Raw genomic sequence first — 70,758 nt, 5'->3', positions numbered from 1 at the left:
TATACCACTTTTTTTTATTTAGTAAGCCATTTTAAACTCTCCTGTAGCTCTGTTTAATTTCAGCTTTTTTGCAAATCAGCTATACTTGCTATTATTACCTAATATATTTATTTAAATCAATATTTATTTTACTTTATTATATTTAAGATATCTGTTATGTCATACTATATTCTACTGACCTACATACCATTCTACTTATTTAGGTTATTTTTGATACATTTCTTGTGGTTAACAACAAATGCTGGTTTTAAGTTGCATCAAATGAATTTCCAAACTCTTTTGAGAAATAAAGTATGGCTTATCAAATGTTATACTCTGTGTTTTGACAAGCAGCAATGCTGTCAAACTGTTGACATTTCCTCTTTTGAGTGATTTGTGTAATTCCAGGAAAGGAGAGTGCATTCACATACAATATTTCCTTGTGACCTTAATGTGAATAACTCTTGCACCACCTTGTGGACATTATAGAAACACCTTTAAAGCAGCAAAAATACTATACCAATTTTAGATTACTTGTTATCGCCTTACTAAGCATAACTGATATGTCTGTACTCATTTTTTATGTCAAAATACATCCTGTTTTTTTCTGATTCAAATCATGATACAAACGTCTGTGATATGACATTGCAGTTCTGTCTTCTCAAGGCATGCTTGTCTAACTGAAGGCAGCAATGTTTAAACATTGATAAGGTAATAAATTAGCTATCAAGTAATCCAGCATGTTCTTAAAAAACAAACAAACTGCACCTGACACACTGAAAGCACCGTGTTCATTACTGACCTGAGTCAGAGCTGTGCTTCTTTTCATGCTGTCCAGAATGGGTTCCTCATTCCCGTGGCGGAAGTCCAGATACACTACTTTGTGTGTAAAAGTGGAGAATTCATTGCTGAAGCAAACCTTGTAGACTCCCTTCATAGCTGTGGTGTGAGAGAAGCTGTCATACTGCTTCTTCTTCTCATTATACAAGGCATTGTCATGAGGATCTGTGACGAAGCAGTCCACATCATAGTTGCCCCCTGAAATAACCTAGGAGAAAATAAAACATATACAGAAGGAAAGAAAGTTGCAACGTTGCGTCGCTGTTAAATATATTGAAGTTATTGGATGTGGCTGTGTGTGTGTGCCAGCTGTTCCTCTGGGAATTATTGGGCTTCTCTTTAAAAGTCTTTATCTTGAAACGGAAAATAATCTGAGATAACATATGTTTTCAATTGATTGAAAAAACGGAGCCAAATTTAAGTAAATTAAAAGATGCATTCTGCACTATTTTACGATTAATAAGCAATTGTAAATTTGTTCTTGATTTCTGGAAGCAGGAGAAAAAAACTTCAGCCTAAAAATTAGTCTGACAGCGTCTGCTAAATGCACACACTGAAGTGATGGAGCTCTCGGAGGAACTTACTTGAAAGTCTATGTCAAACTTCACGTCTTTCTCCAGCTCCTCGTAGAAACACTGCTTGTCATTGTCAGGCAGTTCAAATGTGATCTCAGTCCCAGACACCACACATGCATTCAACAGCAGCAAACAGGTGAGTGACAAATACAACATCGCGAAAACAAAGAGAAGGTGCAGGCAGACAGACTATTCTTCCCTGTTCTATAATGATGTTAACAGTTTGTAGTTCTGACGTGGCGCGAGCATGAAGAACTTCCGGGACACTGTTGTTTATTTTTTGTTTGAAAAAAAAAATCCAACTTCTTTCAAACGTAATATAAAGACAGACAAGACCCAATTTAAGCTTTTAACGTAATTTAAAATATTTTAACACAAGTTTAGACCCACAAAGCGAAGAAATACGCTTAACCAGCTGTACAGAGATTTTAACCAATAACAGAGCATTACAACAAGTTTTCCCCTTTCAAAATAAGTGCACGGGATTAACAAAATAAGCTGGAAACGAATAGACAAACGAATTTTAATAAATAAGGGAAGTCAAGTGAATTTTGAGTTCCAAAGTAGATTAATTTCCATGCAAAATTATTACTATATATTATTACTTGCATCAGTAAAAGTTTTTAGTAAAATTATATTTTCATGGCACAAATGTACTTCATCAGTAGTTAAATCATTCACTAATGCTCAAAGGTTCTAAGATGACTACCAGTTTAATTTGATCTGTTGCTACTGATGACAGTGTTACGTCAAATTATTAATTAAAATTGTATAAATCTGTTTTACATGGTGTTTTAATTTGAAAATCCCTGTGAGAGATGTCAGACGAGGCAAGCAGTATTTCTATACCGTATGCTGTAGTGGGAGTAACTCACTGCAAACAGATGCTCGTAATTCAGTACACGGTGTATCCTGAGCACATAATAGTACTAACTATTACTACCATTACAAACAAACAAACAAAAATAAATCATAACAAAGTAATACACAACCAAGATTCTACTTTGCAATGCATTTTTAAAAATGTATTTTACCTGACATTTAGAGCATGCCTGCACAAGCTGAATGGCTACTTTAAGTAAATTCTTTAAATAAATAGAGTACATGAGTCAGCAAGCTGCCGTATTACGCCCTATTGTCTCTTGACGGGTGTGTTTTGCGTGGCATGCTATTACACAAGCACGCTGCACAGAACTCCTATGGTCTGATCTTTGATATATATTACCAGATACATTTCCCCACAATGCCAAAACAAGTATTCACTTTACTTGAAAGCTTAAACAAACCCCAAACCAAAACCAAATAACACACAACCAACAAAAACAAACAAACAAAAAAACTAACAAACAAGTATGTCGTACATGACAGCAAGGAAATGCACATATTTAAACCAATGACTGTTTTCTACAGTCATTCATTTAAACCAATGATTGATTTAAACGGAAGCTTATTCTGAAAAATCTCCCTTAACTTCCACCACGCCCTCCACTTCCGGCTAGTTTATCGTTACAAAATACGAAACGGGAAAACACGTATTTGTCGTTTTCGCCGTTGTTTGTGGTAGCCGATGTAAAGTTCCTTCCACAAAAACAGATCGTTAACTGCAAGTCTGCAACAATATTAAAATTTCAGCTTCTTATATAAGTTCCAGAATTGCTTAAACAATGCAAAACTACGCAGAGGCTGTTAAGGACTTCGCCGAGAGACATGCAACTTGCCTCACAGTTGTCTTTGTTGCAGGTAAGCCTATTTCTTTATTAAATGCATACTGTTTAAGCTTTGTTAACTTGCACATTTAGTAGGATTTCTGATACGGTAATGAAAGGAGATCAGGTAAGCACTTTGTTCTGTCATGACAGATTCTTGCTGTTGCTCATAGGTGTGAAATTCTAGAAATATATAACCGTATGTAGCTGCTTGATTTAGCTTAGAATAAACATAAGAGTAAAAGGTCAAATGAAAAGTCTTCAGAACATCCTCATACACCCTGTTCATAGCATAAATATCTTTTTTGTCAGGGGTAGGCGTGCTGGCCTTCCGCAGATGGATGGCAGGAGGAGTGTGTCGGAGCAAGGCCAGGCTGGAAGGGAAAACAGTCCTCATCACTGGAGCCAACACTGGTATTGGGAAAGAGACAGCCCTGGACATGGCCCAGAGAGGTAAGACCCTCCATGTTTGTTTGTTAAAGAAAAGTACAGAAAAATAAAAACATATGCAAAGGCTGTGTCTCACGTCCTGTGTATGGGTGTAGGTCAGGGGTGTCAAATCCTGAGGGCCAGAATTGGTTTGACTTCTTTGGTGAAGGATAGCATAAATTTTAACCTTAACTTTAAACTACATCATCATAGGTTTTACAGCCTATGATGTCATGCTACACTAAAATAACGAATTAATTTATATACAGTTATATGATAGAAAAGTTCATATTTTTCAAAGTCTGCTCTAGAATTTTTTTTTTTTTTACAGTGGGTCCACAGTAAGAAAACAAAACAAAGAAAACAGACAGTTTTCTGTTATTTAACAAAAACCTTCTGCACAATGAGCTACCAGAAGTTTTTCTGTAATTTCGCAACTTATTTCAGTTTAAGCTGGGTTTCTATATTGTGTAGAAAAAAGACACACTGTTATAATTGCACTACTTTTTCTCATATTAAGATAGCACCAGGATTAAATATGCAGATAAACATCTGTACAGTGACAGACAGAGGAGATTCACTAGTCTAAACCACTTAAGTGGAATGTATGTGGCCCGTGGTGTAAAATGAGTTTGAAATCCTTGGTTTTTATATCATATCAGCCGTCTGGAACCATGAATTCTGCTTTCCGGCCATCAGTCTGTCCCTGAAGCTCAAGGTCACTTGGGTTATACAGCAGAGCAGTGATGCAGAACACATCAGAAAGTCTACTTCTGAATGGCTTCAAAAAATAAAGTAATAAAAAGATAAGGTTTTAGAGTGCCCTAGTCAAAATCCAGATTTAAATATGATTAATATAGTTTGACATTACCTTAAACACGCCATTCATGCACGAAAACGCTCCATATAAAATAAGAGTTTGCCCTTATATTTGGATATTGACTCCTAAGAGTTACTTAACTTAAAATTAATAGAAGGGTTTTGCTGACATTTTTATTTTTTTTTTTTACATTTTTTTAATTAAATGAAGCACTGCCAAAAATGATTTAATTAAATCTCTATATAGATGTGTAAAAAGAAACCATATCTACAGTCCTGTTTTGGACATTTGGTACTTAATGAAGAATATTATATAATAACCATTCAGTAACAACCAAAAAATGATAGAATATTAAATAATAAGTATCAATGACAATGACAGTAGATAAAAATAAATCTTTAACCTCAACTAGTACTTTGGTTGCACATTCTCTGGTGTTTACATGTAAATATGAGTTGCTTTTGTATGTTTTCTCTTTTTCTCCAAGGGGCCAGAGTGATCCTGGCCTGCAGGGACATGACTAAAGCCCGTATTGCAGCAGATGAGATCCGTCAGAAGAGTGGGAATGGCAATGTGGTGGTAAAGAAGCTTGATCTGGCCTCACTACAGTCTGTCAGAGACTTCGCCAAAGATGTGGAAAAGAATGAGGAGCGCTTAGACATCCTCATTAACAATGCAGGTATTTTAATGTCTCCGTAAAGCACTTTGAATCACCTTGCTGTTGAAATGTGCTATATAAATAAACTTGCCTTACCTTAGTCAGTTAGTAGAAGTTAAATGTTGTCATCTTTATGGGATCCTCATACAGATTTTTAGGAGGGTAGAATAAGTTATTTGGGGTTGAATGATACTGACAGACACTGAGAAATTAGTTATTTGTATGTTTTTATTTTTTTGTAATTTTCTTACTTTCTTGTTTTTTTTTTGTTTTTTTTTTTTAGGTATTATGATGTGTCCTAAGTGGAAGACCGAAGACGGCTTTGAAATGCAATTTGGCGTCAACCACCTGGGACATTTTCTTCTCACCAACTGTTTCCTTGACCTGCTGAAGAAGTCGGCACCAAGTCGCATTGTGATTGTCTCCAGCCTGGCGCATGAGAGAGGTAAAATCTTGGTGCTAAAGTCAAACAACCAAAAACTTTTCTTTGTCACACCTGTTTAAAATAAATTTCTTGCAGGTCAGATACACTTTGATGACATTAACGTTGATAAAGACTACACCCCTCAGAAGAGCTACCGACAAAGCAAGCTGGCCAACGTTCTCTTTGGCAAAGAACTGGCTACAAGACTGAACGGTAGTGTGACAGGAGTTCAGAAACGTGTATAATATACAGTATGTTACAAATAACCATTTCACCTCCTGTTTTCTATCTTTGTATCTTGAGTTAATGAGCATTGCGGTGTTTGACGCACGCCTTTTTCTGATGGACCTCTCATTAGGCAGCGGTGTAACCGTCTACAGTCTTCATCCGGGGGTCATCCGCACAGAGTTAGGCCGCCATCTATTTAATTCCTTTCCTATGTGGAAGATAATGCTAGCAAAGGTCTTCATGAGGTTGGTCAAAAATCCCTGGGAAGGAGCCCAGACCACCATCTACTGCGCTGTGGACGAGAGCCTGGCAAACTCCAGTGGCCTCTACTACAGGCAAGTACATCTGACTGATGATGAAATGATGTTATCACAGTAGAAAAAGAAATTCTCTTATCCTACCAATTAATTATTCTAATATTAACAGAGGCTGAGATAAACAACAACAGAGTAAAAGGTTTTTAATACAAGCAGTTTGCAACCACACTGTATGACACTCTTTTCTTCATTCCACCGTACAGCGACTGTGCTCCCAAAAAGCCAGCACCACAGGCCCTGGATGATGCCGCAGCCAAGAAGCTGTGGGACCTCAGTGCTTCCATGGTTGGTCTGTCTTAAGCACAGCAGCCTGCCATGCCTTTATCAGCCCTGCTGTTTTTGGCATTTCAGCTACCCTGTTTATATGGGCAAATAAAGTGCTAATCTTTACAGCCTTGCACATCACAATACACAATTTGATGTGCAATAAGATTTCTTTCCTGCTCAAATTTTATAGGGTTTGCAGAACCAGATTTTGCACTATTTACTCTACTCAGTATGCACTTATTAAAATCATGGGTGTTGCTTAGTCTTTATTTTATATATACTCTGTATACTTTGCATACTTTATCATTTGCACAGGTACCCCAGTGTGTACCTGTGCATTACAGCTATATCATTATGAGAACAAGGTGATAATTACTTATTATTCTGCCATTTGGGCTTATTTTGACAGCATGCTCTCATATATAAAATTTGCTTTTATTCATGGCATTTAACAATTACTGACACATTGTAAAATGATTTGATTTTTTTTTTTTTTTTTGGTCTTGTTGATTTTGTATTGGGTTAATATGTAAACCGAGAGGTAGAATGTGTTGAAGCAGGGCTGAACCAAAGGAAGTGACCTTAAGCGCTAGCAGCCGTGGGAAGATTGTTGTACTTGACAGGAGAGAGTTGTCTATCAGGTGTAGAGAGAGAGAGAGTAGATGCCTGAGGGGCAGAGAGCAGTCTGGATACACCCAGTACTGTAAGTCCAAAACACTCGTCAACTCACTGAGAGCCCTCCTCTGTGTGTGTGTGTGTGTGTGTGTGTGCGCGTTTGCGTGCGTGCGTGCATTTACAAGAAAATTGTGATGTTGTGTACTTTTTGTTCTCTAAGTTGAGAGTTAACTTAAAGACTGAAGGTAACATAAATAAGTGTAAAGCAAGAAACCACCAGCTGTTAAAATCTTTTGGCAATAAATCTGGCGACAAGTGTCAACACGTGCAATGACTCAACACTTTCAATGCATTTATACATTTTTTTTTTTTTTTTTATGGGAAGTTATGGCTGTAAAGTATCTGCAATATTTGAAGCTTGTAGTCATACAAACCTAGAATTGTGCAGCCATTTATCAGCATATTTGACAATGATGAAAACAGCGAATAAGACCCCATTCTAATATAAAGGACTCTCTCTTTCATAGATTTTAAGAGTTAAAAGACGAGGAAAAGAAGCTGAAAATTCTCAGGTGTTCGAAGGGATCTGTCATTTGATACGAACAATTCAAACTGCTTTTTAAAAGTAAAAGTCACAAGATTTAGTGACGTGAATGTGATTCCTTTGACCATCCTGAATATTTGAGTTTGCAAACTGTAAGACATCGCATACGTTTTTTTTCTGTATCAACGCCTTTAAACCCACACTTCTTTCTCCTATAGTTCTTATGCAGTGTGATCCTTATGTCAGGCCCACTCAGCTGTAATTAAAGTGTAAAAATGTTTGTGGGTGTGAAAGTCATGTCAGTACGCTGGCACGCATCACATTCAAGTTACTCACCTAGTTTTTTTTTTTTTTCACATTCAGCAGTTATGTCATTCTCCATGTACAGTCAATGGATTATGCTAGTCATGCTGTGTCATGTCAGGCTGAGACCCTGTTGCTTTCTAAACTTTGTCGTGGAAACCAAGCTTTCAGTATTGTAACTCAACTGTTCTTGTGTTAAGTCTTACAGCAGAGCCCCAAACAGGCAAGTCTTTTTTTTTAAATAAGTCACTCTAGACAGATCACAAATTTGCAAAGTTACATAAGTGTTATTGTAGATAATTATACATTTGCACAAACCCCATTCCTTGTTTTAAAGCCACATTTTAAAACGTGAAACTCTATCCATTCTAACAACTCTCAACATGTTTAAAACGCAAACATAAATCACAAAGCACAGAAACTAGCCTTCAGCATGTTTCACCAGTAATAAACTCAATGACTGAATTACCCCACAGGCTCTGTGGCTCAGATGTTACCTCTTCAGTATCTGTAGGTAATGTCATGCACATGCCCTTATCAGTTCTCCGTCCAACGGATACAGAATCTATAGCTGGGCTGGAAAAGTGATAAGGAGATGTGAGTGACCACAGTACCAGAAAAGCATCTGTTTAATCTGTTAAACTATGACGAAGTACCTATTTCTCAGGACAAAAATGACTCCAGAGAGTGTTGAAAGTTTGTGTAGTTTTCAAGTTGCTGAAAATGAACCGCATGAACCTGGCATCCATTTCCTCAAAAGCCCGACCCTGAAGGTGCTGTTCTCGAGATTTGGAGCAGAAGATTTCTGATGTTTCACTCCTATTGTTGAGCCGTGGAGGAAGTCAGTCTGCCGAGGAAAAAAAGTCCCTCTCTGTCTTTCTTTACTTTGTCTGCCGGCTTCTCAGATCCTTACTCAGCGAAGGACTTGTTAAGTCTTAACCAGTCAAAGTGGGGTCCTGTAGCAGTGGCCCTTCACTGTTTGACTGCTGACAAACTTTTGAGGACACACCCCACTGATGAGTTTTATTTCATCGCAGCCCCGCCTGGCTTGGAGGATTTCTAGGCTGCCATTGGTTCGTTTTCAGAACTTACCATACCTGCCCCCTGGCTCCTGAGGACAGGAGCCAAATAGTTCTTCCAGTTGTCAATCATGGTGGAGATCAGCCAGTGGGATGAGAGAGACCAAACTTGGTGGGTGTGTTTCCCACAGGTGTGGCTGAGAAACACATTCCAATATGTACATACCTGTCAGCTCCTCTGGTATTCAGCTGCTCCTAGAAAGTGAGACCTCTGTTGACCACTGGCTCTCCCCTTTCCTCCTCCTGGGGCCCATGCAGAGGTAGAAGGAAATAGCTCTCATTTCAGTTGCACACATAAGCAATTTTCTATCCATGCTGTTTGTCTACTCAATTCTTTCTGTAAGTGTGCCACTTCCTTTAATATGATGGGATCCCATACGAGATGCCAATAGGAAAAAAAATGGCTTGGCTTATGCCTTGAAGGCTGTTTTTCAGTATAAACACATGTGAGAAATATTTCAAAAGTGGCTTTTCAGTGGAGAAACAATATGGCATATCATGGTATATCAAGGCAGCTTTAGGTTCCTATGAACCAGACTATCCTGACATATTTTTTTTTTATTATTAGTCCTTTATTTATCCAGGTAAAAAACTGAGATTAAAAATCTCATTTTCAAGAGAGACCTGGCATCATGGCAACAAAAGTCAAAATACACATACCAAATAAGTATATAACATTTAAAACAAATACAATATCCCATACCAACATGTGTAAAATATACAATAACCACCTTGATATGTGGTGTCAGCTAGCACACAGGTGTAGGTGCTGGCATGCACTATCCCCCCCAGCAAAGAACATCCTTTTGCTCCCTCTGGAGATCATAAAGGCTCACTGAGAATGTGTTTGGAGTGGAGATTTTTTTGTTGTCTGCCCTTCTGGTATGCAGGTTCCTCTCGTTCCATAATCAAGCTCTCTCTCCTGCACCTCCTTTGTGTCCCTTCATTTCTCCTTTCTCAGAGTTTTTCTTCCTCTATGAGACTACAGAGGTAAACCATGTGGGCCTCAGGCAGGTGCAGGATTGCAGGTTTATAGCATTTGAGGGCCTAAAGCAGAACAGCCTATGCCGTGACTACCTTTGGACGAGTCTGTGCATGTGTTGAGCTAAATCAGAGCAGTTATCGTGGCTACGGTTTACTGTCGCCAGTCATTACGCTTAAAGAGAACCTGCAGATTTCTCATCATTGCACTGTTTGCTGTTTTTACTAAAATCCTTTAACCCAGGAACAACCCTGCTACCCACTTTGATGAAGATGATTCAATACATGGAAATATTAAAATCTCACAAAAAAGAGTTATAGTGATACTATCAATATATTTCCCCCCAAATTCTCATCTTTCTTTGAGTTATAAGGGAATTCTGTTTGCGCCATGTGCCAGCTGATTTCAGGGGTTCTCAAGTTCACAGACACGATTCATACATACTGAAGTATGCTAATACAGTTATTTAAAAAAAAACTACTCCACAGGTTAAACCAGTGTCCCTGATGCCAATTGCCATAAAAGCTGAAACCACCAACAGCTTAAATGAGCAAAAATATAATAAATATTAACAATAATAATAATGCCCAGTTTTTGTTTTTTCTGGGGTTAGACCACAGCCGACTTTAAATAAGATGAAACTATGCCTCATGTACTTCAGAGATTTTGGCACTGAAATGCTAGTGGAATGATGTGGAACTACAGTACTGTGAAATGTGATTTAATTCAATAAAGAGTGTATCATAAAGTTGTTTACATTTTCATGGAGGTGTTCAGTTGTCTCTCAAGGGTAGAAAATGCTGCTAACATGAACACCTTTGTTGCATAATACAATGTAGTTGAGTATTTGAATTTTAGGCTCTGGTTCAGGGCTGGACTGCATTATGTAGTAAGGCGTTTTTTTAATTCTTTGTATTTATTTAATCCCTATTCTTTCTTTGGAGTCCTGAAAACCCAGTGGCTTAGAAAAAAAATGCTCAAAACGATTCTTTAATCAACATGACACTTCGTGATTTTTCCCAATTTCTAAGATTTGTTCACAAGCGTGACTTCAAAGTGATAAAACATTTCTAATGGTTAAATACAACTGACGTTTTTTTTTATATGCACTTTACTGGTAATGGGCGTTGACAGTTGTTTTTACACAGCACCACCCTCCAAAATCCCAAATAAGCCAACTGGAATTTCTATTTTTGGAGTTTTATTGCAGATTCTTTATCAAAAATCTAACAGGACCTCTCTGGTGTTGAATTGACCTAAAACACATTTATGTGAAAGGTTAATATACTCTTTCAGTGGCTTTCAGTGACTCTTTGTTATTACAAAATGCTTTTTGTACTTTGCAACTTTGTCCCAAAGGTATAAAATTAGAGAATCACAACTGTGTCAACTTAGTCTGTGTTAATTGACCATGTGCATTTTGTGCCCACATGACCCTGTAGTACTGAAATTGCATTGTTAGCGTGACACTCATGGTTCTGCTTATATTTGTGGGACTAGACAAAAAGGGCATATCAGGATCAGGGGTGTCTGTAAGAATTCCAGGGTCCAGGCTAGAGGGAGGATTTTCAGAGGGTTGTGAGGGGTTGTTGGGCCCGGAGGCTGTGTCCTGTCACAGGGGATAACAGCATTGTTGAGTGAGCACATAGACAACAGGGCAGGTGCTGAGTCAGCTGTCTGCCTGATTTAGCATACGCTGCGCTGCTCTGGATGTTTAAACGTACGATTCCCACCGGCTCCTCGAGTCAGGAGATACAACCCCCACAAATTTCCTCAAAAAATCAAGTATTGTTTAACATATTATACAAAGGACATCAGTTTAAAAAAAAAAAGAAAAAAAGAAATATAAAACCAAACAACCTAAAATGTTCTAAAGTTAAAACGACTGGTAAAGTCAACTTTATCTGTAGTATTTTGAAATCAATTGCATGTTCTGAACACATTTTATCTCTAAAAAATGTTTGAGATGTCATAAAGGTTTAGTAAATATAAAACTGCTTTAAAATGTGTCACTAAAAGGGGGAAAAATACTGGAAAAGCAAACTGTCTCACTTCCAAAATCTTTTGACTTTACTTAGTAGTATAGTGTTCTTCCCCTCAGTGTTATGCAGCTGTTTTCCGCCTGATTTCACATCCTGCTTTTGATATTTTGTGATGTCTTAGCATACCATCAGGGGAGGAAGAGCTGTAGCCATCTCTGCTTGCATTGTTATCGATTATTTAGTTGACTTGCTCTTGCCAGTGTGAAAGTCTGGTGCTAAGCAAACAGGCGTCAGCCTCTCTTTATCCAGTTCCGGGATGTTGTGGGAACATCTGAAAACCAGAGCCACTCATGTGTACCAGAGGAGATCCGCTAAAACATCTTCTGTCCCTCACTGGGATTAGTGGGCACAGATTCCTGGCCCCTCTGCTCCGAGGCTCCCGCCAGTGCGCTTATCGCTGTTCTCTTATGCTTGCAGAAGTGTATCCATAAAATCAGAGTAAAATATGTAGATAATGAACCAGTACTGTTTAGATGAAATTCATGATAGTAGGGCCAAGATAGATATCTAAATCTGATGCCCGTCTTTCTAAAAATACACTAATCTAATGTAAGTCTCTCGGATCACTACAATAGTGCTTGTTTGACAACACTATTATAAATTACATAGACAGAAGGTGAAACCTCCTCACTCATATTTTAAGTTTTATTTTATGACCTTACACTAACACCAATGATTTGAGTATTAAAAAATTGTTAATTTGGAAAAATGGCTACCAAAAACAAACTCGTGCACTGTAAACATTTAAATTAATATCTAGCCACACAAGATAATTTCCTTTGGTTTCAGAACTCTGCATCAGCCATGAAATGTTGTCCATGTATCACATGCAACCTTAGCCCTGGCCAGGCAGTGAGGAGAAGTACCCCATGGTGTGTGAAATCACACCCTGGATGGACTCTGGTCAGTGGAACGTCCCTGCACGATTCCTCGGCAATGCAGAAGGTTTTCCACCAGATTGAAACAAACAAACAACCAGATTATTTATCCTGAAATTCTAATCCCCGTGTAACTGTTGCTGTTGAGTTTAGATCATAGGGCTTAAATGAGTTATTCTGATGAGCTCTTTTGTACAACCTGTTTATGAAGGAATAGGCCTGTTTTGTTTTTGGTTTTTTCCACAGCAAGAAAGGCACAGGTGCGTTTTATTAACCAGTAATGGCCAAGTTCCATTTCGCTGGTTTTGTCTTTTGTACCCTTGTTTTGAGTTATTGTTAATCAGCCATTGTTGGCAGGTCTGGGGGACTTTCTGCATTATTCTGTTATTAATCAAAATACCCATAACACTTTATTTAAAAATCCTGAACAGATGTTTATTTTATTCCAATTTTGAACAATACACACCACATATATGGTTAAAATGACAAAATTACCTCTGTTGAGACCCTAACCAAGATATGACTGGAGAAAACCATGTTTAGTTGGAAGAAAAATAAATGAAGTGTGGTTGCTGATCACTATTGATATTCACTTGTTTGAAATTTACAATTTATGTTAACAATTCAGAGCCATTTAAAAAATGCCCTATTTGTGCCAAATTGATGTCCTCACGTAATGGCCCTGGTTGCATCATATTGGCAGCGATGTGGGGTGGCTCATTTCCACGCACAAGATGGCCAATCAGTTTCACCGTTTTTTGACATCAGTTGATGTCCATATTTCTCCAGTTACTGACTGGCGACTTATGGCCTTGTTTTGGAATGACCAATGGTCCTCATCCTCTTCATCATCTTCCAAATCTTTAATCTCAGAGAATATTTTTTGCCATTTTTATAAGCAGCCACACAGGCAAAGCTATAAATTTGTTGTATCCCACCTACCATTTGCTGGTTGGATAGAGTGTGAGAACCTATAGAGGCTTTCTAAAAGACAGAGGGTAGAACATGTACGGGGGTAGGTTACAGTGTGAAGATGTGCTATTATACTTGCTCACAGAAAACGAGACAAAGCATAGAGTCATATCTTAAGAAATCCTAATAAACATACAACAGTACACAATGGGTAAAAGTTGGTGTTTTTACAAATCATGTTAAATAATATATATATTTTTTGATTAACCTAAGTTTACAGTTCTTTTCTTTTTTTCAGCTTATTTGCATTTTAGTATTTGTCAGTATTTATAAATGTCATTTTGATATTATTGCTATTATTATTATTTTTGGTTTGGTTTCATTTTGTTGTATTTGCTGTGTTTTGTTTTGTGTTGTTGAAAAACTGATAAATTTAATACATTTTAAAAATTATGTAAAAGAGTGCTACACAAGCACTTGACACATCTGTCATGAAAAAAGGTTATTTGTTAGTTACAAATGTCTGAAAACTTTAACCATTTAAAAATATATAATTTCTTTTTTGTGTATGTGACTATTCTATATTTTCACATATGATGTAACTCAGTACAAAGTATAGACCACTATACAAAACAGTTCAGAGTGAAACTTTTGTCTTTTTGGATGGATACGAAGTTCAACTTCAAGTCTTGTTAAAAGAAGAGAAGCGCTTCCAAGCATCCTTTCATAAAACATCAGGTTCACAGGGCTACGATGACAATCTTTATGTTTGTGAGGAAGTGATACAGCTAAAACTGTTGAGATAGATGTTTAAATAAAAAGAGATTTCCTCAATGGAAAAGAAATTGAGTCTCAGATTAAAGTATTTGGAGTTTGTTTTTTTGTTTTTGTTTTTGTTTTTGTTTTGTTGTTGTTGTTGTTGTTTTTAACTTCTTGAGCATGTTGTTTGCCAAATTTTCAGTTGTCATTTCTCTTCAAAAAAACATAAAAACCCATAAAAACCATATTTCTCATTATTCATATGAGAATAATACGTTTCTCACGCTGAGATAATTTTTTTGTTTAGACTGTCAATGAGAGAAGCTGAAGGAGCCACATCTCCATTTCTCAATGCTGCCCTCTACTGTGAAACTTTAGAACAAACCAAAATACCCCCCCTAGAGCCAAATACCCCAGGACTCTTTCTATGGAGATCTATCTATCTATCTATCTATCTATCTATCTATCTATCTATCTATCTATCTATCTATCTAGTCAACATCAGAATTAAGGCAGGTCTGAAGGCAAAAGGGAGTCAAGTACTATCAAGATGTACCTAATATCCGGTAACTGAACATATGCACTGCATTTGCCTTGATTTGCCCACATATGCAATACCTATTTATACAGTACATACTCATTATAATGTGTTTTTTGTGTTACAGTTTCATGTAATCTGTTTCTGCAGAGTTGTTAGAAAACCCAAAATTCAAAATTAACAATTTAACAAGCAACTCCATGAAAAGATATCATCTTCAAACTATTAATCTCATTTTCTGGTCATCCCGTGAACACGTTATTAAAACTAATACCATAAAACTCATACCAACAAACACCACAGTAGTGGCTCTACTGACGAGCGGAGCTGGCCAACCTCATCGGGACCTGAAGAGATGAGAAACAACAGTGTGGAGCTTCCAGAGCTGCGGCTGTTGTTGTGCCGTGCTACACCCCTGCTGTTCACTGGAGGGTGAAATGTGATCATGGAGGGCTGCCAGCACACATCAGGACCAGGCAATTGAAATGGCAAACCCAGCGAACTGATATCTAACGTGTCTCTATACATTCACTGTCAGGGTCTAAACGCTAGAGGGCGCATTGCACCTAATCTGACATTGTAGGGTATTAAAGTGAAAACTGTCATAACAGGCAAAGTACTACACAGCCTAGCATTTTTGGAGAAAAGCATCTATGGTTTGAAAAAATTTTATTTTAGTTCACTGTATAAGAGTAGCACATATATCATAAATGACTTTCCACTATAAGTACATTTAGTGTTATTTCCAGAAACATATTTCATTTACTGAATTTTGTCTGTTTCTGTCCTCATTACAGGGACTCTCAGTCACATTACTTGAATTCTAAAAATCCCAGGTTTTCATCTTACAATAAACTCAACAATTTACTTAAAAAAATAAAAAAAAACTATGGTAGCTTTTTGCACAGGCACTAAACGCAGTATTTACAGATATGTCTTGGATCAAACTATTTTTAAAAAGAGTCAGAAATTAAAATCCAAATGCAATAAATTTATATTATAGTGTTTTATCGAGGAGAGATGGAGTCACTTGGATGGCAAAACTGAAAAGACTGTTTATTTTCTGTTTTTATAAAAAGGAGCACAAGGAAAATTCCACTCACTTCACTATTTTCACTTCCCTGCCTTGAATCGGTTTTCTGCTTCTTTTCCTCTCAGCACCTTGTGTCTCTTCTTCTCTTTGTTGAAGGCTGTCCTTGTCTGCCTCTTGTCCTCTTGTACTCCATCCACTCTCCTGGTCTCAGTGGGACGACGGAGGGTCTGTGAGTCTTCCTGAGGTTTTAAACCTTTGTATAAAAGTTATGTTCACATGCTCTTTGACAAATGAATTAGAATTTGTGGCTTCATAAATAAAACATACTTGATTCAACAGGCTATTTTTTTTAGCTGGCTGACAAGCTGCACTGCTGCACTTTATTCAGTGTGCTAGTGTGTAAAGTAAACAGAAAACCTTAAGTTAGTGTTTCAGTGTATTAGAAACACATAGACACTGCTGTGTTGTCTTCAGCTACAACAGACAACTTCCTAGTTGTGTGACTGTGTCAGTGATAACATTGCGATTACTACTGCTGATATGCCTTAATCAATAATAAACAGTTTATTTATTGCAGACTGCTTGTGTCTTACTGTTTCTTAGTGACTATCAAAGCTAAGACAGTACAAAAATGAATTCATAGTTCCCATAGTTCACCTGCTTTGTTGACAATTATGTTGCCAACTGTTGATAAAATTATTTAAGTTCTAAGTAAGTATTATTTTAGGTACTTATTTGTAAAAAAAAAAATTAACAGTAATTTAAAAATAAAAATCACCACACTTTCTGGCCTGTTATCTTAATACTTATCCTTTTCTTTCCTTGTGATGTCCATGAAGCTTGAAAGCAGATTAAATCACTGCTGTGTTGAAATATATCATTTTATGATGCATAACCAGATTTTTTAATGAACTCTTAATTTGTTACACAGTTTAATACAGTGATTATGCAAATATGTAAAAGCAGGTATTGATTATATTTGATTCAAACTTATGTGAGCAAGACCAACATCAGATTACACACTTTGGGCCATTTTTAAAATTTTAATATTTAACACAAAATATTTAATATAGTGACATCTTTAAATATCACTGTTGCCTATAACCCCACTTGACTTTATAGTGTAATTTATATAACTTGTGTTATGTGGCAGAAAGTAGTGACCTCTAGTGGTAAGATGGTGAATCACAAAACAATAGGTGAGTCTAGTTTTAAGTACATTTTGAGGACATGGCTCTAACCTGCAGAACTGATGATGTGACATTTCTTGCGTGTTTTGAGGCCTTCTTTTAGTCTCTGATGTGACACAAATGGCCTGTTTTCTTCACCAGATCAACTACTTCACTAACAGCAAACTCACTCTATGATATTAGAAGAATTGGAGGTTCAGAGTTCTCCCTCTACTCAATGAACAGAGTGAATAACATACAATGCTTTAAATAGCTTGTAAAGTTCAGTCTCACAATAAAAAAAGAGCCTAAAGGAAGAGAGTGATATGAAACATTAATTCCAGCATGCCCTCAAAAGTAATCTAATTATAGATCCATATTAGTTACCTCATGCATTGTTTAAAACAACTAGTTTAACGACCGCTCCAAAGTCCTGTCTATTATTGAACAGAAAAGGTTTAATAGATGATTTAAAAAATCTTTTGAGGATTTTAATCACCATTTATGCTTGCTGTTGTTTTCTAGAGCATGATCACTCAGGTAAAACTCAGAGCTATTGATGTTCAACCCCAGGCTATGGCGAGGAGGGATATAAAACAAACTGCACAGGTCGGACTGTGTATTCTTCGAGTCGGTCGACCCTCAGTACTGTGCCTATTTCAGTGTATCAGTATGTTCGTGCTCTGTTGTGCACTGCGGGCAGTGAGAGGCTGTTCTGCAGCAGTTTTGAAACTAAGCGAGGCATACTCTTGGAGGTTTATTAGTCCCCCCCCCTTCCTCTATTTCTCTCGCTCTCTCTCCTCGGGGCATGGCAAAGGCAACTGTGGAGAGACATTGCCACAAATAGACTCTCTAAATATGGAGGGCTTCAGTCAAGAGAAAATGCATGATCGAATTTTGGGCCTCTTCACCAAACAGCTTCTATAAAAGGAACAAGACAGAAGAGAGGTTGAACGGTTGATGACACTTTCTGCTGGAATATGTGTGTTTGAGTGCTTAGCTCGCTGTGGGTATGTGTGTGCTTCCACCTGTGTGCAGCTTTGTACATTTGCTTCAGTGACAACTTTTTGTTTGTTCATCTTTTTATCATCGCTGCCCTGCTGCATCAGTGCGATGGGGCATCGATTCAATCTACCTTTGAGTTATTTTTAATTATCACTAACACTTTTCCCTGTCAGACACTGTCATTTGGTTTAGTTTACAGTATGTGCAAAGCATTACACCACCTCAACACAGAACATTATTATGGTATGGATGAATGTCAAAGTACAGTCAGTAATTTTATATCAGAAAACTGAAAGAAACTAGTATTTTTAAGCAGGTGTACTTCAAAAAATGTAAAATAACTTTTGCAGACATCTAAACTTAAAGACTACCATAGTACCAGCTTGTTTGCCAGCGTTTACTTATTAACACTTTAAGCAGTGAGGATGTGTTACCATTTTTCTAGAGTTGTGTTTCCCCTCATCTACTAAAAAAAATACAAATCTCGTCTCTTTCAACTCCCAAGGGAAATAGTGTGTTTTTTTTCTAAATGCTCTACTGACCACTCCAAGTTGGTGTACTCTGTTTACTGTTGCAGTGCTGGAAATGTACAGTGATTTTTCTAAAGTCAAAAATGACGAGCTAAAACACAAGAAAACTCTCACTGTACAACCAAATACATTCAGTTGTGTATTTTTTTCCCCAAAGGTTCTAACAAGTGCTAATTCCGGTTTACTAAATGAAACAGAATATTTGTTTATTATCTTGAACATTTCTTTTTGATTAAGTCACCTCCAATAAGGGATATAATATAATCTATATTTTGTACTTGACTATTAATATTGTAGCGTCCTGTGTATGCACCCAGAACGTTTATGTGAAAAGAAAATTTTCATATGACTGTATGCACTCCTGTGAAATCTCATGTGAATCATGGGGTTTACTTAATTTTTCACATGACTGTAGGTTTGCTGTAGGTAAGTATTATGCATACTTTACTATGTTGTGTTCTTATTTAAAAAATTCATTTTATTTTCTGGTGGTGCTTCAATTATCTTCTCGGTTGTGTAGCTGTGGAATTAATCACAAGTGATTACAAGCTCCAGAATTAAGCTTGCCACTTGTCACTGAAGAATAAAGCTCCATAGGCGCCCACGTTAAAATGTCCAACTTTTTGGACATTTTTTTGGACAGATTGTTAGTGTTAGCTAAAATGCTAGCTTAGCACTCTACCCTCTGATCCATATGTGTTAGCTGCTAGCTCTAGAAAAACAACATGGTAGGCCAACTTTTTGGCGGTTTTGTCACAGTTTGATGCTGTGTGGCAGGCAGGAAGTAGGACCCAAATGCAGGACTAATGAGATGCAGAGGGATGAACTGAGGAAGGCAGCTTTATTGCGCTGAGAAAACGTTCCATTAAAAAAAACAAAAAAAAACCAAAAAAACTAGAGAAAACCAAACCAAAACTTGAACATGAAACTAGAAAACAAGGTAACGGGAAACAGTAGACTAAGAACAAAGAAAGCCTGCAGCACAGCAAAAACACAGCACTGAGAGGGTGTGGTACAACACAACAAAGGGCAAGGGAAAACACAGGGCTTAAATACACAAGGGAGTAATGAGGGAATGGGAAACAGGAGGGAAACACAGCTGGGACTAATTAGACATAATGAGACAAGGGGAAGCAAAACTAGATACACTTACACAGGACATGAGACCATCAAAGTAAAACAGGAAATACAAGACAGTAACAAAGATGCAGACTAGACATTGAGAAACAGAGACACGACTGCCTGAGGAGACAGGGGGAAGATGGAGCACGGATCACAGGAACAGAAACCAAGAGACTAGAAATGATAAATAATGAATTCAAAGTCTATATAATAATTCAAAATATAAAACACTGGGTCAGCGACCTAGGACCATGACAGGTTTACAGTGCTACGTATAAGAAGCACTTATATTTGGCAAGGTTATAATTCAAAAAAGGAGCTTATTATTCATTGTTATAAACGACCTCTGTCATATACAGTTATTATTATTAGTTATTATAATATAAGAATTCTGATGGCAGTTCTTTAGGAACTTTGATGTGTTTTGGAGCAGAAGGACATTAAGCAGCTAGATATTTTGACCCGAACGGACACGTGTGCTGAACTGAATAAGCACCCACTTCCACATGCTGTTATGCATCACCGTGCTTCAGTGCCCTGCACTTGACCTTGTGCTCTAACTGTGTTTTACACACTGTTGGAACTGTGGAGCATAAATGCCATTTCTCTAAGTATCTTCTCAACTGGTTAACTAACAAACAAGGTCTTCACAAGAAGGCATTGAAACTCCGGAAAAAAAATGTTCTACCACATATTTTATCTGGTCCAAAATATAATCAGCTAAAGATGTTTCCACGCTGACTATATTTTAATAATGAGCACATGCCTTCATGAGTCAGAATCCTCCATCCCACTGCCAGGACTATGTGTTTGTGCATCTATGTGGGTGATGGTGGATGGTGTCTGGAAGGGCAAGTGCACAAATGCGTGCATGTTCAGTAGCACACGAGAGCCCTATGCATGTGTCCTTGCAGCAACGTGCCATGGCAGATGCTGCCTAAAGCCGCAGCAGTGTCTCCAGTGATGATCTGTCTGTTGACCTTCAGTAACATTTGAGGATGTGGAAGCTTTCTTGTCAAGGATGGTGCACTCTTCGGGCTGATTGCCTTTCATTAATATGCCTCACCTTCAGATGTGCTATATGGCATTTGCATGACATTAGCATATATCTTTGGGCCAGCCATTCTGCGCTGCAGCATGCGGAGCTTCTGTGAATGACACCTGTTAGACTGAGACCCAGATGCCTTTCTGGCAGGGTCACACTGTGCAGGTTTGAGGAGGGAGGTTGAGGGTGGAAGAGAGAAGACAGCCCATACTGAGGGCTGGCTTTTAGGACTGGTTGTTTTTGACATTTGTTAAAAGGTAAAATTATTAAGGTTTGGTTTGTTTCTTCCTGGTTTTGCTCTATTTTCTAGGATTTCAGATTTAAATGATCTTGGTGTACCTGCACCAAGCAAAGATGTTTTCTTTTGTTTGTCTGTTTGTTTGTTTGTTTGTTTGTTTGTTTGTTTGTTTGTTTGTTTTCATCACATCAGGCGTTATGCTATCAGCTGTGCTGACAGTGTTTCATAGCTGCACAGTATTTTCAGGTGTCTGTCTGCTGGTCAGAAAGTCTCAGTCCAGGTTTCTGTCAGTTAAAACCTTGTGGGCAAAATGACAGATCCAAATATTCAGATTTGCTCTTTGTTTCAAATTATTCTTGTTCTGAGTCACATCTTTGTCCCATTTCTGTGAAGTCTTTTCTCAGTACTGTTACGCAGTGTGGCATCAGACATCATGACTCATTGTGTAAAACAGTTGAGCACAAAAGAAAGGTAACAGTAACTTTGGGGTGTAACAAAATTCCTTAAGCTTATTCTTTTTCTTTTTCTTTTTTTTTTTTGCAATGAAGGAAAAAAAAGATGCTCTTGTATGTGTTCATTAACCAATTAACCTCAAACTACAATGCTCAAGAACCGACAAAAAATTTAAACAATAACAATGAGATGAATTCTCTAAAAAATGACATATTTCCTGTTTTTGTAGGTGGTTGTTTGTTTCTGTCTGAGCTCATTCTCTCTGTTAGTCTGAGTGCTGTTCGGCTTGAGGATGGTGCAGCCAGGTGGTGACCCTGCATGCAGTATCTGGCACACAGCAGAGCACGTAGAGATGGAGCCAGATCCCAGAATCAGAGACCTGCCGACACCGACCAATCTGCCACCAAAGAGGCAACAGTGTCACTGATAGAAACACTGTGGAAGGTGAAGGCAAACCTTTGATGTAGTGTCAGAAAAATGGCATATAACGCAAATGTCTTCAATTTACCCTAAAAAGTGTAAAATAATCATTTTCTGTGGCGTTATTTTACTGATTAAGAAAACAAATGGTCAGTAGAACTCACGGCTATGTTTAATAGTTAAAGTCAAAGCATTTCCACATGCACCGTGAAAAGACATGTCAAATGATTGGGACTAAACAAGTGTGTAGTCTTAAGAAAATCACTTATCAGGGAGGCTAATCAGAAAAAGAGGTTTCAGTTTGCTAGGGAGCGTAATGATTGGACTCTGGATCAATGGATCAATTCGGAAAGAGTCATGTGGTCTGATAAGTCTTGTTTTTCACTGTTCCATGATGATGGGTGCATTAGGGTAAGAAGAGAGGTGGATGAAGTGATGCACCCATCATCCCTAGTGCCTACAAGCCTATAAAAACAGTGTTATGATCTGGGCTTTGGTCAAAGTTGAGCAACATTATGTGGCCAAAAAAATTAGGTCAGTTGACTACCTCAAAATACTGACTACCCAGGTTTTTCCATCAATGGATTTCTTTCCTTCCCTGATGACACAGGTATGTTCCAAGATGACAATGTCAGGATTCAGAGGGCTTGAACGGTGAAGTAGTGGTTCAGGGAGCTTGAGCCAAGGTTCAACTCTGACTGGAAATAAACGTTGTGAGATTGCACAAGCTTACTGAAACATCATGGCGAACACAAGCTGCTATCAAAGTTCATATTGAGTAACTATTATTATGTATAATAACAGTATAATAGATTATTCTTATAACTCACCATATTTCAAACCCTGACAATTAAACACACAAAACGGTAGTTCCTAGATTTAACTTTTCTTTTCTAAGCAGAAAACTGACTCATTACATTCTTATGGCAAAACAGCCCTTTTGAAGTTACCACTGTAACCTCACAACAAAAATATCCTCGTTCTGAGCCTGGTCAGAGCCGTATGCTTGTCTTTTCCCCCACCTTTCAAAAATGTGCTAGGGTAATTCTCCCGTCACTGTACACATTAACCATCACAATAAATCTGGAAAAAGTGTTTTCCTACTTGGATCAACGAAAGATCTTAATCAATCTAATTATTGGTGCATCACAATTAAGTATGGCTTTGCATTATCCATCCATTCTTTTCCGCTTATCCAATTTAGGGTCACGAGGGGAGCTGGAGCATATCCCAGCTACTGTAGGGCAAGGCCTGCTGAAAGGTTATTTCAATTTAGAATCACCAGTACACCCCCGTTCTCTGCGGCATGCTGGAGCGGGGAGGCTAGGAGGAGGAGTTGGCTGTCCAACTGGGGTCTGGAATGTGGGGCCTCCCTGCTGCTGCGGAGTCGGGGCGGTCTGCTTCTCCCCACCGCAGGGAAAAGGGTAACACCACCTGGGTCTGGGTGCAGTTTCCCCCTCCAGGGGCAAGGGTACCTAGACCCGGTTCTCAGAGTACGCTTGGGGAGTATGATTGTGTGTACAGCGTCTCTTTATGTCTGTCTCCACGTTGGTTGAGTGTGGAGTAATTGCTTATGAGAGCATGAGGGTGGGAATGGATGTTTGTATCTGTGTGTGCCTGTATGTCTGTGTCTATATGTCAGGTTGGGTATCAGACGCCACCTCTCTGGGGACATCTCAGGCCCTCCAAGGTTTGGAGGCCTATCTCCCCCCACCACTTCCCCTGCCGGTGGCGGACGCCCTCAGACATCGGTGCGTTGGTGGTTCTTTGTGTCCGGGGGTGGGCGTCCGGGTACACACCGGCTCACTCCTTGGCGGCTGCTTATCGGGGCCTGGAGCCTGGGGCTCGCTCGGGCCACTTCGGGGATGGGGTGCCCTCGGCCTCTCGGCCCGGGGCTCGGTCACTCAGGCACAGCTGGCTGCCGGCGGAGCTCACGGGCACGTCACTGCAACCCCCCCTGGCTTCTGCTCCGCGGCTGCTGAGTGACCCCTCATCTGGGACTCTCCTCAGCTCTTTCTGGGATAATGGCACGGCTGCCCCTCTGTTGGTCTTCCTTGGTCTCTTGTGTTCTGGGGGCCTCTGGATGTCTGGAGTTCCGATCTCCTCCATACCTGCTTCATGCCCTGGAGGACGGGGCAGTGGCCCCCCACACCCTCTAGCAGATCATTACATGAAGGAACCTTTTAAAAAAACAAGCGCGTCCATGCTCACAGGTGTACACACAGGTGATCACACACACAAACTACACCCTTTTTGGCTCCTACCTCAAAGCACACTGTGCGCTGTCGATCTCACGTGCTGCACAATAATGTTTAATATTTAGTATTTACTGTCATATTCCCATATATCATTGTGATGTTGTTTATTACTCTCGTTTTCTTCTGCTTGTTTTCTTTTTTCTTTCTCAACAGGTGATCCAGGTGATCGACATATGTATTTTTTGTCTGCTTATTCTGTTGGTTTTTGTTTTTTGCCCTTTTTCCCCGTCCCTCTTCTCAGTTTTTTTTCTTTCCCTCTTTCTTTCTCCCCTCTCTTTCCACCAGTCAAGTCTGTCCCGTATTCAGCAAATGAAAATAAAATAAACAATAAAAGGTGAATCAAATGGACCATTACGGCAAGGCTGGGATGGTCCATTTGGTAAAGTAAATCCGTTGGGCATCTTTCTTCGCCTTTAGACAATAATTCTGATGGCAAAAGAACCAAACGGGACAAGTTAAAAAAAAAAATAAAAAAATAAATATATATATATATATATATATATATTTTTTTATTATATCTTTTCATGGGACAACATTAAAGATATGACACTTTGATACAATGTAAAGTAGTCAGTGTACAGATTGTATAACAGTGTAAATTTGCTGTCACCTGAAAATAACTCAACTTACAGCCATTAATGTCTAAACTGCTGGAAACAAAAGTGAGTACACCCCCAAGTGAAAATGTCCAAACTGTGCCCAAAATGTCAATATTTTGTGTGGTCACCGTTTTTTTTTTTTCCAACACTGCCTTAACTCTGTTGGGCAAGGAGTTCACTAGAGCTTCACAGGGTGCCACTGCAATCCTTTTCCACATCTCCATGATGATATCATGGAGCTGGTGGATGTTGGAGACCTTGCGCTCCTCCACCTTCCATTTGAGGATGCCCCGCAGATGCTCAATAGGGTTTAAGTCTGCAGACATGCTTGGCCAGTCAAGTACCTTTACCCTCAGTTTATTTAGCAAGGCACTGGTCTTTTTGAAGGTGTGTTTGGGGTTGTTGTAATGTTGGTATACTGTCTTGTGGCCCAGTTTCTGAAGGGAGGGGATCATGCTCTGCTTGAGTATGTCACAGTACATGTTGGCATTCAGGTTCCCTCAATTAACTGTAGCTCCCCTGTGCCAGCAGCACTCATACAGCCACAAACAATGACATCCCACCACCATGCTTGACTGTAGGCAAGACACACTTGTGTTGGTACTCCTCACCTGGTTGCCGCCACGCACCCTAACACCATCTGAACCAAACAAGTTTATCTTGGTCTCATCAGACCACAGGTAATCCATGTCCTTAGTCTGCTTGTCTTCGGAAAACTGTTTGCGGGCTTTCTTGTGCATTATCTTTAGAATAGGCTTCCTTCTGGGATGACATCCATTTAATCCAGTGTGTGGCGTATGGTCTGAGCACTGACAGGCTGACCCTCCACACTTTCAACCTTTGCAGCAATGCTGGCAGCACTCATACATCTACTTTCAAAAGACAACCTCTGGATATGACATTGAGCATGTGTACTCAACTTTTTTGGTTGACCATAGTGAGGTTTGTTTCTAATCTGTCCTGTTAGTCTGCTCTATGGTCTTGACCACGGTGCTGCAGCTCAGTTTCAGGGTGTTGGCATTATACTTATAGCCTAGGCCATCCTTATGTAGAGCAATACTTCTTTTTTTCAGATCCTCAGAAAATTCTTTTCCATGATGTGCCATGGGAAACTTCCAGTGACCAGTATGAGAGAGGGTGAGAGCAATAACACCAAATTCAAACCACCTGTTCCGTATTTGCACCTGAGACCTTGTAACACTAACAAGTCACATGACATCAGGAAGGGAAAATGGCTAATTGGGCACAATTTGGACATTTTCACTTAGGGGTGTACTCCCTTTTGTTGCCAGCTGTTTAGGCAATAATGGCTGTGTGTTGAGTTATTTAGAGGTGACAGCAAATTTACACTGTTGTAGAAGCTTTAGACTGACTACTTTACATTGTATCAAAGTGTCATATCTTCAATGTTGTCCCATGAAAAGATATAAAAAATATTTACAAAAATATGAGGGGTGTACTCACTTTTGTGAGATACTCATACTGTATATAAAATGTATTGGCTACATAAAAAGGCTAAACCAGTTATGCAAAATTGAGAAAATCCTGTACAACCTTTGAGAAAAACAAACAGTGGAGATTCAGTCAGTAACAGAATAAAGGATGTCGTGCAAGTGGCACATTTATCTCATAGCAAAACCAGCAAAAACAATAGGATGCTGGTGGAGACAAAAAAAAAAAGAGCTTAAACAAGGGAAGTTACAGAAGTTAGGTGAACAGAATCACAACAACTAAATGAATGCTAATATTGGTCTGTCAAATGTTTGATTCTATCGCCCCCTCCCCCTTAAAAAATCCCTCAAAGGGCTTATTTATATATCAGAGTTATACAATTCTTAGTTTTTCTGCACCAGTGACCAAAAAAGACATAATCATGCAGCTCCTGTTTCATTATCTGCACTTTTCATTAACCTCATTTTTATCCCATCTCTGATAATGAACACTTTTGACTTGTCTTTTTCACCATCAACCCAGAAACCCAGAAACCCAGAAACGATGTCTCAAAAAATCCTGTTGCACAATATGTCTCCACCTGTGGATGTCTCCTTTTTGAAAAATGCTTTTCGACTGGATAGAGTTATGGTGGTCTGAATCCCATTTAAGACTTTAACTCATCACCTCAGTCTTTCTAGTGTTTTACATCCCTTTCCATTTTAACCCATCTATTATCGGAAGTGATAAAAATAATCTTTACTATCAGTCCCAGTCGCAGAGGAGAATCACCACCTCATTACCACTCCTGTCTGAGAGGCTGATTATGGGACGGAAGAAGCTCGACAACAGAGCTGAGCCTGGGGCGTCCTAGCAGGCTTAGTCTGCTAATGGCTGCATGGGGTTGAATTGCAGCTCATTTCATTCCTTACTACTGGATCTCTCTCTTTCCACATTGCTGCCAATCTTCACTGCACCTGTTACCAAAAAGATAAAGAAATGAAATGCTTGAGAAAAGTGGAGTGTCCACTTTCCTGTTCAATAAAAAGAGCAGCAGAATCTCACTCAATTATCCCCTGTTACCTCCCTGGATCCTTTTAATGATCCCACATAGACACTGCACTGTGATCCCACTGTCAGACACCCTGTGATGAAATAAACCATTGTGTGTGTCCTCGCCCCAATATGCTAATCCAGGATTAATTATGGGCCAACCCTAATGAGTATCTCTCTCGCCCTCTTAGATATGTAAATGCACCAGCAGTGGACAGTGTTGAGAGGCTTTTGTTAACTCAGTGTTTTATAAAAGGGGGCAGAACAGGATGAAGCAAGCCAAGGACAAAGGTTTCATATTATTTCAAAAGATGGAAAAAACCCCAAAACAAAACAATTTATGTGAATTTGCAGTAATACGGAAAGAGCAGTGCAAGCCTTCAGCAAATCTGGCTTCAATTTTACCTGTGGGAATAAATTCAGGAAGAGCAGAGGCTGTACTGAAATTGTTAAGACACTGGCGCATATGATATGGTTATTGTGAGGCTCTTCACCATCAGCAGCTGCCCAGCTTGCTGACATCGTGGATTCTGAACTTTTTAAACACTTAAGCAGGAAATGTGAATGTGGGCAAAGCCAGAGAAACTGTGCTCTCACAACACTTTCATTTTTTTCTCTTTTCAACTTGGAAGATGGGGAACAGACAGACAGATTCATGTAGCAGTTATATTTTTCTGTTTTTGTAATAAAAAACAATATATAAATTGCTTTCTTTGCCATGCAGTTAGGTAAGTAGCTGAGAAGGTTAGAGCAAAATCAGTATCCCTCTTTTCACAGCTTATAACTATTACTTGGAATAAAAGTGCAGTGTATTTTCTTTTAGGGGAAACAGATATGTTCATAAAGTGCAAATCCCTTACACCTGGACTTAAACGCAACACCTGATTGAATATTCCCTGGCATGAGCACTATGCTTATAAGCCCTCCACATCCAGTGGTAGAGGAGCATGAAATTCTTGTTGCATGTTCTCCCTGTGCCTGCATGGGTTTCTGCTATCCAAAGACATGCTTCTTAAGTTAAACAATGACTCTGCAGCTGTCCATATGTGTGATTTCTGTCTCATTACATTATCCCTGTGATTGACAGGTGACCTGTCCAGAGTGTGGCCCACCCTTTAACCTATGACAGGTGGATGTCATGGATGTTTAAGCATTCTTACAACTTTTTCCAGACCACTTGCATTGCTCATGTTGTTTAAAACGGCTTTGTTTTCTCGCCTGTGGTTCTGTGCATTCTGAGTTATTAACAGTGCAAGCCAGTATTCTTTGGAATAATAATAAATATTGCAATATTGCAGTATTACGTTATTGCATTACACTGATTCTACTACGAAAATGCTTTGAATTGACTAAGCAACTGGATATTCAGCGGGGGATCAAGCGTTCCTTCCGGACTTTCTCGTGCTTGTGAGTTTCAGTGCACACACAGAAAGACGCTCTCACTGCATTGGTCGCGTGTGATATTAGGTGTGTACGTAAACGCGCGTGTGTGCGTGCGTGTTTTCATTCCTGAAAAGCCTCCCGATAAGCTTTGGGATTCTCGACGTGAATCCCGTCTTTCTCCGTCTGTGTTTATCCTCGGAGTTTCTGTCCAAGGCGCTGAAATTTGCAGCTCCGGGGACCGGTCAGGTGACTGCGCTTTCTCCCTGTGAGAGCAGGGTGCTGAGTGTGTGTGTGTGTGTGTGCGCGCACGCGCTCGGTATACTGCACGCGGACACTTCAGTTCTCATCATGAGCGATTGCGCTCATGAGGAAGGCTTTTCTGAGAAGGCGTCGGGGCTACGGTAGTAGCCTAGGCTTGCAGCGTGGATAGGTTTTTGCAGCCGAGTGTGTGACCGACTCTTCACGCTCATCGTCTCTTTCTCTTTTCCTTTCGCTGTTGCAAAAATCAGTGCAGCAAGTGTGGATGGCCACACTGGAGTGGGCTGCTGCCCACCAAGTCTGACTGTGTTTCGGAGGTGCTGAGAAGAAGAACATGTAAGAATCCGCAGGCATCCCCGCAGATCCTTTCGGATTCTCAGCCAAAATGCAGAAAGGGATCAGACTCAATGATGGCCACATCACCTATCTGGCTCTTTTGGCGAAGAAAGACGGGACGAGGCGAGGTTGCTTGAGTAAAAAAAGCTCAGACAACACAAAATGGCATTCAAAGTGGTTCGCTTTGTTGCAGAATATGCTTTTTTATTTCGAAAACGACTCGAGCTCACGCCCCTCCGGACTGTACCTGTTGGAGGGATGTGTTTGTGACCGGGCACCGTCACCGAAACCGTCTCTCTCAGCGAAGGAATGCTTAGAGAAGCAGGTAAGATATTGATCGCACGGGGAGCTCCCTTAAGTCTGACTGACACTGTCAAGGCAGTCAGTCTCACTGAACGGATACACTGAGCGGTCCCCTCCTACTGTTTTCCCCCCTTAAAATCCCCTTGATCAGCTGGGCTCTGCGTTACAGCCACATTTATAACAGGAGGTATCGTGTAGACACTTTTCACCAGAAGATATCGCCTATTCATCACGCAAACAATTTCCCAGAGATGCTTTTGCATTACAGTTGACTTGACGTTTTAGAGTTACGTAATGGCGTCATCCTAACCGATTGATTTTCTCGATTATGAACCAAAATAGCCCCACAGCCTTCCTCCGAGGTTAAATGCACGAAAAATACAACGCTAACAGCAAACAAAGTTAGCAGAATTCACGCAAATCTCTGCAAACTTTGCACATTATCTTAGCCTCCTCTTTTCTGTTCATCTGTTGCATCACATTGGGATGCAAGACGCTGTATTTTTAGACACCCCAAATGTTCCAGGAATGCAGCACATATAAGGAGTAAACTTAAACTGCATCCAAACTTTGTAGGTTGCCATCTTGCGGAGGAGAGCTGCCCCTTCCTTGTCGTTTTGACGTATTGATTTAATTCCTTGTCTTGATATTAATAGCATCCTACCTTGGCAACTGTGTCTCCCCGGTTTATAGCGGCTTGGCTCATTTGGTAGCTCTCTCATTATCATGGGTTGTTAACGACAGCCATGAATGAAAACCAAACGATGTCCCAGCCATGCTTTTCTTTCTCAGTGCATCCCCCTATTCTTTTTTAATTCCCCTGGCGTTTAGTGCCATGGATTATTATGTGTGAGGGATAAAAAAAAAAAAAAGCAAAACAAAAAAAAAAAACAGTTTACAGTGGGGTTTTTTTTATGCCTGAAACACATTCAGAAATAATTTTAGTGAGAGCGTAGTTTCCCATGTTGGAAGTGCTTTGGTGTTTTGAGGCAAACTGGTGCTGTATAAAAAAAATAATCACTGTGTATAAACGCATTTGAGCCAGAGAAGTGGTCAAGCTGCTGTGAGCTATGACTGCAGTCACCTTCTGAAATCAGCTCTGCCAGCTGCAGTCTCTTCTGCTTTCCCTGCAGCAGAGGGGATGAAGAACTGAAGGTAAAAGTCAAAATGATGGGCCATTTTATTTGTTCAGTAATCATATTCTTTGTTTATGAATAAAACTGATTCTGGATGTGATTTTGAACCAATTACACTGGAATTAAAAAAAAAAAAATAAAGCAAAAAACGGTATTCTAGAAAGTCTGAACTTTTGGTCTTGTGGATGTGTTCCACTTTTAATATATTGTATATTTGCACAAAAAAACTTTCCAGAAAGTAGTTTTTGATAGTTTTGAAGATAGTTACTGTGAAGGTGGCGATATTGGTGTTCAAGGTTAGGAGATAAAAATCTAAAGTGTTAGACGGAAAAAAGTGGAAACCAGTTAACATGTCTGTAAAAAGATTTGTATTTTTCCAAGTTCAATAAAAATCTATAATAATAAACTGAAGAGGAAGAAAAGGCAACTGAGGTAAACCTATACTGAACTTTCATAGAAGAAAATCTTCACGTCCTAAATTTCCAAATCTTAAATTCCATGTGGCTATTTGGTGGCAAATGCTAAGCTTCACTGCATTGTAACCAAAATGATGCTAAATGATGCCTCAGAGGTCTTCTTTCCTGAGATAACCCTCCCCCAACAATCACAAAAAATAAACAAACAAACAGAGGATCTGATCCAAAACGCTGATAAATCAATTATGGAACTGCTTGGTTATATTTGCATGTGTGCCATACAATTTTTCCCATCCACAGTAAAAATCTGTTAAATTATTCACAATCTCTCCAAAAAAAACCCCATTGTCTGATATTGTGTTAGACTGGGATCACAGCCCTCTGCTGTCTGCAATAATTGTATTTTACTGTATAGCCTCTAAGAAGAATAAATAAAGGATGGGAACAGGGTAAATCCATTATCTGTGAAATCCACAGTTTCTGCTCCAAGTACAGCTGTACCCAGTTTGCTGTCCATGGTGCTGAACTCAGCTGTCATATGTTCCTCAAACGTTCTTGCCCTCTGCTGTCTGCTGTCTGCAGGCAGAGGAGCCAGGATTGTAGGGGATACTACGAAGATTATACATATATGTATACATCTCTCTCTCTCTCTCTCTCTCTCTCTCTCTCTCTCTCTCTATATATATATATATATATATATATATATATATATATATATATATATATAGAGAGAGAGAGAGAGAGAGAGAGAGAGAGAGAGAGAGAGAGATAGATATATTATGCAGTTTTATTGTGAGGATTGCACAGGTGTGGGAAGAGGGGGTCAGCAAGAAAATTCAATATTGGTCATTTGTTGTTTAAAAGATAGAGACAACTAACCTACTTTTGAGGACTTGTTGTTTGCTTTCGTTTCGTGAACTATTCAACTTTGTTTACTGCTCGCTGTCTGTTCCCTTAAAACCGTATCAGGAGAAGAGAAATGCTGTATTCTAGGGGTGCAATATGTACTGAGTGACATCTCCGATGACAGCTGTTCATGCAGACTGCTCCAGTGAATTTATTTCAACAATGAATTGAATGAATTTGAAAGCCTTCACTTAGCATAACACAGTCTTCTGTTCCACACATGTCCCTTTGCATAATATGTGTCAGGAATATGTTCTTTCAGTTTATTTCTAAATGGCTTCTTTTCTTAGTTTAGCAAAACTATATACATATAAATTTTGAAAATGTATTCACACAAATACGTGGTCTTCTCTCAGTGTGAACAGCACACTTTGTAGTTTCCAATCAGTCATGTCTTTATGTGTCCACATGTGTAAATCTTGCGGGGCTCATTCTGTGTGCATGCCACTGAGTCTATATTTGCCTCTCGGTGTACTCCTGTATACACCTCTATCGATCCATAAACTGAGAGACTGCACAGAAAAGGTGAAATGCGGACAGGGAGACTGATCGATTCTCAAGGTGTCTGTTGGCACACAGATTTCTTTTTCACCATCCTCACTCGGGAAAAACATAAAATGACACCTAAGTCAACGAGCAGACTGCAGAGGTGGTCACAGACAATGGTGCTGTACAATCCTGACGTGGAAACTGGTTCATGTAAGGATTACAGCAGATCCCAGATTTTAGTGGTGTGTATGCATGTACTGTATGTCACCGAGTGTGTGTCAGAGCTGCAGGAGAAATGGCCAGGAGAGCACTGGATCTTATCTGTGTGTGACAGGGAGAGGGACAATACAGCGAATAGATGCCAAGCCAACTGCCACCTTGCTGGGCTACAGCGCTTTTTATAGCCCTCACTCCTCAAAAAGGCAGAAGATCTTTCTCTGCCTCCCTCTCCGTCTGTCTCTCTGTTCTCATTGTGTTCTTTGGAGTGTTCTACTTTTTAAATGTTCTTATTCCCCATTTAGAAGGAGAGTTACGTTTAAGCCCACAGTTACTATGGCAACCCCTATTTGCATCTGAAAAAGTACATTTGAAGGGGCCAACAAAATGTGCAACAACATGCTTTGGCATTGTACTCCATTTAGCAAGTACAGCAAATATGGGCTTATAAAAAATGGGAGGTGAGTTTTCTGAGGTAGTGGCGAGTGCAAATGCTGGATGGGCTATATGTTTTCCTGTGTTGTTAAGAGTAAAGAGCAATGGTGTACCATCAGTCTCTGTGTATACTCACTTCATTGACTTTATGATGTAATCGTAAAATATAGGTCACACATTAAATCATCTATATATAAACAGCATGGCTTTGGCCAGTTTACAGTAATTGTGATAATCCACCTGGCAATATTCAGTGGACAATATCAGTGTGAATCAGCCAATTATATAAACTGAAATAGAATCTGTGGTCTTTGTGACATAAATGTATACTGTAACAACTTATGTTGGGGGGTTAAAACATTATTTAACCCCCCAACGTACCCTGTGTATGGGGGCAATACCATCCTGAAGAACACCACTATCATAAGAATAGAAATATTTTATCATAGGAGGAAGGTGATTATCCTGAGCTAGCCATCTTCTATCCATTCATCCTCACTTTTGACTGTCTAGCCAACTTAGGGTTGAGTTGGAGCCTACCGCAGCCTCATAAGGTGAAAGGTGGAATATAACCTGCACAGGCTGCCAGTCTATCAAAGGGACACCCAGAACTATTTCATATTGATTTTGAATAACCTTTCCATCTAAGGGGACCAAACCATGCCACCAAAAATGCTGCTTGCAATGCATAACTGAACCACACACCAGATCTCTTTGTTTTTGGGGTCAACAGTTTGGGTTTTTCCTTTAATTCATCACCCATCTAGACTGTGTTTTTGATACTGGCTATTCTTTCCCCTTAGTGATTTATTTATTTAAATGAGTAGCTGAATAAAAACATAAAAAAGAAGTCATTCTGTATTTTTGTGATTAAAACACGCCTTTAACATTAATCTTACATAAATATAACATTGTCTTATTTTCTGTATTCCAGATGGAATTTAGTTGCTTTGTTCACACATTATTTTAACAAGGACTTACTTACTGGTTGTGCTGTCTCACTTACCAACAGATACTGTATCTTTGGCAAAAAAACAACAACCCTGTAATGACTTGGATTTAAATATAGCCACCTAAAAGGTTTAACACAACAGCTCACAGGATGTGAGAGATGGGAAGTACATTACTGACAAAGGCCCGTTCTGCTGCTCATCAGAAAATAAGGAACATTACTCTCATTCACAAATGAATTGCTCTTGGTATTTGGGAAGGATAAATGAAAAAAATCCAATATATTGGATTTGTGGGGGTCTATTTACAATGCATCAGCGTTATATAATTTGATGTGTTTCTACTACAAATAGGTTAGCTGTACTAGTAGTGCGGTGACCACCACTCTGGTGATTTGAGGATTTTATCCAGTAAGCCTATTAGAAAACAATTGAACTGCATTCACCATAATTACCATAACTCAACCTTTATGATAATTGGTGAGAGTGTAAAAAAGGGGTGAGGACCCAGGGGTGGTTGTGTCACTAAAATGCAGCCAAACCACTCGAACAAAACAAAACAAAACATGGCGTCAGTCAAGAGGCTTCCGCCAATTCAGAGGTGAGTTGCCAGGTTACAGACAGAAGGCACAAAGGCTTTATAATGAATCTCTCAAGACTTTTCCCTCAGGATCTCTCTCTCTTCCACTCATTCACACATACAGCGCATGTATGCGTGTATAAATACACCTTTAAGTAAAATACAGATCAGTGGAAGTGGCTGCTGATCAGTGGAAGTGATTAAAGGGTAGCAACATACATTTTATAGCACAATAACAGATATCCTGGTTATTATATGCTGAACAAATATCTGACTCACTCACTATGCTTTTGTTTTCCCAGTATTATTTCACCGTCACGTTCAATCATGACAACCAGAAGGCTTTGGAGCTGCGCACAGAGGACGTCAAGGACTGTGATGAGTGGGTGGCTGCCATCACGCAGGCCAGGTAGCTCTCACACATGACCTTTTACCTACAGCTGTTTAGACAAGGATGTTCCGAGGGGTGGAGATCTTGATGAGAACTGTGCTTGTAACATCTACAGTCAATAAAGATGTGAAAATTTATGTTGGAACTTATATAGAAAGTGTATAAAAAAGCATACAAAGCTGTATACTTTAAATGGCAAACAGTGGGTCACTTCTATATCTGCAAAATGAATTCAAATTGTAGAGACGTCCAGGAAAACATCCCTTTGTTCTTAATCAATTGAAAATGTTTGTACCATAACCACAGTTTAGCAAACTAAGATCCCTTTTAGAGTCAGGGTGGATAAAACATTATATGCTTTAGTGTGAGCTTACCTGACTAAGATGATAAAAAAACAGCCAGCTCAAGGCTTCACAAAATGAACTCCTTAATGAATGTGCAACATCATTTTGGCTCAGTCAGTCTTTTATACCATCTATAAAGTCAGGTCCACTATAGATTACCATGTAATTCTTGAATTTACAACTTGACAAGTGGAAACTGATAGTGTTTCTACTTGCAAACATAAAAATGGTCAAGTATGTTAACTACTGATATTTGTAAAGTGTACCAGCAGATTGGTTAGGATCCTAACAAGAGTCATTAGTCACGATATTTCCCTGTGTGTACCTGTAAGCCAAATGCTTACTTGATGTGTGTTACAGAGTCCAAAGTATGTTGTTGTTGTTTTTTCTTATACTATTATTATTATTATTATTATTATTATTATTATTATTATTATTATTATTATTATTATTGGCATGCTCAGAGGGTACATAGTAGAGACATAAGAAAGACACATGGCACTAGGAGAGCCTCTGGTTGAAATAACTAGATTAAGTAAAAGCTGAATGCTTTTTTTTTTTTCATTACGGTGTGGTTTCTTGGCCAGGTCTACATTGAAAAGAATATTTTTTAATCTCAACAGACTTTTTAGTTAAATAAGGGTTAAATAATTAAAGTAAATAAAATAGAAAGAATCCTGATTTGAAATCCATGGGAAAACTGACAGTGGTACAAAAATAAGTCCCGGTGTTAAAATTAAAGCAAAAACTTATTTTGGGCCAAAGTTGGGCAATTTTTAATAACTTTTAAATAAGATTTGACAAAGTTGAAATTACAGCTACTTTACATAATGTTGAAAATAACTGTCCCATCTGCAGCTAATCATCAGCTTTAGTAAGGGCTGGCTAGCTATCAGGTGTAATTCACTGTGATGAATAAATAAATGACAATTTCAGTTAGTGAAAATCATGTTGACTCGAACATAGGCCTGCTTACTACTAATACTGAACATGAAAAACTGTCTCCACTTATCACTAGCTATTAGTAACAAGTGGAGGCTGTTGGTCTGTAAAGGTTTTGCATCAAAGATAGGCTTTTAACATGGAAATCTACAGAAACCGATTTGCGTTTGGAGTCAGTCTCAATTAGATTTTGTTTTGTGTTTTTTGCAGGAATTATGGTGTTACCTACATTTTTAACATAGGTTGCTGCTTGTTTTTTATTCTATTAAGTGGGCATAGAATAGATTTTTCTCTGTATATCTGATGGAAAATGCAAGTGCTATGACTCAGTGTGCAGCAAACTGTCATTTGGACCCTTTTGGGTTTGTATTGTTGTATGGTTGCTTGTTAATTTATAATGTTAAAACAACACAGCGGTCATACTATAATGAGAGTAACACATGTATGCATGTATGTTACTTATCTCCTTCTAGATGAGTGGACCAATCTTGTTTAAACTTTGAATAAACATTTCCTAGGGAAATGCGAGTGCCACTTTACCAGTTTTACTGATAATTTACGACACCAATTTAAAGTATTAACTAAATCAGTATAAACAAAGTGGTTATTAATATTGATTCTTGATTTATGGAGTCCTCACATGTCTAATGAGTGAAATGGCCACTTATGATGAGGGCACAAAGAAGGTTAATGAAAGCAAAACAATACCATCACTCTAAATGTCAACAGTTTGCAATTCAGTGACAAAAGGTCGACTGATTAGAGTCATTGAAGATTAAATTGATTAGTGCACCATCAAGGCAGCAGCACTTACTGTAATACTGTAATAGCTAGCAAGTAAATAAGACTTGTATTTAGGTATCTCAATTAAATTTTTCAGCAGTTCCTGGCATGTAAATGCCATGTGGCTTGAATATTTCTGAATTACTCTTTATTTATGGTTAACAATCTGCATTGTTAAAGTTAGTTAAATTTGTGTTTTTCGAATTGTGGCGCAGGCCCCTGAAAGTTTTGTCAAGGGAAAAGAGGGGAAAACATGGAATTTATTTATTTATTTATTTTTTGGAGAAAATATAAAAGAGTTTACCAACCTTTATTGCATTAAAACGAGACAAAAACTGTGGTATATGGGACGTTTTGGGGGTTTGCAAGTGGGGCATGTCAGAAAACATCTAAACCGAGTAAAATTTAACTAAAACACCTGTCAAACATTTTTTTGACAGGACATTTTCAAGGCCAGATTTAGGCAAGCTGAACATAATTGCCTGTATTGATTTTAGGCCTTAAATAACATGCATGTGAACAGTTTAATTATTGCTCACACAAAAGCATCCAACATATGGAGTGCTATCCCATCAAGTATTTAAAGACCTGGTTGTGTAAGTAAATCCTGCACTTTCTGAGGATTTGAGGTCCGTGTTCCAAACATATGCTGATCAGAGGTCTGTCTTTGCTTTGATAAAGCTATAGAGAGCCCCTGAAACATGCGTTAATGAGGTCTTTGCGTGTGTGTCTGTATAGTTACAGGAACCTGGCTACAGAGCATGAGACCCTCATGCAGAAGTATCTTCATCTACTCCAAATAGTGGAGACGGAGAAAACGGTTGCCAAGCAACTTCGACAACAGATAGAGGATGGGGAAATCGAGATAGAGCGACTGAAATCAGAGGTAACTTGCCTTGTAATTTCATGCTAGTAACACAGTACCTGTATATGTGTGATGTGTGTTTACTGGATAGCATACGGAGAGAAGCGATCAAAAACAGGCAGGCTGAGAGGATAAAGTGAGAATGTGGTCACAGGACAAAGGTCATGACCCAGATTCCAAACCACAATGTTCTGAGTTCATGATGAGCTTTGTAGCTTGCAGTGCCCCTGGGATGTCCTTGTTAGAGACTCTGTAATGCTGTTGAGTGTTTTGTATCCTAATTATTCAGTCTAAACTAAATCAAATGCACCTCTCTTTAATGTGCTAATGGCTAGCTTCAGCTGAAGCAAATGTTTTCAATATGCATGAATCGGCTTTTGTTGCACATGATACTGGAGTGGCTGAAAAACATGATCTACTATCTCACTTTTCACAGCTAAACAGTGTTCTAGTAATGGTGTTTGTGTTATTTTGTTTAATTTCAGTCTTTTATCAGAAGTTTTGTATTCACATGCTGTGTATAATGGAAGCAAATGCAACAGATTTGAATGAAATACAAAACTGGTATTTTGATGTGTCTGGTGCAGTTTCTGTGCTTATAATTTCTTTGAGCCAGCTAATGGATAGCAGGACAAAAAGTAATTCAAGAACATGAACTGAGATATTAACAACCATAGTGAAACATATTTCGGAATAAGAGATGATCATGAGTAGAGTTTATCTGGACAAATATTATATTCCTCTTACTGAGTCCTGTACTGGTTATGATGAATTTCAGATTGCTGGACTTCTGAAGGACAACGAGAAGATCCAGTCAAATCCAGAGGTGCCCCCCAGTGAGGATGATACAGAGATCAAGAAGATCAAAAAGGTGATCTGTTTGAGTATTGCACAGTTTTAAAGGGGAAAGCCTGACTTACCTTTTTTAATCAAGAAAACCTAAATTAATGCAAAGATGCTAAAGGTAAAGCACTGATGATCTGTTCCAGTAGGGATGTTGTTCATTTCTGAAACTGATTTTTGACATCTTTGGGTACCTGCAGGTTTTTTTTTTTTTATCTTAATAAATTCAGGGAAGCTCACACTTGATCACGCTAGATCATCAGCTTCTTTTGTCCTCAGTTCTACTGAGCAGCTGCCTGATCTGAATTAAGGCTGGAGAGCTTGGAAAGCTTTGACATGTTAGTTACTGTACAGCTGGAAAAGATGATGACTAATAGTCAGTTGAACATAGTTTGCATAGAAAATGTTGACTTGTCTGGTAATATTTGCCAACTATTTCCGAAGTGGTAGAGAAACCGTGAAACTTGTGATGCAAACTCAAGATAGACATTGTTCACCTTCAAAGTAATAGTTCCATCATGTAATATATGTTGGTTGCATTGTAAGGCATAACTTTCACTTTGAAAGTAAATGTTCTGCATTTCTGGTTTACAGTACACTTTTCAGACTTTCAGCGCCACTTGGTGAACAGATGGGACGTGTTTGTGGGCAAGTTGGCATCTTCCATGTAAACTATGTGTAACTGCACAAATCTGCTAGAAACCAAATCAATCATAAAGATTTATTTGGTGCGCCACTCTGTTTGCGACTGATTTCACCTCCAGCCTCATGCAAACATTTACCACCCAGTTGGGGAATAAACATTCTACCTCACTTACCAGTCTATAGATGTGAACCAGTACAATAATTCAGTGTGGGCCCCTCCCTCCAGCATTCAGCACCGTGAATAATCTGATCTCAAGCCAGCAGAAGTGGACACAGTATGCTGGTCTGCTAGCTAGTGATGCTAGTTGAAGTGACCATATTGTACATGTACAATGACAACAAAGATCTATTCTATTCTATTCTATTCTATTCTATTCTATTCTATTCTATTCTCAAATATTTCTCTCACACAGCTAAGGCTAGCCTAGCAATGTTTAGTAAATTAAGATTATATTTAACCGTTATTATCTGCTGATATTTCTATTTTTTCTTCTTTTTTCACTCCTCTTACACTTTGAGTGTCTTTCGTTGTTTTCACTAGGTATGTTTAAAAAAACACAACATGCATACCACTTTCGACAGAAGTCAGTCGAGTCAGGTGGGGTACTCTGAGGGGGGTCAGGTCTCTCCTACTGTCAGTGCAGACTTTGCACATTGCCACTGGTGTAGTTCCCTGCCTTTCCTGGTGGAAAGCAATGCCTTTGACTGAGGCATTATTTAATTTGAACTTACCTAATAAATGGACATTTCTAAACTTGCCTTGACTCATGTTTGCTCAGTTTGGGGCAGCACTTACAAGATATAAACTATATATAGATAATAAGATATATATAGATATATATGTAAATTATAAGAACATTATTTTGTGTCTTAATGGAAGACTAAGTATCAAGTATTTTAGCATTTTGTAAGTTCGGTACAGTTTTTGGCACCTTTTGGTCTCTACTAAAATCACAAAAAACGTGATTAAATCATCTTCAACAGCAAATTATTAGATCCACTTTTCTGTCTATTTTTTGTGCTGATAGTGTCGTCAGTGTAACAGCTATGAGCAGAAACACGACATCACACACAGTCATTTGATTCACTGCGTAACTCAAGGTGCTTTATATTATAGGATAAAGACTATAATAATACAGAGAAAGCCCTATAAAAAATCCATGGAAGTCATGGAAATCCAATAAAACTCAAATCTCCAAAATTATAAAAAATTATGTTTTTTTTTTTAATGTTTGCTAAATGTTTTTGTCACAGGTCCAAAGTTTCCTGCGAGGATGGATTTGCCGCAGGAAGTGGAAAACTATCATCCAAGACTACATTCGCTCGCCCCACGCTGAAAGCATGAGAAAGAGGAACCAGGTGGTGTTCAGCATGCTAGAAGCCGAAGCCGAATACGTCCAGCAACTCCACATCCTGGTCAACAACTTCCTGCGGCCACTCCGAATGGCCGCCAGTTCCAAGAAACCGCCCATCACCCATGATGATGTCAGCAGCATCTTCCTTAACAGGTGGCTGGTGGTCATACTGTTTGTGAGAGTGGTGTGACTCGGCATGGCGGGAGCTGCCAACATTTATGGACAGCAGAAGGAGAAACAATAGCTCATGACTGCCATTTTGCTTATTTGTTTCATTAGTGAGACCATCATGTTCCTCCATCAGATCTTCTACCAGGGCCTGAAGGCCAGGATAGCCAGCTGGCCAACACTGGTGCTAGGTAAGAGGCACAGAATAATATATTAATTTTTCTAAACTGCAACTAAGAAAAATAATTTCATTTGGTTAAATATATACATTTTTTCACATACAACAGAGATTTCTTACAACACAACACAATGAAAGTGTTTTCATCATCGAGAAGCACTGTCATTTTTACACACATAGTTGAAATCATACCATAAAGGTATGAATTCAACTAAAAATAATGAATCTACGTAGGTACAACTCCCTTCCTTCCTTGCAAAAAATAATAATGGTTTATTGTCTGTCAGGTAGGCGACTCAGGGTGAGAGTATAAAAAACATTTTTTGAACATATACAAATACCGAGCACATGACTTCTCCTTCAATGGTACTTTGTGTCTGCACTGATTCTTCAGATTTTTATGGTTTATGGAATTTTTTGTCTCTTTTTTTTCTAGCTGACCTGTTTGACATTTTACTGCCAATGCTAAACATCTACCAAGAGTTTGTGAGGAACCACCAGTACAGCTTGCAGATTTTGGCTCACTGCAAACAGAACCGTGACTTCGACAAGCTGCTGAAGCAGTACGAGGCCAAGCCTGACTGTGAGGAGAGGACGCTGGAGACCTTCCTCACTTACCCCATGTTTCAGGTAAAATTACAATGTGGATGACTTCACTATTACACATTACTACACATATTATGATTCAGTGATGTATATATATTTGCTATATGCTAAAGTTAAAATTCACATAAAATACACGAGGCATTAGTGCTGCAACACACTGTGGTGAAATAGTTTAAAATGCAGTAATGTTTTAAATTTGGACTGAAAAGATACATGTAACACAAAATAAAACATTTTCAGTCAAACTCATTTAAAGCGCATCTCTTTCAGATTCCTCGTTACATCCTGACTCTTCATGAATTGCTTGCTCACACTCCCCATGAGCATGTGGAGAGAAACAGTCTGGACTATGCCAAATCAAAACTGGAGGAGCTTTCCAGGTAGAACCTTCTATGTAGCTCGACAACACAAACATACTCAGTGGGATCTTTGTCTGATGTAAATCAGAAACTAGTAACCCTGAATTAGTACCTGTATTTTAATATATCTTGTACTTGGCATAAGGATACAGAAAACAGAGCTATAATAGCCAGTGACTCATCCAATCGACGCAAAGTACCAAAAATATAACACAGTCAGACACAGACACAGTGTCTATCATTTCTAACAGTTTTAATTGATTTTGTGGTCACTCTTCTCATTTCACGTAATAGAACAGTGGAGCAAATTCACTATAAGAGTTGATGAACTCTATAGAAACAATAAGAAAAAACATATGGCTTTAATTGAGAAGTACCTGAAATCATTAATATTTGTTGTCCTTTCAGAATCATGCATGATGAGGTAAGCGAGACGGAGAACATCAGGAAGAATCTAGCCATTGAACGAATGATTGTGGAAGGTTGTGAAGTGCTTCTTGATACCAGCCAGACCTTTGTTAGACAAGGTAAAGAAAACGTTTTCTTGTGTTGTTCTTATATGACAAGGTTTGCAGTTATGGTCAACAAGTAAAAGCAAACTTGAAACTGAGTTTTTATCGTGCAAAAAAAAAAAAAAAAAAAACCCTCACTAAATGTAAAAGTTGCTGGTGTATTCAAGCATTGTTGTTTCTTTTATTAGTTTAGGGTGCTAATGAAATCCTTGATGAAATGATGACACAAATAATGCCTATTATACATTTTTTGCACCAAAATGTATGGACATTTTTTTTGGATTTTTAAAAAAATTAAAATTATGTAGTTAAATTATGTAGTTTATTTGTTCTTCTTGTATGGCCAGTTTTCAGATTATGAAGGAAAAGAGAGCAAATTCAATATTTGCTTATATGTTTTTCTTGTACGCGTGTTTGTGTTTTCGTGCATCTGTGCACGACTCCATAGGTTCTCTGATCCAGGTGCCAATGAGCGAGAAAGGGAAGATCACACGAGGCCGGCTTGGCTCTTTGTCTCTGAAGAAGGAAGGAGAGAGACAGTGTTTCCTCTTCTCCAAACATCTTATCATCTGCACCCGAGGCTCCGGAGGAAAACTTCACATCACTAAAGTACGGCAGGATTGACCTAAAGTAGGCCAAGTAGTAGAAAAACAGTAAAAATTCACTCTACATGAGTGTAGGGCGCAGTTATAAAACACTTCACCTATTTTGTTTATAAATGTATAATCAATGTTATACTGTTAAGTATTTTATCCTTAAAGGATGGGCTTGATGATGATCTGTTAGCTGGCAGCATGGTGAATATGACCTTGTGACCTTTCATGCCTCTTACAGAATGGAGTGGTGTCTCTCATAGACTGCACTCTGATTGAGGAGCCGGAGGGGACTGATGATGAGTGTGAGTTATTATGTGTAGTGGATTCAAATGTTTCCTTAATAAATACATACATCTAGAAGCTGCAGAGTGTTTACTGTACAAAGAGCTTGAAAAATGAAGTGATACCACTTTTCTATTTGGCATCGTCATACAGGCGTAACAATCTAACAAACGGGGGCTGTAACAGTTAGTGAATCACCCTAAAAGTGGACGAAGAATGTTTTCCACTTTACCAACTAAATTTTCACAGTTACAAACCAGAATGTGGTGTTTGTGGGGTGTGGCTGGATTAAATGCTCTGCATATAAAACATATTATCTCTACAGAAAGTGTTTTTGCATGATTTTCACCTTTTCCTCTTCACCCCCACATTACTTGAGGTGTCAGAAAAAGATGGGTTTTTTTTTCAATTTACTGCTATTAAAGTTAGCCAAAACAATTACTCACAATTGTTGATTGACTGATATTTGTTCCAAATGATTTAATCAAGGTAATAACCCCAATGGATAAAACAAAGATTATTCCATTATTGTGCTTCAAGACCCACTTTTCAGATAAGAGATCATTTAATAATGACATTTGTATTTGTGTTTAACTCAAAACTCATAGCAGTAAATTTTGCTCAGTATCTGCAAAATAAAACATTACCGCTGTGTTGCTGTATTACAAGGTTAATTATTGACTTTACTGTGGAAAGATTTAGGAATATAAAATCAATATAAAATATAAGCATTATGTATGCAGAAAAATAATGTGAACAAACTGAAACAAAAATAAATAAAACAGTAGCTGATCTATTCTAAAGTGCAGCATATTGTTTTCTTTCCTATTTAGAATTTTAATTTTATTTTATTTTTGCCTTTCAGCCAAAGGGGAGCGCAGTGGTCAGGACACAGAACACCTGGACTTTAAATTGATGGTGGAACCCAAAGACATCCAGCCTTACACCGTGATCCTTGTGGCTTCTTCCCGACTGGAGAAGTCAGCGTGGACAAGTGATATCAGTCAGGTATGTCTCGCCGCTTATGTTAAGACATTTGATTTCACGTTTTTTTGTTGCTGCAGCTTTAAAAAAACACTTCTCAAACTCTGTAAATCTACAGATTTTGTCAGTCATCTTGTAATGAAGTGGTAATCAAATGATAAATAATCTCAGTATACAAATTCGATTGGGAATGGGCAAGATTTTAGTTACTGTTTTAAGCTTCTGTAATTGAAGATGTATTGGCCAATAAAATTTGAGCATACTTTGATCACGTGCAAGTAAACAGTTTGTGTGTGGAAAGAAAATAGAGAGAATACCAGCGCAATGATCAGTGCAAAGAATAGGAAGTCTTGAACTGGATGTCTGTTATACATTACCTGGCTACACAAGTAGCCTCCAGAGACTTTGTCAGGGGACATACGGAACATGAATCACGCAAAGAGACCAAACTTACTGAAGCTACACACATGATCTGATAAATGTTGGAACCTGGAGCCTGGAGCCTGTAGCATTCATAGGTTTATAAAGATGCTCGTCTTCTTGCACTGTTATGCTCACTGTGCTTTCTGCCTTACAGTGCATTGACAACATCCGCTGCAATGGCCTGATGATGAATGCCTTTGAGGAAAACAGCAAAGTCACTGTGCCACAGATGATCAAGTGAGACTTGGACACAATGTAGCAATAGTAAAGCACATACAAAGTATGTTCAAAAGGCTGCATAAAAATCTCAGATGTTTGCACATGCACATAGTTTGCACATGCTCATACTTACGGGCTCATAATGTAGCCTAATGCTAACATTAGCCCTAAAAATGTATAGGGCTTCTGTGTTAATATTCACATAGTAGAAAACTGACTTCAAAAGGTGACTAAAAATGGTGACTAAAAACTTTTATACTAAAAGTATAAAAAAGTGAGCTTTGTTTATAAAGCTGATAATCAGTCCAGAAACGCCAGCTAAAGATGAGCAAAAATCTAACATTCACAGGCTGCAAACGCAGGAACAGAGATGAGGAACACAGAAAGCTCATGGGAGGAAAACATGGAGCACAACAGACAACTGGACAAAGACAGTCACACTATTTATACACTGGAGACTAATTGGGAAACGGAAATAGAGGAATGAAACATGGTAAAAAGCGATTAAGACTTTCAGACAGAGAGGAAGTAAAACCCAGAACGTGACACCAGAGAAAACAAACTCAAAGAAAAACAGGAAACAAACTTATAGTCAACTACCTAACACAGATCAAGAAGAACACAGAGCCAAACATGAGAAATAATAAATGTAATGCACAAGCTGAAAGAAGATATAGGCCAAGAATTCATGGCCACTAAAGGGCATTTAATTGGAGTAACTGGAGCTACATCTCTATATAACTTTATTAACCTCACTTTTAATCCAATACAGGTCAGACACCAGTTTGTACTGTGATGATGTCGACATTCGCTTCAGCAAGATGATGAACTCCTGCAAGGTGCTGCAGATCCGCTATGCCAGTGTGGAGCGCTTGTTGGAGAGGCTGACCGACCTGCGCTTCCTCTCCATCGACTTCCTGAACACTTTCCTCCACTCTTACCGTGTCTTCACCAGCGCTGATGTAGTACTGGACAAGCTCATTACCATCTACAAGAAGCCCATCAGTGCCATCCCTGCACGGTAAGTGAAATGATTCCAGGAGGTTTAATGAGGGATTTTATGAGCTTCCTGGTATAAACATTTTCACACTAACTGCATTTTAGTTGCTGGCCAAAGCCTTATTTCATCAGTTTTGAGCTTTTAATGCCAACCTTTTTATACCAAGTTGCATTTCAGATATTTCTTAATTTGCACTAAAGTACAACCCCAATTCCAAACATATTTTAGTCAAAGTAGAACATAGAAAACATATTAGATGTTTAAACTGAGATATTTAACTATTTCATGATAAACAATGGTTCATTTTGAATTTGATAGGAGTAATAGCTCTCAAAAAATGGGGTCACTGGCCATCTTTATCACTGTGTAGCATCCCCTCTCCTTTTAACAACAGCTGGATGAACATTTTGCCCGAACAGTCAAGGCATCTTGACTTTGCGTATCTCATGATCTGCAGTACATACTATCATCAAAAGATTCAGAGAATCTGCAGAAATTGCTGTGTGAAAGGGATGAGGCTGGAAATCCATATTGGATGCCTATGATCTCAGGAGACACTACACTGAAAACAGGTGTAATTCTGTCATGCTCAAGAAGTTTCAGTGAACACAATTCACCATGCCAGCCATAAATGCAGGTTAAAGCTCTGTTAGGCAAAAAATAAGTGATATGTGAACATGATCCATAAATTCTGTCATCTTCTCAGAGCCAAAGCACATTTAAAATAGACTGAAACAAAGTTGAAAAGTGTTGTCTGTGAAGGTTCTCAGTCATCCAGGTCATCGTAGTCTAAGGAGCTTGGAAAGAAAAGCGTCTGGACTTCTTTAAGTTGCTTGAAGATGTTTCACCTCTCATCTGAGAAGCTTCTTCAGTTCTAAGAGTCAAATGGTGGAGAGTCCCAGATTTAAACCCAGTGGGAGTTTCCCCCCAAAGAGGGACAAAGGACACCCTGATGATCCTCTACCTAATCACATGAGCCAAGGTGTGAAAACGGGTGTGGGTCACAATCAGCCAGGGTTTCGGGTGAGCTCATTGTGAAACCTGGCCCCACCCTATCATGTGATTTCCTGAGGTCAGATGGCCCAGGGTGTGAGTGGGCGTTAAGGTGTCTGGGAAGGGATCTCAAAACTGGATTATAGATGGCAGACAGTTGGTGTCGTAAGCCACCGCCTCTGTTCAAAGATGGTCGCTCACAGTGGACATAAATGGCTTCTTTCACTCCTCTTTAAAACCATCTGTCCTCTCTGTCCAAAATGTGAACATTGGCATCCTCGAAAGAGCGACCTTGAAAAGTGTTCTGTGCTCAGTAAAATCACAATTTGGAATTCTTTTTAAAAAACATGGATGCTAAGTCCTAGAGGGACCCCTGCCTAGTGGTATTGGTAGCATGCATCATTGGCAGCATACATCTGTAAAGTCACCATCAGTGCTGAAAAGTATAAATGCAGCTAGCAAACATTACAGCTCAGCCCAGCGAGACGCTATTACATGTTTACATGTTTACTGTTACAAGCATGAGCCTCTCAGCATTGGTAAATGCATACTTCCTTCATCATCAGTACATGACACAGATCAGTCTCATTAACAGTCTTTTGTTCTCATTTCCTTGGAACGAGACATTTCTACTGAAATTTTCAGATGTTGTTTTTGGTGCTTAGAGCAACACAAAGCGAGCTTCATTTTCTTCCATTATATTCAAGAGAAGGAAAACATCTCTACAGATAACGAACTGGGTAACTCACACCAAAACACTCTAGCTGGATAAATAGTTTACTTTATTTTACTGGTTTGATTAATTCGACTTTTGTGTAGCAGAAACTGTGATTAGGTTGTTTCTAAGTAAGACATTCACATGAGTTGTGTCTATGTTCTTGTTTCTCCACATTCACTGTTAGCATTTAAGTGGGCAGCTTACTTAGCAGGGTAAAAGGGCTTTTTACATGAAACCCTTAGGAGAACCTCACTGCAAGGGCGATCCCTGTCACAAATGCAAAAAATGAACAAAGTTCGACATTTCCAGACATTTTTTTTTTTCGCGAGAATGCAGCAACAGTGCAGTAATGGTGCAGTGAAGAGACGGGACTTCCCCAGTGTCAGAATTAGTCTCTCACGTGGAGTGCCTGTAAGTCGCCCATCATATCCTGCCCAGGTGAGAAGGGACTGGGAAGGAGGCAAGCAAGAGGTCACACCAAGACTTCTTCTGACCGCCATCACAGTTAATTGAGTCCTGCGTCCACCCACCTCCTCCTGACTCCTCCTCTTCTTTCTCCTGGCCTTTTTTTTTCACATTCTCTCACTTTTATCTTTCTTTCCAGAAGTCTGACCATCCCTCTCTTCGCTGCGCTGTCACCATAGCAACCCTTTACTCTGCTGCAGGACCCCACCCTCTCGTTCTCTCCTCGTCTTCTCCCTCCCTCTCTCCCTTTCTCCCATCATCTGCAGCGGCTCTACGGTATTAAATATTGATGGTGGTGTTTTGCACCCAGACCCTACTCTCCTAGTCCTTCTTCCTTTTTGTCACACTCCTCTCTAATCTCTTACTTAAATATCTCCTCTTGTTTTTCTTTTATCCTGCTTTACTTGCTTTTCTCTCTTGAATCTCCACTTTGCCTTTTGCCTTTATTTTCTTCCTGCCTCCTGTTTCTGTACTTCTGCCCCTCTCCTGTCTTAGTGCTCCCAGCCTTTATCATTCCAATCTATGCTCCTTGCTCATCTCTTTAAATGACTGTTTTTATTTTTCTTGTAATTTTAGGCAAGGAGACACAACATGGCTGCAGCTAACACCATACAGGGCTGGAGGGTTCCCATTCGCCCACTCTCAGCCACCAGCCTTTGCTGTGGTGGAATCCATATCCACTATGTTGCTCGACTCACCCCCTCCCTCTCTGTATCTCTGTTTTTGCCACTGCTATTTTTTTTTTTTTTTTGCGGTGTACCTCTATCTCTTTCTCCAACTTTCCCCACTATCTGGCTCCTCGTTTCTCTCTCGCTCCATGCCTCTGTGGGCCTCCCCTGGGCTGGTTGCTGTTGGCAGCACCCGTGCCTCCCACACTGTCACTTGACATGCTATTTATAGGCCTTCAGAGGGGGTGGCTCTCAGTGCAAGGAGGATGCTGTCTTAAACAATGTAGCTTAAATAAAAGAGTCAGGAGCTCCCAAAGAGCCTTCTGGTTAACGCGTTCCCTTACTGCTTCTGTGTACAGACACGGAGTGCACCATGCATTCCCCCCTTATTAACATTTCTCCTCTTTCCTATCGTTCCTAGTCACATTGTGGGAATTTTCCCCTCCACAAATTCAAAAAAATTACTCTTTAGCAGTGAAAAATGTTCTTTTTACCCCTCATTTTTCACACGTGCCTCCTTTTTCTCTTCTCTTTCACCCTTTCCTCTCCTGTAGCTCTTTGGAGCTTTTCTTTGCCAGCAGTCAGAACAGTAAATTCCTCTACGGCGAGCCACCCACATCGCCACGTGCCAGCCGCAAGTTCTCCTCTCCTCCTCCACTCTCCATCACCAAGTCATCCTCTCCCAACCGCCGCCGCAAACTTTCACTCAACATCCCCATCATCACGGGTGGCAAAGCCCTGGACTTGGCTGCACTCAGCTGTTCTCCCAATGGCTATGCAAGCATGCACTCCACCATGTCACCCTTCAGTAAGACCACCCTCGACATCAACAAGCTCTACGTCTCTAGCACCATGGCCAGCAAAATCCCTGATGAGGGAGAACCCAAAGCCGAAGGCAAAGCTGAAGAGTCTGTCGCCAACAAGCAAGGTCAGAGCCTCTGTCCGAGGGAGTATTGTAGAAATAATTTAAAAAAAAAAAAAAAAAGCCTATTTAAAACCTTATCCTTTGTGACATAACAGTAAAAGATCAGCCAAGTTTGGTAAAACTTAAAGGGACAGTTTATACCATATCACCTGTGATTCATTTTTGTATTTATTTTTTTGTCAAATGTTGATGTTCTTTTGGCACTTAGGGCACCACAAAAAAGATGCAACTGGTCCCATTATATTTAAGAGAGTGCAAACATCTGTATGAGCAGTATCTCCTAATAAACTCCAGCCTAAACAAAGTCTATTTTGGGGTGAACTGCCTCCTATGACTGTAAATTTCTAGCAGTCTTCTTCTATGTTGCTTTTTTCCCCTCAATGGCGAGTTACTCTGTCTGTTCAGATCTGTCTGTAAGAGAGGAGTGCGATGAAGACCCAAGTCAGAGTGACGACGCAGAAGCTGAAATGTCTCCTCCTAAGTCACCATCAACGCCCAAGAACGTCAAGGCAAAAAACTCTGGTAGAGTACAGTAATTGTGTTGCAAATCTTGCTGAAGCTGTTTAAGCTTGTATGTCCGAGGCTTGTTGAAGAGTGTCTGGTGATCTACTTTTATATTCACACCCACCAGTTAAAAAGACAAATGAGCTGGCAAGATTGTACGAGCTGGCAAATTTGAGCAGTTTACTGGATAGTGTTACTGACAGTGGAGTGTCTTGGCAAAAAAAGGGATAAAATAAAATCAATAATAATGCATAATGTCAGTAGAAAAAAAATCCACAGGCCTATTGTTCATATGCTTCATCCTCCATAAAATGTACAAAAATGGAATCAAAGGAGGATTTGCCTAGTGTACTGGAGACATAATAGAAGTAATACAGGCCAGGTTTCAGATTAGATGTTATATTTCCTGACTTTTTAAGAGTCAGGAGGGCAAAAAATGGAAATGCACTTCGTTTCTAACATGTAAAAGTTATGACTCTTGTATTTTCATCAGAAGAAAAACAAAGCTATAGCCAGAAGCTGGTTGGCTTAGCTGAGACAGTGTGTAAACTTAAAATTAATCTTCTTTTTGTAATCTTTGCAAAAAAGAGAGTTACATGCCTGCCAAGAAATAGCCAAACACAACAACGTGAGAAGATGTTATCAATTCATGAATTTTGAAACAACACTTAGGCAGGTTTTTGTTGTTTCTATGCCTGTACTCATTCTGCGATGAACTAAAAGTCACTGGCTGTAGCTTCAAAATTTTTTGTAGAGAGAATACGAGAGTGGAATTAATCTCCTCATCTGTCAGTAAAAAATGTGTGTAAAATTATTTCTGTAATGCTTATGAAATGCTTAACTTTGCTTCTTCCTGGCTTGTGTCACCGATATGAAACTGTTCAAATGTTACAAAATGTTAAAATAGCTTTCATTATTGCTTCCCATTTCATAGTTTGGGTTTGTCAGTGTTTAAAAATGTGAAGTCAGAATCAAAGTCAGCATGAAATATTTTTACCACCCAGCACAGTCAAGTTGTGTTAGACGTGTTTAAAGGCGGAGATGAGACGAGCAGGTAAATAAATATAGCCACAGCAGATTTATATCAAACTTTTTTTTTCTGGAAATGATAAGCGTAGCAATTGCCAAATAAGGTCTTGGTAAAAACCACCCACAGCCTCGTGGCCCTCCCCGTAGAACACAGAGAAGGAGCATCCACCCCATAGGTAGTCAGGCGCAATTCATTCCCAGTGTGTTCTCTTCCCACGGTGCTGGATACAAGGGAAGCCAGTGCCTCATGTGAGTAGGTGGAAGGAAACCTTGTACCTTAGCAACGATGTGCGTGTTCTTTTATACCGCCCCCGGCTGAATGGGGGAGGGCAGGGAGGAAGGGAGGGAGTGAAGGAAGGAGGCAGAGAGGCAGACACAGTGGAGTGTACAATGTAACTGCAACAAGCTGCATGATGCATTGTGCTGCGTCTGTTTTAGCTCTCTGTTGCCCTCCGATGGTCAACAACTTAGTTTGATTATGCACATGCGGTACTGTGTGTACAGCATAAACAAATTACCTTTCAGCCTAATCTTTAAGAAGCTCAGAAAGGTAAACTGAAAGTGTTTTTGTAATGGTTGTCTTCCAGAGGAGGTGCCCTTCAACTCTTTTATGTCAATATTGATCTAAGTATGATTTCAAATTAAATTCATTTGCGTTCTTGTCTGCAGAGTTTTCTCTGTTTTCCTTCAACAATGGCATGGTGGTGTCATCTTGCCGGGAGCTGGACAACAACAGGAGTGCTCTTTCTGCTGCCTCAGCCTTTGCCATTGCTACCGCTGGTGCCAATGAAGGCACACCAACCAAGGAGAAGTATCGTCGTATGTCCCTTGCCAGCACAGGTCAGTTACAGAGCTACTACCTCTGTTTACTCCTAGAGACGTCTGTTGGCTACCTGGAAGCTTCCTTTGTTCTCAGCTGATGATCTGCTGGAGCCTACTCATTGAAACAGTCTCTAATCTAGTAATCTAGCCATACTGGATTATGAATCCATGCTTGTGTTTAGATATTGTTTAGATTTAACAGAGATCAGTTAATCAGTATAATCAAGGTAGTGTCTTCCTCACTAGGGTGCACCCAGACAAGTCAGACAATAATAGGAGCCCCCTGGTGATTTTAAGAGAAAGATCATAAAATATTGATGGTATATAACACAAGTTTGTGCTTTAGGAGTTCACTTTTTATGTTACTTTGTTAAACCTGGTTCCAGGTTTCCCTACAGACCAGAGAAATGGGGACAAAGAGTTTGTTATCAGAAGAGCTGCCACAAACCGAGTCCTGAATGTGCTGCGTCACTGGGTCTCCAAACATTCGCAGGTGCAGTCCCCTTTTCTTTCTTTTTTCTTTTTCTTGTTTGTTTCTGTCTCTCTGTGCCCTCACAGGATAAAAAAACAACAACAAAACTCATAACACTTCAGTAATGACACTGTCGTTGTTCATTTGTGGATCCTCAGGACTTTGAGCTGAACACAGAGTTGAAGATGCGAGTAATTGGCTTCCTGGAGGAGGTGATGCATGACCCAGAGCTGCTTACACAGGAAAGAAAGGCAGCTGCCAACATTATCAGGTTGGTTTTCCGTTATCATTGCTTGATTGCTCTTACAGTCATGTATGACACAACTGTTTGTGAGCACCCAGTGGAAAAAAAAATCTTTCTGCAAGTGAATTTGTCAAGACAAAAACTCGTTTTATGTAGTAACAACAGGAACTGGAGATACAATCCATCAGCCCAGAACTCGGCCTAAATTTTCAACTTTTTTTTACTGAGCGTCAGCCCCAGAAGTATTATCTGTTCCTCTGTGAAACACAGACTAGACTTTTAAATGGGTGCAACATCACAAAACAGGAGCTATCTAAAACACCTGTCCCTATAAAGTATTTGTGCAAAGTATTATGAAGCCAAACTAAAAGGAACAAAAACGAGAAATTAATAGCTCCTTGAGTGGGGTTTTTATATCAATGTTATAGAATTGTTTGGAAAAAAACATGTATCAAAGATCATATAACAGTTATGTCTTCTTTGGTGTAGAACTCTAACCCAGGAGGATCCTGGAGACAACCAGGTCACCCTCGAAGAGATCACACAAATGGTGAGAAAAGACCACAAAAAAGCCTTTTCAGAATAAAACCCTTCTTTTTCTTTGCTTTAGTTGTGGTAATACTTTTTTCTGCTTGTTGTTGTGGTCAGGCCATGGAGGACTCTAAGACTGAACCATTTGAGAGCCATTCAGCCTTGGAGATAGCTGAGCAACTCACACTGCTGGACCACCTGGTCTTCAAGGCCATCCCATATGAGTAAGTACACAAACATACAGTGCACACACATACAGTCACACACTCAGGTGTGTATACAAGAACACAAACAAAGGTAAACAGATAAAAATTATAGAGGTTAGAGTGGGAGGATAGAGAGAAGGACACACATGAAATGTTGAAATATTTTTCCCGTGATGTGTTTGTTCATTCTGTGTAAACATTTTGTTTTGTACAGGGAGTTCTTCGGTCAGGGCTGGATGAAGAACGACAAGAATGAGAGAACTCCATACATAATGACAACTACCAAGCATTTTAATGATGTAAGTATTAATCTAAAGATATTTAGATAGATATCTTAGGGCAAGATACGGAACATTTGTAGATATTATCAATGTGTATTTGTTTCTTTTCTTGCTAGATCAGTAACAAGATTGCCACAGAGATCCTGCAATGGGATGATGTCAACATGCGGGTGGCTGTGATTGAGAAATGGGTGGCAGTGGCCGACATCTGCCGCTGCCTCCACAACTACAATGCTGTGCTGGAGATCACATCGTCTCTCAATCGCAGCTCCATCTTTCGCCTCAAGAAGACCTGGCTCAAAGTTTCCAAGCAGGTATTAGAAATTTTTCATATGATCTTTCGTAACTGGGGTGCCTCTGGAGGGTGAGCAGGTCATCTATTAATTGGAAGGTTGGTGGTACGATCCCTGGCTGCTCCAGTCGGCGTACCAAATATCCTTGGGCAAGATATTAACCCCAAGTTGCTCTCCCATGCATCCATCAGAGTATGAATGTGTGTGACTGTTACATAAAAAGTACATACACAGAAAAAGGTAAGAAAAAAGCTGTGATTACCTCCATAGAATAAATATTTTAACTGACTTGTTATATTTCCAATTGTCACATTGAACATGCTTATAGTGCATTGAAGTAAACAGGCACACAAATTCTGTTGGTTAAATAATATGCATGTTAGCGGGTATAAATGATAGTCGTCAGCTAGAACGTCACAAGAAGAAATAGTTTCTTCAGCCTTTTACTCACCTCTGCTGCTTCCTGGTTCCGGTGTTGTGAGGGGGGAAAATTGTGCCCTGGGAAAAACAATTACTGGTTGGAGAAGGAGAGTAAGGCACGAGTATAAGGCATGGGGATTTATTTATTCATAATTTGATTATTGTTGGTTCTTTTTTTAAATGCGGGGCGAGTTGTAAATGTTTTAAAATAGTGGTATCTTCTAGAGTCCTGAGTGTAAAAGCAGAATGGTTCAGTCCAATTAGTGGAATATTCTGTGAGGTTATTTAAATCTGTCTGTTCCATTCGGTCAAAAAGGCTGTAGGATGGTGATGTGGAAGGTGTTTTGAATGACGGTTTGCATAAATATACTCCTGAAAGGTCATCTTGACTCTTTGGTTCTTACGTTGAATGTCTGCCTCCATGGTCGCTCAACCAAGCTGACACATGCCATTTACCATAAATGAAATAAAATGTCCTAATTAGTCAGAGATAGATAGAGAGATACTTAGCATGTACACAGTTCATGAATGCAATCAGCATTTATAGCAGCTTCAGTATGTTGCCTTGATGAAACAAGGACTTTTTTTTTAAGTTGAACAAAATGAATGAAAGTCAGGATGCTCCAAGAGAGTCTACTAATGGTAATTTCAAACAATCCTGTCATTGTCTTCTTCAGTTAATAAAAATTCAGATTAAATTTCGAGGTTGTGACAGTAACATTTTTCCCCTGATCTATGTTCTAGACAAAGACTGTGATTGACAAGTTACAGAAGCTGGTGTCATCAGAAGGCAGATTCAAAAACCTGAGAGAAGCTCTGAAGAAGTAAGTAAACCAACTTTTTACTTTTTTAAAACTTTTTGATTTAACTGGCTCTCTGACCTGCCTGGTGTCTTCAGCTGTGACCCCCCATGTGTCCCCTACCTGGGAATGTACCTGACTGACTTGGCCTTCATTGAGGAGGGAACACCCAACTACACTGAAGACAACCTTGTCAACTTCTCCAAGATGAGAATGGTATAGAACATCTAACTTTAACCTTGTGCTGTTGTGTAAGGTGTTTTTCACATTCGTGTGACCTATGCAATAAGTGTAGCATTTCTTCATCTATTTATTCTTCATGGGACTTAGTGGTGGACACGTTTGACTTTTATGTGATTTTCTGTAATTTTCTGCAGATATCTCACATTATCAGAGAGATACGACAATTTCAGCAAACAGCTTACAAGATTGATTATCAACCAAAGGTGAAGTTACTGTTCATTTTCATTGTTTTGCAGCTTTCTATTTCTTGTCTGGATTTGTCAAGTATTGCTATATGAAGCGTGCTCAAAAAGTTCTAGGAACTGGCTGTTGCCAGACCATTTCCTTTGTACACTGCTTCTGTGCCTTTAGCTCTGCTGCTGTTTTTGATCGTTTCCTGGAAGTCCTGTTTCAGTCTAACCCAAATTTTGTGTGGAGGACCATCACTAGTGATGAGACCTTTTTTTATATTCACATGGTTGTGCAGTGTGAAGTCATGCCCTAAGGTGAGACTGTCAACTGAGAGTATTGCTGTAACTTCAGGAGGAGTCTGAGGGAGAACGCTGAGTGGAAACAAGTTGTGCAACAAGTTTTTTATTACTTCTTGACTGATATGGAAATCAAGTTGAAGGATCACTATTTTCTCAAGATCCAGCTAGTTTTAGAGAAACACGAGAGCAAGAAAGACAAACTGGACTTTCAGGCAATGATCTATGAGCAGCTGCACTGAAATTCTGCAACTTTCGGATTAGCTGAAGTTTATTCATTGTCAGAAAGTTTTCCTTTGGCCTTATTTAAATTTTTTTGCCTTTTAATTAATGTGTCAAGTTGAAAAAACTTATCAAAACTAGAAACCTTCTTCCTTTCAATGAGCTGATGTTCCAGCCAATGTTCTGTGTAATCATTACTACACCCATTCAGACAAAGCCTCATGACTGCATGTTTTTTCCAAACTGTTCAATCAGCAGTCATCTTCTTGCTCTGTGGGCAACTGTGCGTACCATCTACTATCATGATGAGTCCAATCTGTTTCTGAGCTTTCCGCTGATTTGGCCATCTTACACGTGCCTTTCAACTGAAAATAATATAAAAACGATGAAAATTAGTGAAACCTGTACACTTGCAGACACATTTTAGTGAATCCTAAGAATCCAACTTTTATAATAGAAAGTGACTATAGCCTGGATTTGTGCCACAGTAACCAGCGTACTTTCTGACCAGTGCAGCTATTGTTTTAAAAGAACTCGCTCTCACACAACATTTCCTGCTTTAAATGTGTAGCCTAAGAAAAGGAAACCTTGAATAAACTGTGAATAACCCGCTCTCTTTGTGTCTTCCTTATTTATTTATTTTTTTTTAGGTGACAAAGTACTTACTCGACCGCAGTAATGTGCTGGATGAGGAGAGTCTATATGAAGCATCCCTGAGAATCGAGCCCAAAACTTCATCATGAAGATGATCTCTCTCACTCTGCTTTCATATTGAGTGTACATAAACAATATATCAAAATGTACATTTACTATTATTTGTATTAGACAGAGTAGGCAGTGCCCTTTTAGTATATGCTCCCCACGGACCCGTGTATATTCGTTATTAGAGACTGAGTGTAAGTCCAGAGAGGTTTATTTCTATAGTTACAGAGTATTTATATGTTATTTATTGTCTTAAATATCATGTTAACATTAAGTTATTTTTTAAATTCGTTTAGCCATATCCTAAAGGGAACGTGCAGCACCAAATGGTTCTCATTCACAAGAAACATTCACATTTACCACATAAAGGTTAACTCCCCCAAATCAAGAGAGAACCGAACATAACTGGAGTTATTTTTAAACAAGTTTCCATATAAATCTGTGTGATTCTTGAGGATTTTATTGTTTGATTTGAACTGAACAAGGCTGATAACAATATTTGCAATGATCCCGAGGGACTTGCTGAATGTAAATATATTAAAATGCTACTGCAACAAAATTCAGGCAAGTAATAATGTCAAAAATAGGATTTGATTTTATGAAAATCTTAATGATTAAAACCATCAGACTATCAAATCTGGATAACATTTTTCCTCTTTCAGTCCATCTTGTCCCACCTTAGAGAGGGAGGAAAAGCGAGACCGCTGCAGTGTCTGAAGCTGAAACATGTGCTCTGATGTTTTTATGTAGCCGCAGAGTAACAAGAGATTTGAAAGTTCTGGAGTCAACCTGACACCTGCAGATTCTCTGATAAGCTTGTTTGTTTCTTTGTTTGGAGAGATGGGTTTTTATGCTTTGCTTACTATCACATAATTCCCCTGGTGGGCAACATGATGTATATACAGTATAAGCACCGGGCAATGTATGTAGCAGATGTAACTAAGATTGAGCCACTTCAGGAAGTTAAATTCCCAGCTTTTACACTCAGACAGTGATAGCATAGTTGTTATGGTTAATCCTCTTTGGCCAGTGCATTATGGTTTTGCCTTAATCATGAAATGGATTATATTCCACAAAAGTATGTAAATTATTTTGTTCCACGATTTGCCGATAAAGCAGAAATATTTACTGTGTACAGTACTGTGTACAGGCAGTCTGATGCATTTCCTAATGTGCAATGTGTTAAAAAAAAAACATATCCCTCGAAATGTGTTATCCTTATGATCGTTCAACTCTGTAATAACTTTTCTGTGTATGATACTTTAAAACAAATGTTGAAAACAACTTATAAGTGTAACACATTCTGTATCCTGTCTATTCCAATGTGTTAGCAGGAACTATACAGTAGTAATATTGTGCTTCTTCTTGAAATATTTATATGTATTTTTTACAGGCTTTGTATAGAAAAACATCTAAAGCTTAAGTGGCAGGCATGTACCACTTTGACGTGTTCAAATGGAATCTATACCTAGAACCGTATGTGTACTGTATTTAAACCCCACCCTTGCACATGAATCTTTACTCTCTAACAGGCACATCAAATGTTTGCAGTGAGCAATACCCAGTGATATGAGAATTATCTTTCAGTCTATTTCAAAAGCTTGAGTAGTATTTCCAGTTTTGTATAAAAGTGTATTCTTTCCTGATTACCTCTTGTTAATAAATCTATTCTTTCTCAGGGGGAGAAGTGTCTTACAGGCTGCACTGTTTGTTTTAACACTATGTTCTGAACAGGGTGCACTGGACCATAACCTTTACGACTGTTGCTTTGCTGGGGGAAATTCAAAGGGGGTTTCAGTAGTAGGGGCGCTTAAGCAGTCATAAAAAGAAGTCAAGTCATGTGATGCCCTTAAAGCTTGCTGTAATCTGCTGTGGAGAGTATGGCTCTGACTGTTGTGTGGTTTATTACTGCCATTTTTAGCTTTGTCCATTTATCACCTTTAATTTCAGTCAAAGGTAAGTGTTTGCCAGGTTTTCAGCAGTTTATTGTTGTTTGTTTTAAAACTTTACATTTCTTTCAGCAGCAGCTGTTGCTACAATTGAAATTCAGTTGCTTGAAATTGAAAAGGCAGAGAAATGGGTGAAAGAAGTGTTCACGTCCTTGGATCCTGTTAACAAAATGTTCAGTAACATACTGTAAAAGCAGTCATGCAGAAACCGGCAACTCCATTTTTTGTGGGATAAGTTTAATTTTGCTACTTTTCATTGAAGAGATGAAGCTGATACTATTTTCCATTTTGCTAAAAGGTTTATGAAAGCATATTTCATATGAGCACTCTAAATGTTTTGTACTCAATTTATGTGAAATTACAGCTGTCAAATGAAAATGACAGTTTGTTGATGTGCTCATTAGGAATGGATAAAGTGCTTAAAATTTGTACTTAGGCATAGTACTTGGTAACAGATTTCCCTGATTTTAATTCTTCTTGGGTAGTTGTGCATGATTCAGATCGCAGTTTTCCTACTGGTCCTTATTGTAGCCCAGTAAGTAGTTGATCCTCTAAAACCTGCTGCTTTAGACAGGGGATTTTTTTTAAAAAACAGCAGCTGGGTGGGGCCAGAGATATTTGCCTGAGATGATCATATTAGGGATTTCTTCTCTCACTAACATAAAAAACATACAGATCCAATGATGCTAATGATTTGAATGATGTTCATGTAAGATTAGAAAAAAGCTAAGAAGAGTGTTGAGATGAGGATGAGGATAAAGCCTAAGCTTTTGGCTCATAAGGGTTACTTGTACATACACCTCTGATGTTAATATTTCCAAAAGCCTTTGTCTGTTACTAAAAATCAAGAAAAGCATAACAGGTCCATTTTAAGTGTTACTTAATCCACTAAAAAATTTTCTTTCCCATTAGAAGAATATGCTTTCAAGCAGTGGATTTCAGAGGTATGTGCATTTTTAAACTAATGAGATTTTGACCTTTATATTCTGACGATTTTGTTTTTTTGTATATAGTTAAACATAGTTAAAATTTTCTTTCCTTTGTTTCATTATGTCTGTTTTTATGTGGGGTTTTTTGTGCAGCACAACAAAGTTTATGGCACTGAGGAATATCACCACAGACTCCATGTGTTCACTCAAAATAAGAGGACAGTTGATCAGCATAATGCTGGGAATCACTCCTTCACAAGTACAGTATAGTTCTGCTCCAATTTCTGACTTAAAATATGCAATATACACTCACTGGACACTTTATTGTGTACACTTTACTAGTACCAGGTTGGATCCCCTTCGGCCTTCAGGACAACATTAGTTCTTGTTGCCATAGATTCAACAAAATGTTGCAAATGTTCCTCAAAGAATGAAGAAAAAATAAACAAAATAAAAAAAACATTTACTGCTATAGAATGTTATAAAAAATTATCATCCAGTTCTCACCCTGCTCTTCATTTTTTAATCTAGTGGGCCTGAACCAATTCTCAGACATGACATTTGGGGAATTCAAGAAATTCTACCTTTTCACGCAACCTCTGGTAAATTACCTGATTTTATAACACTTCACACAACAGGTGCTTTTGTACAGAGTGTTGGAGTTTGTCTTTGATTTCCTTTAAATCTTTTGATTTTCGTATCTTTTAGACTTGCTCAGTCACTAAAGGCAGTCACGTCAAAAGGACAGGTCCTTATCCTGAGTTTGTAGACTGGAGGATGAAGGGCGACTTTGTGACTCCTGTGAAGGACCAGGTATCCTTATACGTTCTATAGCTCTTAAAGCCTTTATAGCCATATTCTCCTTTTGTTAAAGTAATATTGTGCAAAGTACAATATTTACAAAGTCGTACAAAGTCTGTATTTTATTATGCTTTCTTTGAGTTGCATTGAAGCACAAACCTTGCTTTACTAAAAACATTGTGTCTTGTGTTTAATCTCCAGAAATATTTTGCTAAACCTTAAACATGTAGCACCTTGTAGGTGTAATGAAAGGAGAGGGAAAAACTGTGACTTTTGAAAAAGTTACAATAGATTTTATTACTGTTTAATTAAAGACATTTCTTTTTGCTTCAACATAAACAACTTTGCATTTACTTGTAAAAGTGGCCACTCTTGTGTTTCTCCATGTAAGTTATAATATTTACCCTTTTTTGACTTTCATTTTTACAGTTATATTCTATGAGAAACATGTGATGGGACACATTTCATGACTAAAGTGATAAGTGAGAAACAAATAAAGATATATGTTTTCTACATGTGCAAATTTTTTTAAACAACATACCTCAGTCACAACCTCTGAGAGAATACATTCTATAATATATGATACTATTAAATATTCCAAATAGAGAGTTTGATTTACAGATGATTTCTTCAGTTTTCATTTACATTTTACAGCACCAAAAATTATCGTGGTAAGCATTTAAATATTTGTGAAGTGCCTCTTTAACATAACCGAATTATCAGTTGTTTGAGTTGTGTCGTGTTTGTATCTTTAGGGGTTTTGTGGCAGCTGTTGGACCTTCTCCACCACTGGCTGTCTGGAGTCAGTGAATGCTATTGCTACTGGGAAACTAATACAATTGGTAAGAGTTTAGTATTATACACAAATATAGCTGGCAGAAGAAAAGTATCCACTGTTTCTGAGTATATATGATGAATGCTCTTATTTATCTCTCTTTTAGTCTGAGCAGCAGCTGCTGGACTGTTCCAGAAATTTTAGCAACTATGGATGCTTTGGGTAGGAATCATGTTTGTTTCCCATTTAACTATGACATGTGAGAAATTTCATGTTATAGAAACAGCATAATAATGTAAGTATAGAATTTCAACCAATCAAAGGCTGTGTGGTTTATTTCAGTGGGCTCCCCAGTCAGGCATTCGAGTACATCAAATACAGCAAGGGTCTCATGAGAGAGGAGGATTATCCCTACAAAGCCTTTGTATTATTTTTGAGAGTAAAATCTTTATTTATTTATTTTTTACATATGATAAAATATACAATAAAAAAAAGTTTTATCTTTCCTATTTTAGGAGGGAAAATGCCATTTTGAGCCTTCACTTGCAGCTGCGTTTGTCCGAGATGTTGTCAATATAACAAGTGTGAGTGTGTGAACAAATAAAGATGCACTGTGGATGAAATTGTACAATAAATGTGCTGTGTGAGTGTTTTAAGTAATAATAAAGCAGTTTGTCTTCTATATTGTTTAATTTTTACCATTAAAAAAGGCAACTGTTTTATAGTAAATAGGGAACTCCTCATACATCGACCTACTCTGGTATATGTTATAATTTGTGTATGCCCATTCACAGTATGATGAAAAGGCCATGGTCGATGCAGTGGCCCGGCTCAACCCTGTCACCTTTGGCTTTGACGTTACAGCTGATTTTAAGCACTACAAAGAAGGTGTTTACTCCAGGTGAGATCAGGACCTTGATAACTCAACAAGCGCTTATGCATATACTACTATTCAAGAAGTAGAGCTGGTCTGGGATTTTAAGAGCAGACCAGAATATACTAGCCCCACTTTGTTTCTGTTACTTGTACACTAATTTAGACAGACAAACAACATATTTTTACTATTTGGATAAAATCCTTTGCAAAGAAGTATAAAACAATTGTTTTTAAGTCTCTGAAAACTACAAATGGGGGACTGTGTATAAAGAAGTGTCTCTATGATGACTGTCATAGTAGTAGCTTGAAAAGATTAAAATATTTTATATTTTATGCATATAAGTCAACTACACCACATATTTTGCAAATGTAGGATGTAATATAATATTGGAAGAGACAATCTGCCCACTCAACCTTCAAAAGACGTGCTCTATTGATCTAGTGTTGTCTATTTAGCACCCAGTGTAAGAACACAACAGACAAAGTGAATCATGCAGTCCTGGCGGTGGGGTATGGCACTGAGAAGAACGGCGTGCCGTATTGGATTGTGAAGAACTCTTGGGGCACAGCCTGGGGAAAGGATGGGTAAATATAGTCTGTGTGTATCCGAGCTTTATGACTTGTAACAGCTTGCAAGAATTGCTGATATCTCTCCTTTTTATTTCATCAGATATTTTTTGATCGAGCGTGGAAAAAACATGTGTGGACTGGCTGCCTGCTCTTCTTACCCTCTACCTTAAGCATTTGAATAAAAGGGCAACAAAGTGGAAACTCTTGAGCATGTGTGTATCGAAATGTATTTTATTCAGCCTAAAGGCCTGATCTCAACTTAGGGTTTCTAACATGTTTTCTGGAAGTTTAATTTCTAAACACCTTATTATGTTTTTATTAAAACTGAGACATTAAAATTTTGAGTCAAATGCAAGGAAAGAAAAATTCAGTCATTACTTTAAGACACAAACTCATTTTAATAATTACATTTTTGGGTAAGGAAGCATATGCTTTACATTAATACAGATATACAGTACTTCTTTCTAACTACATTCTTGTGCACTTAGCTATACTGCATCTTGACTAGTATGTATCATCATGTTTGCACAGGTTTATTACATTAAAACACCCTTTCCCCATTCAGTCTCTCTCACAATAATAGATGAAGACGTTTCAGTGTAGCTATGTGCATGTGTATTATAAAATGCATAGGTAAGTGTAGCACAGAACTATTTTTCTGTTTTTCCACAAACCTAAAAAAATGTGATAAAAAACATAATTGTGTGGATATGTATGTTTTTCCATTGATCTTGCAATGTTTACAAAATTAATTTTAAATAGTGTGTTTCAACATGTGCTTGTGTGTAAAACCTTATCACTAATGTCTGTCAAGAGGCTACAGTGGGTGCATACATAGATTAATTACTGATTAATAATCATAGTATGGTATATCATACTTTAATAACTGCATTAGTGAAAAACAGATTTTTCTAACATGACCTATAGTGCTCCATGGAAACAATATAGGCCACATATTTCAACTCAAGACCCTGAGGCCAAAGGCAGGCCTTTGCAAATTACATGCCAAACTAAACAAATAAAGATTAAATGTTGATTTTACAGCAGCATTTATATTTATGCACCATGATTATAGAACATTTGTTGAGAACCTTATGTGGCCCAAAATCAGGACAATTAATCATATTTTAGGTTTTTGATTATCTTTTTAATCTATTTCTGTATACTTTGCAAATAAAAAAAAGTTAATGTAATGTGTGTTTCTCTCATATATATAGATTTTCTGTTTTATCCACTGACAAACGTTGGCAGTTTGTTGGTTAAACGTTAACCAATAGCATTTGTGAATAAATAACCATGACTTTCCTGTCACTGCTATTCCCCTATCCTGCCATAAGATGGAAACATCATCCCAGCAGCTTGGCTGTTGGCGGGAGGGACCTAAACCTTTCTTCTCGTGACGTAAAAATATAAACCAATCAGGTGCCAGGATTCTGTTTCACAACAGAAGGGGAGGGCCAGTTACAAAACATATGCAGCATGTGGCGCCAATTGCGCCCCCTTGTAATTGTCGTGACCGTAATAGTTGTCACTTGTGAGACGCTCACTTCTCGCTTCTCTCAAACAAATACTCGTACCTGTCATTGTAAATGAACTAAAATGGCGACTCTCCGAACAAAGCGCGAAGCTGTTGTGCTTGTGAAGGTACAGTAGTTTTGTTTTAATGTGGTTTCCTGTTTTTAAACTTATCCTCCCTGTTTTAGGCAGCGGCCTCATAGCATTAGCATCAAGAAGCACAGTTTTTAGTGAAGGTGTGTTGTGAGTTCACTAAATCTTCGGTGAGAAAGTTAAATGAGTGCCTTAATGTCTCTGACTAAATTGTTAACGAGGGACACCTTGCAGGAAATTACCCCTGAGAATCTCGAGGCGACAGTGCGACGATCATCTAGAAACGGTCTTGCACCTAAACGCCTCCAGTACTCTCCCGAACATGAAACTCCCAAGAAAAAAAGGGTGAGAGCTCGTTCACAGTGATGGGGCCGAACAGTCATTTTAAAACTTGACGATTTGTTAATTCTGTCGTAATTTCTTGATAGAAAACAAAAGCTGTCGCTGAAAATGGCAGTCAGAATAAGCAACCAAAAGATGAGGAGGATGCTGAAAACAGTGACGTGGAGCATGCACCTGTGAGTACAGAAACTTTGCACAGTTTGAATTCGACTTTGTGACTAACAGAAACATGTTTTTATAGGTGTCTGTGCAGGTTCTCAGTCATCCAGCTCATGGTATATTATGGAACTAAGGAACAGTGTGTCAGTGCTGTATCTTTTTGTAACAGGAAGGGTATGGGAGACTTTCTGCCTATGAACTGGAGCGCCTGGAGAACATCAGACAGAACCAAGCTTTTCTGTCTTCTATCAACTTATTCCAGGTATATTATTGACTAAATCTGCCCTTTATCATCTGCATTGCAAATCTTTCATGGACCTAAACCTATCACTATCAGCACCATCAACATAAAGTTTAAATTGGGCCAGCAACATTTAGACCAGCTACAAGCCATATTTACTGGTGTAATTAACCCAGGTAGACTATGAGTGAGAAATAAATCCTTATGAAAAGGACCATATCTGTGATTCTGTCATTTGTCTGGATTATCAGAGTATCAGTTATTGTTTTCTTTTGTTTAAAGGCCACTGAGGAGTTCAAGCAGCTGACTCGACCAAAGCCATCACAGAGAGGTCTCACACGGTACAGTCGGAATAATCAGGCATCGTGATACTGTGGAAAACCACAGTGGTGCAGAATTTATGAGAACAACATGGTTTTTCCCCTCCCATGTATTCTCTGTGGAACATCACAGTGCTCCTATAATATACTTTGTATTTGTTTTTGAGACTGAACTTTGTGAAGCTCAGGAAATAAGACTAGACTTGTCAACTCAACGTCCTTAGGTACAAGAAAAAAGTAACTTTTATGAAGGTTTTATGTTTGGAAAAACAGTTTGAATTTATCCTGACCCTGTGTCATGTTAAAATAGAAAACATATCTTTTTGGGCCTCCTGTAATGTTACATTTCTTTGATTGCAGGGCACATGCTGCTGTAAAAGAAGTCGTGCCACCTCGCAAATCACTGCGACTCCAAAAAAAAGAAGCCGAGGTCCTGGAGCTTCCTCCTGAACCGAGAGGGACACTTATTTATGAACAGGTGCCAACATGTAGTCTAATAATGCATCTGTAATGTGTCAGTTCACACAGCTCCACTGCTGCATCTTAAGTCTCTTTAGCGGGTTTTTTTTTCTCGTTCTTCCTCTCTGGGTATGTTACTCATTATAGTTGTTTACTTGCTTTCAAGTCTTCACCAGCAAAGAAGCCCTCTGGCCCTTTGCCCATGGATCCAGTGAATGTGGAAGAAGGAAGCAAGCTGCCTCCACAACTTCTTGAGCTCTGCTCTGAGGTAAGAGTCAGCTTTCTATGATATTTTCACTTTTTTTCTATACAATATTTATTTACAATGCTCACTCAGTTTAACATGTTGCCCCCCCCCCCCTCCTTTCCTACTTAAATGTGAATACTTTATACTACCCATATTAGCCACAAGCATAAGAACAAAATTCCTAACAAATTTCTTATGCGTGTCCACTGTAGTAACTGTTCTTATTCAATTAGGAAGTCATGAAATTGCTTTTCTTTTCACAGGATGTAAAAGAAGATAAAAAGATACAGCTTGACCTAAAAGGGTAAGATTTAATATTTTTATTTGGATGTAAGATTACTGCACAGTTTACAAAAAGTGACTCTTTTGATGTACTGAGGGTCAGATGTTTTGGAAGAACCTGAGAAACAGATGAACAAACAAGTGCACTGATGTCTGAACACAGGTACCGTTCGTCTCTGAAGAATATGAAGGTAAATGAGGACAAAGTGGCCAAAGTAGTGAAGGATCGCATCTTCTCTGCAACCTTCCACCCCTGCACCAGCAGCCTGTTGCTGGCTGCGGGCGACAAGTGGGGGAAAGTGGGACTCTGGAAGTTGGTGAGTTTTCTTTGCCTTAACTATGCATTAGTTCTTGACCACTAGATGGCAGAAAGTGTCTCAACAGTAAAGCTTCATGTCAGGCTGCAAAATTCACAAGTATTCTCCTCAGGCTAATTGGCCTGCTTCATGTTTGAATTCAGGTTTGTTTTTTGCTTTTTGTTTTTTTGCTCTGAAAATCTTTATTTAATCAAATGAATTCCAACCACTGATTTACTGCATGTGTATGCTATTCTAGGGAGGTGACTGGGGTGATGATGGTGTCCTGCTCTTTGAGCCCCACACCCGTCCAGTGGGCTGCATGGCATTCTCCAAGTCTCATCCCACACAACTGCTGAGCCTCAGCTACGATGGATCCCTTCGCTGCATGGACGTAGAGAAGGCTGTTTTTGATGATGTAAGATACCTTCATTAGTTTAGTTCAATCTGGTTACATTGTGATCCACGAATAAAAAAGGTTGTCCATTTCCTAGGTGTATGATATTGAAGATGGCCTGAAAACGTTTGACTTCATGTCACATGACTGTTCGACACTAGTGGTCGGGAACTGGTATGGAGAGGTTGCCATTGTTGACAGGCGCACCCCAGGGTGAGATAATGACATTGTCTTAAAGTAATGAAAGTAGTACCTTTTTTTTTTCTTTTAAACAACTTTAATGTTGCATTCAAACATTTTCATAAGTATGTTATTTCATTTGCAGAAACTCCCATGAATCCCTCCACACACTGGACCCCAAGACATTGCGTTGTGTTAACGTCCACCCTTTACAGAAGGAGTACTTTGTGGTGGCTGAAAGCAAGTATGGGCTTTTTAAATTTTTATATTTTTGTAATGTTTACACGTCTCTATTTTATGTGAATCTGTCTTTAAATTTTAAGTGTATGCTTTTTTATTTTTGTGTGTGTTTTTTTTTTTTTTTTTTTTTTTTTTTGGCAGGGTAGTTAGTATTTATGACAGTCGAAACCTGAAGAAGACCAAAAACCAGGCAGTGTCCCAGCTGCATGGTCACTCTTTAAGCGTATCCAGTGCTTATTTCTCCCCTTGTACTGGAAACAGGGTTCTTACTTCCTGTATGGATAACAATATAAGGTGAAGCTGATGGATCACTGACATGCTGTATATGCTTAATTTTTTCAGTTCCAACACAATGTCCTTTTTTTCTTTCTTTCTTTATTTTAACAGGATATATGACACATCTACACTGACTACTAAATCTCCCTTGCTGACAACCATCAGGTACATCCACTAAATTGAACTTTAAACTTTTCCTGTTCTTTTAAGTCATCTCTGTGTTAATAACTCTGTACTTTCAACATGCCTTCTCAATCTAAATTGGCAGACATGACATGCAAACAGGTCGCTGGCTGACCAAACTATCAGCTGTGTGGGACCCCAAACAGGAAGACTGCTTTGTGGTGGGGAGCATGATGAAGCCTAGGAGGGTGCAGGTGTTCCATGAAAGCGGTCAACTCCAACATTCCTTCATGGACAGCGAGAATCTCAGCACAGTCCTCTCTGTCACTGCTTTCCATCCTACAAGGAATGCCTTGCTGGGTGGAAATGCGTCGGGACGCCTTCACGTCTTTTCTGACTAAATCGAAGACCAAAAAAATGTCTGATCAGCCGGTCCTGGTTGGGTTCAGCAAGGTAGCAGGAACACAGTTTGGTAACAATCTGGATTTTCAGCCTATGAACTTCTAACTAGACAAGTCTTCCAATATAGCATCTTCATTCTTTATCTCACTAGAGCTTTAAATACATTACTATTCTTATACTAAAGCAAAGTAATACACCTGAAGCAGTGAAATGAGTCATATCAAATTGTGAGTCATATTCTTAGACATGTTGCAGTATAAACTGTGTATGCAGTGAGGCAATGCAGGATCATTAGCAAAGTAGCAGAATTTTCTTCCTCACTGCTCACAAAATACACATTTATAGCTACATTAGATTAAAAAAAGGGATTATCTTGTGCTTTCTCTCATTTTACACCTTATAATATTTAGATTTGTTCCAGTTGAAACTTTCATGCCAAACTGAAATTTGGAATGGAACTGGATGTGGTCTTCTACTGTTGTATCCACTTTGACTCAACATGCTGTGTTGCACTGTTTAATGTGTTGTATTAAGTTGCTGTTGTCAGTTTAAAGCAGCTTGGCTCTTCTCAGTTTTACTGTTATTTTTTTTTCCCCATCCAGACATTATACTGCACACTGAATGTCTGCCACATGATTGTCTGGTTAAATCTTTGCATTAATCTTATTCAGTAAAGTGTAGGAAACAAATGTATTCTCTTTTCTCCAACCTACTGTAAGTCGATGCTTCAGTTTCATGAAGACTGAATGAGCTCAACTTCTCAAATGACATGAAGCCTTAACTCCAGGATAAGCCTGTTTTGAAACCACTCCTGTGTTTGCAATTGTGGCCTTGGTAGATGTCAGGCACATTTTCCTCATATGGCTGCCTTTTTTCTTTTTTCACTTATTCTACCCAGTGTTTCTTAAAACTGTCAGACTTGCAAAGAAGCATGCACACAGCATGGTGCTGCCGCTGCAAGACCTTGATTGTTTTTCTTTTCCATGGGCAGTATTCAGAGAGTAGTCATACAAGCTCAGTTTAAAGCTTGTATGGCTGCTCTCTGGCACGTGTAGACCTGCGTTCTATTAGTGCCTCCTGACTGTTTTTAGTGTCTTCAAATAGACTATCCATTTTCTCCTCTGAAACCTTTTACTCTGTCAGATTCATCATGTTTGTTTGGCAGGGTAACGACTAACCAACTGTTCATCTATTGTTGTTGACAGGTACATTTCCATGATCACAGCCAGTTTTGGCACAACTAGTAACAGAGAAACTTAATGTCATATATTGCCACAAGTTACAGTAGGTCAGTGTGTAGACTGGTTCATTTTGATATTTGGAGTTTGTTTTTTTTCTTTAACATAAATAAGAGTCCAATTTGAAAAATTCAAGGTTTATTATGTTATGTAAGGTTTATGTGATGTAAATGTCATTTCTGCACTGGGTTTCCTCTCTGTCTGTCAGTGAAAGTGCTTTTGGAAATGCCTGTTAAGATGTGTTAATTTCATTTGTTTTCCAATTTGTAAAGTAAACAGAATAAATAGACATTTTATTACAAAATATTGTATGCGTGAATGCTGTGAATCTCACCAGTAGTGACAGCATCATTATCACCTGAAGCTGGTAAAATAAGAGAAGTGTGTGAGTGAGTGAGAGCGCATTGACCACACTTTACTGTTTTCAAGCAGGGATGCAATGAAAAACTCCACATGGTGCTGATCTGGGTTGCACTGTTCACTGAATTTCACACTAAATGCCTTTATTTACTGCTTCTGTGACTTCAGAATTGAACTTGTAGCCAGACTAACTGCCAGTTGTCAAGAATAGATGATATTTATTCATAAATAGATTACACGAGTCCTCCTTCAGTGATTGGAAATAAGCAGTCTTGTTTGGAGGTAATAAATGCAGGACACATGCTTACAGAGACATTTCCATGTGCAGGGCCATGGTACAGGAAGGAAGCTTACAGTAAGGCCATGTCTGAGGCCTTGTTTACATCATTCATTAAACTGAAAACAAGAGTTGCTTATCAGTGGAACTGTTACCCCTTGGTCACCGCGCTAGTGAACTACATTGCACAAGGAAAGGTTCAGGTAGTTAAAAATGCTACTAATGCTGTTTAAATTATTTAAAAATATACCT

At 38.8% G+C, this 70,758-nt stretch overlaps 5 protein-coding genes across 7 annotated transcripts in view; 4 read left to right on the top strand and 1 right to left on the bottom strand.

Annotated features, from left to right (window-relative positions):
* Positions 1–1,622, bottom strand: part of tmed3 (transmembrane p24 trafficking protein 3) — a 3,671-nt gene extending 2,049 nt beyond the window's left edge. The window contains exons 1-2 of the mRNA XM_063478122.1: positions 1,404–1,622; positions 782–1,027 (exon numbers count right to left, since the gene is read on the bottom strand). Coding sequence (XP_063334192.1) covers positions 782–1,027; positions 1,404–1,550 — 393 coding nt within the window. The 5' untranslated portion in view covers positions 1,551–1,622. The remainder of the gene's footprint in view (positions 1–781; positions 1,028–1,403) is intronic.
* Positions 1,623–2,880: 1,258 nt separating this feature from the next.
* Positions 2,881–7,180, top strand: si:ch211-107o10.3 (uncharacterized protein LOC407663 homolog). The gene is made up of 7 exons (XM_063478109.1): positions 2,881–3,134; positions 3,413–3,553; positions 4,837–5,028; positions 5,291–5,452; positions 5,528–5,644; positions 5,790–5,994; positions 6,180–7,180. The coding sequence occupies exons 1-7, from the start codon at positions 3,059–3,061 to the stop codon at positions 6,274–6,276; spliced, it is 990 nt and encodes a 329-aa protein (XP_063334179.1). The 5' UTR covers positions 2,881–3,058; the 3' UTR covers positions 6,277–7,180.
* Positions 7,181–28,781: 21,601 nt separating this feature from the next.
* On the top strand, positions 28,782–58,835 carry LOC134630608 (ras-specific guanine nucleotide-releasing factor 1-like). Its single transcript, XM_063478036.1, has 27 exons — positions 28,782–29,553; positions 34,962–35,068; positions 37,858–38,005; positions 38,763–38,855; positions 40,727–40,980; positions 41,107–41,186; positions 41,610–41,803; positions 42,050–42,159; positions 42,547–42,665; positions 43,099–43,259; positions 43,485–43,548; positions 44,394–44,536; positions 45,090–45,172; positions 45,927–46,175; positions 49,553–49,926; positions 50,329–50,445; positions 52,126–52,296; positions 52,665–52,771; positions 52,909–53,021; positions 53,484–53,544; positions 53,643–53,749; positions 53,946–54,030; positions 54,129–54,326; positions 55,470–55,549; positions 55,624–55,741; positions 55,903–55,971; positions 57,108–58,835. Exons 1-27 carry the CDS (start codon positions 29,278–29,280, stop codon positions 57,198–57,200), a joined length of 3,774 nt encoding a protein of 1,257 aa, XP_063334106.1. The 5' UTR covers positions 28,782–29,277; the 3' UTR covers positions 57,201–58,835.
* Positions 58,836–59,031: 196 nt separating this feature from the next.
* Positions 59,032–63,338, top strand: LOC134630632 (pro-cathepsin H-like). The gene is made up of 12 exons (XM_063478080.1): positions 59,032–59,115; positions 60,021–60,052; positions 60,191–60,296; positions 60,569–60,639; positions 60,746–60,850; positions 61,594–61,680; positions 61,780–61,835; positions 61,956–62,037; positions 62,129–62,197; positions 62,408–62,514; positions 62,946–63,074; positions 63,160–63,338. The coding sequence occupies exons 1-12, from the start codon at positions 59,040–59,042 to the stop codon at positions 63,227–63,229; spliced, it is 990 nt and encodes a 329-aa protein (XP_063334150.1). The 5' UTR covers positions 59,032–59,039; the 3' UTR covers positions 63,230–63,338.
* A 1,243-nt stretch (positions 63,339–64,581) lies between these two features.
* wdr76 (WD repeat domain 76) lies at positions 64,582–70,153 on the top strand. 3 transcript variants are annotated; one of them, XM_063478057.1, is made up of 15 exons: positions 64,582–64,703; positions 64,902–65,012; positions 65,096–65,185; positions 65,338–65,430; positions 65,692–65,750; positions 66,090–66,207; positions 66,355–66,456; positions 66,699–66,739; positions 66,881–67,034; positions 67,273–67,431; positions 67,508–67,623; positions 67,736–67,834; positions 67,972–68,124; positions 68,218–68,271; positions 68,375–70,153. In XM_063478057.1, the coding sequence occupies exons 1-15, from the start codon at positions 64,659–64,661 to the stop codon at positions 68,628–68,630; spliced, it is 1,650 nt and encodes a 549-aa protein (XP_063334127.1). In that variant the 5' UTR covers positions 64,582–64,658; the 3' UTR covers positions 68,631–70,153. The 3 variants fall into 3 exon arrangements, with proteins under 3 accessions (XP_063334127.1, XP_063334118.1, XP_063334136.1); XM_063478048.1 differs by lacking the exon at positions 64,582–64,703 and having other exon boundaries at positions 64,712–65,012; XM_063478066.1 differs by lacking the exons at positions 64,582–64,703; positions 67,972–68,124 and having other exon boundaries at positions 64,712–65,012.
* The last annotated feature ends 605 nt before the right edge of the window (positions 70,154–70,758 follow it).

Source organism: Pelmatolapia mariae, linkage group LG1 (genome assembly GCF_036321145.2).
Source record: "Pelmatolapia mariae isolate MD_Pm_ZW linkage group LG1, Pm_UMD_F_2, whole genome shotgun sequence".
Classification (NCBI taxonomy): Eukaryota; Metazoa; Chordata; class Actinopteri; order Cichliformes; family Cichlidae; genus Pelmatolapia; species Pelmatolapia mariae.
The sequence above is the reverse complement of the archived record's forward strand: the minus strand, read 5'-3'. Positions and strand labels throughout refer to the sequence as shown.

Coding starts and splice junctions, on each gene's coding strand:
- si:ch211-107o10.3 (XM_063478109.1), top strand. CDS start 3,059: ATGCAAAACTACGCAGAGGCTGTTAAGGACTTCGCCGAGAGACATGCA. Junction 5,453..5,527: donor CAGCCTGGCGCATGAGAGAG/GTAAAATCTTGG, acceptor AATTTCTTGCAG/GTCAGATACACTTTGATGAC. Junction 5,645..5,789: donor ACTGGCTACAAGACTGAACG/GTAGTGTGACAG, acceptor ACCTCTCATTAG/GCAGCGGTGTAACCGTCTAC.
- LOC134630608 (XM_063478036.1), top strand. CDS start 29,278: ATGCAGAAAGGGATCAGACTCAATGATGGCCACATCACCTATCTGGCT. Junction 29,554..34,961: donor AGGAATGCTTAGAGAAGCAG/GTAAGATATTGA, acceptor TTGTTTTCCCAG/TATTATTTCACCGTCACGTT. Junction 55,742..55,902: donor ACTTCTCCAAGATGAGAATG/GTATAGAACATC, acceptor AATTTTCTGCAG/ATATCTCACATTATCAGAGA.
- LOC134630632 (XM_063478080.1), top strand. CDS start 59,040: ATGGCTCTGACTGTTGTGTGGTTTATTACTGCCATTTTTAGCTTTGTC. Junction 61,681..61,779: donor CTGGGAAACTAATACAATTG/GTAAGAGTTTAG, acceptor TCTCTCTTTTAG/TCTGAGCAGCAGCTGCTGGA. Junction 62,515..62,945: donor AAAGAAGGTGTTTACTCCAG/GTGAGATCAGGA, acceptor TTGTCTATTTAG/CACCCAGTGTAAGAACACAA.
- wdr76 (XM_063478048.1), top strand. CDS start 64,851: ATGAGTGCCTTAATGTCTCTGACTAAATTGTTAACGAGGGACACCTTG. Junction 65,186..65,337: donor GTGACGTGGAGCATGCACCT/GTGAGTACAGAA, acceptor TTTTTGTAACAG/GAAGGGTATGGGAGACTTTC. Junction 67,035..67,272: donor AAGTGGGACTCTGGAAGTTG/GTGAGTTTTCTT, acceptor ATGCTATTCTAG/GGAGGTGACTGGGGTGATGA.